Below are 71,564 nucleotides of genomic sequence, written 5' to 3'. Positions count from 1 at the left end.
CTTACCCGGTAATATATTCTTGGCTCCTGCTAATTTACATGTTGTACTACTAAAACTTCCATTATCTAGGTGTAGCAGATTTTGGAAGCTCTGTTCGAGTGGGAAGAGACATGGAGGAAACATTAAATGGTATATGCTCCTTATTATTTACTAAAATCATTTCCTTACTGTTATTTCACTAGGATTATTTCTTCCTTTTTTGTTACCACAATTGGTTATTTGTCATTTGAAATTAGATTCAGAATAATCTAAATTTTTTCATTATGTGAACCACCTGGTTCTCAATTTCTCCATGTTTTCCTAGAGGTGCTAAAGTCTTGGTGATTTTGGTTTGGTGTATTAGCATTGGATAAAACAAGAATTTTAATTTTATATATCTTTAAAAGGTTTGGCTGTTTATGAACAACTAATAACTCTAGGTCTTTAACTGTGATAGCCGGGGAATATTTTACATCTTCACCATTGAGAAGATACCTGCAATACCAGTATTTTGTTATCTCCAAGAAAGCCTAGCTCTCACCAATGAGAATGACACTTGGGTCTTGGAAAACTCCAGGTATTTGCACCTCTAAGGTATATATAGAGTTCAAACTGGACACTATATCACCCTTATAAGTTTTCATTTGTTATGGAAATCATGCAGTCATATTCAAACAAGGTTTTTTAGCTTTTACTTATGCATAGGCTTAATAGAAGAGACTTGTTGCGGTGTATGACCTCTTTTTTAAAAAAAATTATAGATGTGTATTGCACATTGAACTCAAAACAGAGACATGAGATCATTGGTTCTTTCAAAATCTTTGTTTGCCTTGTTATGCTAGAACTTTGCCTGGACATGCTAGAAATATTGTTGTTCAGATTTGACATCCACAGACTTCGTACTGTGGCTCTTCATCACACAGTTTCGCAGGGCAGCCGATGACATGTCGTTTCATGTTTGACTCGCCACCGAGCACTTCCTCGATTGAGTGGCCTATTGTTTCTTATCTATGATAGAGGAGCTGCTACTGATGCTCAAGTAGTGTTCAAACGAAGGTAAATAACTCCCATCCCTAAGACATTCTTTACTTTACTTTAACGAAGCAATTAGTCCTTTTTTGGTTTGATGGCTCCAAATAGTTTGTGTTTCATTTTTTTCCACCGTTTCCTGAATGATGTGGAGTATTTTCTGATTTGTACTACACATAATATCATATATCCAGATGCCTTCATAGTTGCATTCTGTCATACCCAGCCAAAATATCATCAAGATTGTTTGTTTAGTTGGTCGGCAGTTATCGACACCGAAGAAGGTAGTAGCAGTGTCCGCTTAAAAATATTTTCGCAGTATGCCTCAATACCATTACTACTTCTGCTGTGATTCTTTTTCTATTGGATAAACATAGGAATCAATACCGAGAATTGAATTGTAGATAGATCCAATGAATTTTCACCATTCAAGTTTACATTCTTGAACCTGTTGTATAGTCACTAACATAAATGACTATTACTGCATTATGATCTCAAAGTGAGCACCTTATTGTGGAGGCGGAGGAAACGACTGGCAGTTTGTGCAAAAGAGGAGTTAAGCGAATAGATTTAGTCCAGAGGAAAAACTTAAGATTTTGCTGAACTAAAAAGTAGTAAACATGCTTTCCTTTCATGTCTGACAATATTTAGAACGCTGAAGAGACCAGAGGTACCATACAAGAAATACATTTATCCTTTCTGTTTTCTGCGTATTTTCTCTTTATTGTTTGTATTTTTCTTTTCCTGAAGCTACAGGTCAGGCTGTATGCTTCTATGGATACAGAAAGTTGGAATGTGTTTTGCTCTTGCAGTCTTAATTTTCCCTTTTATTGTTTGTATTTTTCTTTTCCTGAAGCTACAGGTCAGGCTGTATGCTTCTATGGGTACAGAAAGTTGGAATGTGCTTTGCTCTTGCAGTCTTAATTTTACCAGGTGTAGCCTTGAAGGATTCCTTGCACATTCGGTGGAAACTGAGCAAACTTGAACATCCAAGTGAACTAAGTACAATGATACTGTTTGGTTCGTTTGTATAGTTTAGATGCTCAGCTTGTGTACAAGAAAATTCAACTGTGTATTCCCTTTGCTGTCTCTATGATTCTTTTCATTAAAGCATGATTTGGTTTCAGAATTTAGATATTAGTTTCACTTATTCGTAGGATCAAGAGAGCTGCTTCTTTTTGAGAACATTGAATGAAAACATCGACTTGTTGTGCTGAGTCTTTCGGTAGAAAAGTTGAGCAATCACCATTACTTCGACAACATGTAAATGGCGTGGTTTTGTTGAAGTTTGAACAAAAAGCAAGCCCCAAACTTGATTCTCCATGTATTGTTTTGTTGACATCAACAGTGGGTTGCTTTCGGAGCTACCATCTCTCTCAAGCCTCAAGGAAGTTGTACTCCCAGGTCTCTGCTCTAACTCTACATTGGCCTTTGCCTACTGATGCGCGCAAAGAGAACATAACTGACTGCATTTAATCAACCAAGAATAGAAATCAAAGTGCTCCTCAGTACTCCTTGTCAGCCAGAAGTACTTGCCGCCGTCCGCTTTCCTTCTGTCGACGGCGTCTCCATCTTGCCCCTCCCTAAGGCCCTCCACAGCGTATGGAAATATCGATGCCCAAACGCTTTTTGAGGCATCGGTGGTCGATGCCCTCCGCTGCCCAGGCGGTGCCCGAAGAAAATTTCTGGGAATCGGAGCAGCGAGAAGAACCGATGCCCCAACTCATCAACTATTAAACTATTGGGATCAATGACTGAGAACTGCAGCTGGGAATGAGAGAACTCATGTGAAAGGAAGGTGAAGACTGTTGTGCCAAGTTTTTTATACTAATTATGGGTCCCATATTGTTCATTTTGGGAACCAACACGCTGTGTGATCGGAGCCTCAATTATTTTTCAGAGCACCGGTCATGACGTGGCAAACTTTACAGGTTTTGGGCATCGGCTACATTGTGGAAGGCCTAATACTCCCCGTGGCACTCATCCATAGCATCCACTGCTGGGCTAGGGCTGGGCTAGGGCTGGGCAGCAGGACCATGTAGTATGACATGTAGTATTATTGATGATTTACATAGTGTTTCACCTATCAAGATAGTTTGTTTTTCCATTTGATGTTTTATTACCCCAAAATATTCATCTATTTTCCTGATTATATAGAAGTGTTTGATACTTCATTCGTGATTGCTTGTGTTTTATCCTAATTTCAATCTATTGATTTTTTTTTGTAAAACCTAAAAACAATGTTATCATTTTCCCAGCCGATTTTTATCTGTCGGTACATAAACTGTAAATCGGTGCGAATTTTACGGGGTCGGGCGCCAAGGGCACCCCGAAACTGAGTTCTGCATGTGTAAAGCTGCATGTGGGCACTGTCCATAAGATTTTTCCACTCCGTTTATGATTTCGTCTGATTTTTTACTAATGTCGTCATGTCAACTTTTTTTTGTGAAACCTAAAAAACATATTATCATTTTTGCCTATATTTTATCGTTGATATATAAAACTTAAATCAGGACAAATTTCACAGGGTCGTGCGCCAAGGCGCATATCTAAATCTAGTTGAGTGTAAAATCGGTGTGGACACAGCAACACCTCGGCCTGTTAACCATCTTTCCGAAAGCAACAACCGAGGCCCAATTCCTGCTGCAGGACACCTCGACTCCTCGTTATTTATTTAGTACCACCTCGCTAACCGACGCAATTACAGAGCAGCTTAAATACCCGGCTTGCTAGAAGTCTACCACCGAGCTGAGTAGCGCTGGCTTGTAACCCGAGCGAGGGTAATTAAGGTGGTGTTGGATGCCTGGGCCTGGTTGGCACGATCTTGCGGCCCGCCCGTTCCAAGCTGCGTAGTGCGCCAGGGGGGTGCTGTACGCCGAACTGGTCGGTGCGGACCAGGCGCCGCATACCCCCCGGCGGGTTGTTGGGCCGGCCCAACATTGTCACTCTTTTTTTGTTTCTTTTGCTTTTTTGTTTTTTCTGTTCTATTTTTCTTTTTACGTTTTTTAAATTTAAAAGCTGATTCTTTTTAGACCGGATTTTTAATTTATTTTCGTTTTTCTGAAATTTAAATATTTTTAAATTTGAACATTTTTTAGATTGGAACAAATTTTAAAATGGAATAAAAAAAATAAAATTTATTATTTTTATATATGAACAATTTTCGAATTTGAACATTTTTTTATTTGAACAATTTTCGCATTTGAACAATTTTTTTATTTGAACAATTTTCGCATTTGAACATTTTTTTTATTTGAACACTTTTCGAATTTGAATTTTCTCGAATATTTGAGATAAAACATTTTACATTTAAATTAAAAAAATTAAATCTTAAGAACAAAAAAACAGAAAAGAAAAAGAAACAGAAAATAAAAAGAAACAAAAAAGAAAAAAAAAGGAATGAAAAAGAAAACAGAAATGAAAAAGAAAAGAACAGAAAAAAGATCTCAAAAAAAGAAAACGGCCAAGTGGCCCAATACCCGAACTGGGCCGGCCCGTACCGTGCGCGGGGGTGTGCGGCGCGCGGTACGCGCCGACCTGGTCGGTGTATAGGAAATCCGTGCGCCAGGGGGCTCGAGCGAAGGCTCCTGGGCCTCACGGTTGCATAATGCGGCGGGCACTGCGTGAGGCTGGTTTCACAGAGCAGCGAGTACCGCCCGCTTCCGGCGGTGGGAGGATTACGGGCCGCTGTGCTCCAGGCCCGCTCTGGCCCATGCGACTGCCCTGGCAGACCATCATCTTTTTTTTAGTGTTTTTATTCTGCTGCAGACGATCCTCTGCCTGTCCGTCAGATGAGAGAAGTTTTTGTCATCGTCACCGCCGAGTTTACATGTTATTTCTGGGCAGTTAAGTTCCCAACCATCGCATCGAGTCTTGAGGGAAAGTTTAGGATAGGCAAAATCTTAATTGCAGTGTTCCGAGTTAATCAGACACAATACTGCATTTTGTTCTCACGCAGTCACGCTTGTCTTTTTCAGTACCTAGCAGTTTATAGTATACTACTGCTTGAACGGCCATTCACATTTCTTTCTCTCTGAAAGTTCAAGATGGGCAGAGGAGATTCCGAAATATATACTTCAACTGAATAAGTCCATCTGAAAGCACCTGGACAAGACAAACAAAGATACAATTCGACAAAGCATGCAAACAATTCACAGAGGATTCCTCCACTGGTTTTTTTGAATGGTTCCTCCATAACTGCATGCGGTTCCTATAAATCAAATCAACAAAGTTTTTTATTTCTGAAAAATTACATCATAAATTAGCGCAGCGCAGAAACTCATCCAACACAACACTTTTTATCAGCCAGGTCCGCTCTGGCACATGCGCCTGCCCTGGCAAACAACCATTTTTTTCCCTTATCCAACACAGCAGTTTTCATTTTGCCACCGGCTCAACAGGGTGTCGTGCTGAAAGTCTTATGCCTGTCAGTCAGACGATAAAGCTTTTGTGTGGGACAGTCCTCATCCATGAACATGAGTAAGTTGGAAAATCACTCCCCCAAAGAATCGTCAGCATCCACAATACAATGTTGACTATGTTATAGAGAAATGGCATATGGTTGACCTTAAGCCGTAACCTGCAGTAAACTTTTACACAGAGTCGTGAGGCATGGAAGAAAAATGAGATTTAAACAAGCAGTCAGAAATTTACCAAAACAGTTTGACCATTATGAGTTAAAAAAAAACTAGCTGGTGACTAGTTTAGACAATGTGTAACCTTGTAATATCATATCGGAACGTTCAGTAACAATAAAATTTTAGAGGATAGAGTCCTAATGCACAGGGGCAAATGACTAAACAAAAGTTCCAGAACAGGAAAGCGTCACAGTGGTTAGCAAAATGTAAATGCCGCACAACTGCCCTGGCGGTCGAAACAAGAAGAGAAACGGAATATGTGAAAAACGATGAATAGGCCCCTGAAGTGTTCTGAATAAACAGTAGGTGAAGATTAATTCAAATATAAATAAATCCTCTTTCTGAAAAAAAAAACAAATATACAGAAAACCATGCAGCACTATAGAAATGGAGGTTTGCAGTGAAAAGCGATAATGGAATAGGGGAGGAACATGGGCAGGCATACACCTCGTCAGCATCAGAGTTAGAGTCAGCGGTCAGCACATGCTGGGAGGTGCCTCTTCAGAAACTTCTTCATGCTCGATTCTGTTTCTTCGTGCTGGAACTCTGGTGCTTGAATGCGTTTGATCGCAATAGAGGAGAGCAAGTGGAAATACTCCCCACCTTCTCTGCAACGCCTTTGCAACTCGGGGCTGCCAGTTATCATCAGGGATCTGATGGCAGGGGGCCACTGGACGGGACCCAGCTGGAATTTTTCTCCACCTGGGCCTTGAATCTGCAAGCGCTCAAGGGAAGCAAGGTGATTCATACCATCTGGTAGATCTTTCAGGTCATAGCAGCGATCCACATAGAGAACTGTCACCTTCATTAGATCTCCGAGGTTTGAAGGTAGTGCCACAAGATTTTTGCACTGGCTAATCTTCAATTCCTCAAGCAGGCAACTTGGGAAGCTCCAGTAAACTGCGACATTGGCAAATATGTAACTTCTCCAGATGGGGCAGCGGCAGGGTCTCCTCAGAAGATGAACCCCTCCCTTCCAGGTTGGTACACAAAGAAATATGCAGAAAGCTGAGGCGAACCAAGCTCTGGAACTGAGGAACTCCTCCATTGGCCAACGGACAAGGTTGCTGCATTGTTGAAGCCACAATTCTTGTTGGAGCTGCCCTTGGTGAGGTCGCTTCAGGATTTGCTTCTTCCTCCCTCTGGCCCATTGCTCTTGGTGAGGTCGCTTCAGGGGTCACAGACGGATTGGACGAAACTTTGGTCGGGGGAGCGCCGAAGTTCTAGCTATCTCCCCGGTAGGCACACCCGGGGTTCGGCGATTTTTAGAGAAAAACGTTCCTGGATGGCAAATTTCATGCATAATTCGGCGTTTTTGACCACTTTTGTCAAAATTTAGCTTATTTTTACAAATAAACGTTACAGTTTAACAAAATAAGACAAGTTTTCAAATAAATCAAATGGAAACTAGTTGGTGTGTTGCCTCGAAGCGTCCATAAGTGCTCCACCAGATCATCCTGCAGCTGTTGATGCATTGTGGAGTCTCGAATCTACTAACGCATAGCGATGAACGCAGCCCACGATGCCGGCACTCGGTGGTCGGTCGTGCAAGAGGACCCTCTCCGTCATATGGTGCAGCTTGTTCGCTCGGAGGGACCGGATGCTTCCGCTCATCCTCGATAATCATGTTGTGTAAGCACACACAACAGTTCATCACCTCCCACAGCTGATCTTTCGACCAAGTCAAAGCGGGGAACCGAACTACAGAAAATCTCTGCTGGAGGACACCAAATGCATGCTCGACATCCTTTCGGCAAGCTTCTTGTTCCTTGGAAAACTGCTGCTCTTTCGAAAGACCGGGATTTGAGATAGTCTTCACAAATGTTGCTCACTTTGGATAGATACCGTCTGCAAGATAGTATCCCTTGTTGTAGTGCCGGCCATTGATCACAAAATTAACCGGGGGAGCATGACCCTCAACAAGCTTGGAGAAGACCGGCGAGCACTGCAAGACGTTGAGGTCGTTGTTAGATCCCGGCATACCAAAGATGGAGTGCCAAATCCAGAGATCATAGGTAGCCACTGCCTCAAGTATCACAGTGCAGCCTTTTTTGTGACCCTTGTACATTCCCTGCCAGGCAAACGGATAGTTCTTCCATTTCCAATGCATGCAGTCAATGCTTCCAAGCATCCCTGGAAATCCTCGAGCTTTATTGACAGCGAGGATCTTAGCAGTGTCTTCGACAGTCGGTGATCTCAAGTAGAAGTCCCCGAACACCGCTATCACCGTCCTGCGAACCGGTAGAAACAATCAAGGGCGGTGGACTCGCCATCCGAAGATAGTCATCTGCAGAATCACCAGGAGCTCCATATGCCAGCATTCGCATAGCCACCGTGCACTTTTGAAGGGCGGAAAACCCTGCCATGCCGGTGCAATCCAACTTGCATCTGAAATAGGAGTCGTAGTCTCGAAGGGCATACACAATTTTCAGGAAGAGCTTCCGGCTCATCCCGAAACGATGCCTGAAAACACAGCCTCACCGTGCAATGGATCGTCGGCGAAGTAGTCGGCGTAGAGCTGTTGCCTGCCAAAACTCACCGGCGAGCAGTGGTTAAGCAACACGAAGAGCCGGGAGGCTCCCAAGGCCGCTTAGTGGACCCTGGCACCTCGCGTCGTCCCGCAAGTTTCCTGCACACGTCCCGGCGGTTGCAAGGGCGTGCCACCGACCTAGACCCGATCGAAAGGTGTTAGATTGCTTCGATTGTTCCCGCATGGTAGACACGTAAACATTAAATACGAACCCTATCGGCTCTCGAGTTGCCTCGTGGATCGGCTCAAAGAGCCGATCGCCCCATGGTTCACGTTGGATTTGCAATGACATGGGGATCCTGCTTGATCAAAACAAAGCTAAACCAATCTACGACGGTTTAGGGTTTTCACCGCATAACCGGAACGTCCTACGCGTAGTTGGGCCTAGCGGATACGAAAGATGATGCAAACTATCCCTAGAAGAGGCCTAAAAACCAACATTACGTCAATTCCTGGAACATCCCTTATAGGAACGGTAAACAACACCTAACGCACTACCGGATCGTCCAACCCCAGCATAAGGCCTAATCATGCAGATATTAAACTAATCCTTGAAGAACAAGGAGCAACTATAACAGATCGGATCTACTAGGTGTAAGGGCAGCTAGGTGTCGAGGGACGGCATTGCTAAGCAGATATGCATAAGAAAAGCATCAATGCAAGCCCCAAAACACCTAAGATAGGTAGTGCTACTCGTCATCAACAACGCTTCAAACACGAGTAACACAAGGTAGACGAATAAACGTGTATCGCCTAGATCGCAAGATGCGATCTAGGCAGCATGATGCTTACCCGGAAGGAAACCCTCGAAAGAAGGGGTGGCGATGCGCCTGGTTTGTGTTTGTTGTGAACGTGATTGTTGTTTATTTCATAAACCCTAGATACATATTTATAGTCCGGGGACTTTCTAATTCAGGCGTGCACCTAACCGTGCACGGGTTAAACTCTAACTTCTAAACTCAGATGCGATCTACTATAATACAGATACACGGGCAATCTAGCCCAAACTCTTCGTGTAAGGCCGCTTCAAAGATGCTTCACGCGTAATCTTCTAAGCCCATCTCACTTACGGCCTATCTCCTGATTTGGCCAAAATCTGGTGATAACACATGCCCCCTGGTTTTGGTAATGATAATTTCAAAACCATTCTGTTTTTCCTTCGAAGGGTCATGTCGTGGCAGAGCAGAACCGTCGTACTATTCTTCATCATGACGACTTGCCTTCCCAACTTCTCTGCACGATTTGACAGTTTTGGCATCATGTCCTCGAGAACCGCCATGGCATTAAATCTCCACTACAACCCCTTTATTTATCTGTGCCGAACGGTTCGCCACTTCATCCCCCTGCTCTGTTCTGTCCACCAACACCCAAAAAACCCTCCTCCCCTGTAGCCGACGATGAGGCCAGCGAGGATTAGCAATGTAGGATTAGTAGTCCCTGAGCAATCGGCTCTTCTTTTGTTCTTCCTTTCTTGAGCAATCGGCTCTTCATTGTAAAAATCCTCTCTTATTAATGAAGAAGACTTTTCTCAGCTGATTATGTCCCTTTTCCAACTTTGCCGATTAAAGTGACTCAACACACTAAGAACCGATGGCAAAGCATCGGCCCTTGCCATAAAAGGCGAGCAAGACCAACTCTATCGTCTTTTCAAATGGTGACCTGCGACCTATCTGAAGGAGCAAAACTCAAATCCCCAAATCGCCGCTTGAACAGATCCAACCCACGGCCATATGAACCTCAGATGTCAATCATGCAGGTTTGCAGCTGCAGCGGACCCAAGGGTAATATCACCTAATGCCCATGCTATGGTCTCCTTCCAGCAACTCTGGTGATCTTCTTCTGCAACAACCCACCACTTCCGAAGAGGTTTATGATGTAGGGTCAACCGATGACACTCCAATCAGCTTCCTAAAACAGGGTGCCTACCGAATCAGCTGCCCCCCGAGCCTCAGTCAAGGCGAGAACGGCGGTGAGGACATACAGTTTTAGACAAATGGACCCGAACTTGGGCGAATCTGAGCAAACTTGCTACCATCAATCACCTTTTCTTCCGTTGAAAGCCGATATTGAAGGCGAAACATCAACGGCTTAACCGACAAAGGGTTGGAAGTCCCCGAGAGAAAGTTCTGGCACCAACTCGGCTCATTGTCGCTGAGGAAGCTCTCACTGTTCACTCCCTCCAGGAAGCAGAAGGTCATCCGCGTCTTGAACACGCAGCAGGTAAATCCTGTATAATTATACTGGAGTCGATGGCTGCGCATCGGCTTTCTATTCTAAAGTCGATGTCTGTGCATCGGCTGTGCTTAAAAAAATTGAATTTTTACGGCCGATTTATGCATCGGCCCCCACACTTCAATACCCATCATCATCAAAGAACATATCTTGAGCTGCTGGGCATTTGACAGCCACTTCAAACTTCATATCCTCGTGTCTTATCCATCTAAGTGCCCCCCCGAGCCGATTCTTTCAAGTAATTGAGGGTATAAGCTCTTCAGGCATTCCCTGTTAGATCAATGCTGAACCCAGGCAAAAACATATGTCGAGGATAACTTTGGCCGATTGCTGGAATCGGCCTCCTTCTTCATTTGCAATGCTTAGTGAAGTTTTACCACGTCTTGGTTTCTTACTGTAGCTACGTGACATGCTTAAGATGAGATTTTTGCTTTCCATTTTTTGGGGCCGATCGCTGGGATCGGCCTCGCCACGTACGTCCATTGTCTTGGACCTTGCTACTCTGTCAGGCCGGTAGATAAGACCAGCCTCACCCCATTTTTAGAAGCTTCGATGCGCTCACAGCCCTCCAAACTGATTCCAGGGAGCGGCTCTTGGTCATCTGCCTCCCAAATATTCATGGCAGCTAGTGATATCTCGATTGAGTCATCTGCCCGCACGACCTCCACTTCATCTCCATCCCACTGTATGATGCATTGGTGCATTGTGGATGGAATGAAACAGTTAGCGTGAATCCAATCCCTTCCTAGCAGGACAGCGTAATTGCTTTTGCTGTCGACGATGAAGAACGCGGTAGGTATGGTTTTCCAGCCTACAGTAAGATCTACATTCAGAACACCTTTTGCTTCTGATGCTTGGCCGTTGAAATTGCTTAATGTGACGTTGGTCTTGATCAGATCATCATTGGAGTGTCCCAAACGTCGTAGCATGGAATACGGCATTATGTTGATCTGCCGCTCCGGTGTCAACCAACATCTTGTCGACAGGCTGCCCATTGATATAACCTCTCGGGTATAGGGCCTTCAAATGCTCGTAGCTTCTATCCCGTGGCTTCTCAAAGATAATTGGCCGTGGACCGCGATCGAATTGAGCCACCGATACTTCCTCGTCGTTTGGAGCGCGAAACTCTGACGGGAGTACGAACACCATGTTTGTATCAGCCGATGCTTCTGCGTCGGCTTTTGTCTGTTTAGGGCGCCACACTTTCTTTGGCGGGCGCGTCTCCGTCTCTAACTTTTGCTGAATTTTCACGGCCAGATCGGGCCGTGCTTTTCTCAGCGTGTACAGGTACTGTGCCTCGGCTTCCTCCAGGTTTCGTAGCCGCTGCACCCTACGCTTCTGAGAATGGCTGAGTCCACCAGGGCACCACCTTGGCCGGTGATACCTATCTTCTTCCCCATCTGACTCTTCAAAGTCTTCTTCTTGAGATGACTCAGCTCGTTTGTTCTGAGGTGGGAGAGGCCCTAGACGCTCGAACACTGAAACCTCGTTTGTCCTCTTCCTTTGCTGTCTGCATTCTGGGCAGTTCTCGATTATTGGCAATCGGCTCATTCCTGAGTCCCAGCAATGTTTAAAGAAAGGACAGTCCCAATGCCTATCCATGTTATCTTGCTCCCTTGACCTCCCTCTAGCGTGACGCTTGTACCCGTTGTTGTTTCTATCATGCCGACGGTACCTCCTGTCCTCTACATCAGACCGACGATATCTCTCATTATCTACGTCGTGGCGCCGACGTCGGTCGTACTGCTGTTCATATTTGTTAAGGAGATGCGCGGAGAGTGGACGCTGATACCGCACGCTTCTCACTTCCTCCTCGGTTAGGTACCGTCTATCATCGTCATGGGGCCGGTCGCGTGGATCGGCCTCCTCTTTATCCTTGCCATGGGAGTGGCTGCTCTCTGCTTTATCTTCGCCATGGCGGCTCACAAGCCCTGCCATGTTGACATCGAAAGCAAACTCTGGCTTGCACCTTATGGAGTGGCTAAGATCCACCATGTTGACGCCAGGAAACGGACGTGTGTCAACCTTTGACCCTGATGTCGTGCGAACGGGTCTTCTCAAAGGAGCCGATGAGTTCGGCTTCACAGATGGCCTTCAGCTCATCGTATTTCTTCTTATGCTCCGCAGGGAGATCCTCGTACTTGATCAGTTCGTCCGCCATCTTGGATGCGAGTGTTGTCGTGGATGTTGTAGAAGATTGTCCCACCGGGCGTGCCGAGAATGTGTTGCTCGCCAAAACTCACCGGCGAGCGGTGGTTAAGCAACACGAAGAGCCGGGAGGCTCCCAAGGCCGCTTAGTGGACCCCGGCACCTCGCGTCGTCCCGCAAGTTTCCGCACACGTCCTGGCGGTTGCAAGGGCGTGCCACCCGACCTAGACCCGATCGGGAAGGTGTTAGATTGCTTCGATTGTTCCTCGCATGGTAGACACGTAAACATTAAATACGAGCCCTATCGGCTCTCGGGTTGCCTCGTGGATCGGCTCAAAGAGCCGATCGCCCCATGGTTCACGTTGGATTTGCAATGACATGGGGATCCTGCTTGATCAAAACAAAGCTAAACCAATCTACGACAGTTTAGGGTTTTCACCGCATAACCGGAACGTCCTACGCGTAGTTGGGCCTAGCGTATACGAAAGATGATGCAAACTATCCCTAGAAGAGGCCTAAAAACCAACATTACGTCAATTCCCGGAACATCCCTCATAGGAACGGTAAACAACACCTAACGCACTACCGGATCGTCCAACCCCAGCATAAGGCCTAATCATGCAGATATTAAACTAATCCTTGAAGAACAAGGAGCAACTATAACAGATCGGATCTACTAAGCAACGAACAAGCAAGATGCTGCCCTTACACCTAGATAGGTGTAAGGGCAGCTAGGTGTCGAGGGACGGCATTGCTAAGCAGATATGCATAAGAAAAGCATCAATGCAAGCCCCAAAACACCTAAGATAGGTAGTGCTACTCGTCATCAACAATGCTTCAGCACGAGTAACACAAGGTAGACGAATAAACGTGTACTGCCTAGATCGCAGGATGCGATCTAGGAAGCATGATGCTTACCCGGAAGGAAACCCTCGAAAGAAGGGGTGGCGATGCGCCTGGTTTGTGTTTGTTGTGAACGTGATTGTTGTTTATTTCATAAACCCTAGATACATATTTATAGTCCGGGGGACTTTCTAATTCAGGCGTGCACCTAACCGTGCACGGGTTAAACTCTAACTTCTAAACTCAGATGCGATCTACTATAATACAGATACACGGGCAATCTAGCCCAAACTCTTCGTGTAAGGCCGCTTCAAAGATGATTCACGCGTAATCTTCTAAGCCCATCTCACTTACGGCATATCTCCCGATTTGGCCAGAATCTGGTGATAACAAGAGCATGCAGTACCCCTCCATTCACTGCCCCGGCTTGCACTTCCGGCGACCTGGTGCCGACCCACCACCGCGACCAATGACAGACTCGGCGTACAAGCCGGATAGGCAAGCGAGGATGAGCAGGTGCTCCTCGTCTTGGGCGGCGGCCGCTGTTTCTTCTTCAAGAAGCTCGGCGAACATCTGCTCCTCCTCCTCGTCGGAGTCCATGTCCGGCCAGGCAGTTGGACGAACACCTGCCGGGCGTGTCGACGATGAGCGACACGAGGGAGCTTCCCGGCGGCGGAAAATAGGCAGAGGGTGGAGGAACGGCGGAATATAGGCTGCTGGGTGGAGGAACTACGGAGTTGGGCCAACCCGCCGGCGGATTGCCGAGGGGTGGTGCCGGCGGCGAGAGAGCAAAGGGAGGTGAGGAGGGATTTGCGTTGACAAAGTGGTGGGGTTCATCTGTTTTCTCGCCAACAGAGCGGGCCCGTCCCCGCTTTTCTCTCGTCTGGAGTCCCCGAGCGCTCCGGGGGGGAGGATGGCCTGGGCTCTCCGGACGGATAAAAGGTCTAATCCGGACGAAAACGAGGAACCGGGAGCGACTAGACTGTTTTTGTCCATCCGGATGAAAAAAAACATCCTAAGGGTCTGGTCAGGGAGATGACTGGAGATGCTCTTACTCCCTGGAATTCCAGCGCTTCCCTCCATCCAGCCTTGGAAGCGTTGGCGACAAGCGTACCGGCACATGCAAATAACGTGGAAATCCAATTTTCAAGTTTTCTTTGATTCAAAACACCTCACCTCAAATTGCATGAGTAAAATCGGTGTTGCCACGGATGGTTAGCTGAAGAATTACGAGGATTGGTGGATTTGTTTGTGCGAATATTGCAAGCAAACCCTGGAATGTTATTTTGTGTATCAAGAATCCTGCGAAGTGTTCGCGCCGACGGCCAAATGTCGGGGCCGTCTGCGTACAGCCTCGCTGGGGCACCTCTGAAGGACGACCATCAACGTAAGCCTGCCGTCGACGTAGAGGAGGCTACGCCGAGGGCTGCCGTCAGCGTCTACCTAGCCCACGGCATAGGGTCAGCCAAGACGCCGAGGGGCACCCTCGGCATAGGGCATGTCCCTCTTATGCCGACGGCAGGCCCAGCCCTGGGGAAGGGCGAGTGGGGCGGCCGCCTTGGGCCCAGAAAATTTGGGGACCCAATTTTTGGACTATGCATTGCAAGGCCCCATGGTAGCACTAAGTGGCCTTCACGTACATGCGTACAAGGGTTGTAGGCAGGAGATCAGCGTAGGAAAGAAGAGGCCCACAAACCGCGACCAGACGAAGTGTTCTGGAATCACGAGATCAGATCGGTACCTGTATATAGGTATGTGTCCCATGTACGCTAGTTGCTCAGTGGAAATTGCAACACTCCCTCTCGAGTCCCGACCCTAGAAACTGCCGCTCGCGGGCGGCGGCCGTCTATGTCTCCCGATCTGAGACTGCAACGAAACGCCGAGAACAAGCACAGAGTGAAATTTGGCCATTCGGGACGATGCCGCAACCCACACGTATTTCTCCGATTCTTCACACATAAGTGGTCTATTCTATGCCCTAAATCTATGCTCTAATCTAAAGGTATAATTGTTGCATCCCCGTGCGGCTCTAGCAGCGATTTGAGAATTGTGGCCATTAGATCTTCCCAGTTGGGGTTACTTGGTCGATCTTGTCCGCTCATTCCGGACGTGGACGCGCGTGGTAGGCCTAAAATTCATTGCCCCTCCCTAGCTGAAGCCAAGAATCAGCCAATTTCTACCCGTTTGCTTCTGCTTTTGGGACCCGCAGCTCGGCCGGTCCACTCGTCAGTCACTGGGTTGGTTTCTGGTTGGTTACGTGTGGCTGAGGGCATAGGGGTCCGCCACCCACCCAATCCCCACTCACATTCCTCTCCCCCAATCCCCGCTCACGGCCAATCTCCACCCTGCTCGCCGCTCTCTCTTCCTCGGCTCCAATGGAGCGCAGGCAGCAACACGCCGCCTCCATGGGTTCCCCTCCTCCCCACTGCGCCGCTGCCTCTCCCACACGGCCGGAGCAGCGTACCATCTCTGCGCATCTTGTCGTCGCTGGGAGGAGCTGAGGACCACGACCCAGGCCACGGGTCAAAACCCTAGGCGCTGCCTCCCACTCCCGCATCCTTCCATGTCCTCGCCCGCGGCGCTCCCTCCGACGTCCCTCCCTCTCCTCCCTCATGGTGCTCCCTCCCAGCCCCCTCTGAGGGCGCGGCTCAAGAGCGCGGGAGCAGGGCCGCCGGTGGGGCGCGGCGCGAGCTCGCAGGAAGCAGCCAACGCTTCTCCATGTCATCTTCGTGAAAGCCTGCAGGTACTCCCTATGTGCACAGCCGTTCTCCTCTCCGCTCCTTCTCCTCCCCACTTTCAGCCTTTTTGAGTGTGGTGGCGTCCGGTCCTGGCAAGTCCATGCCCTCCAGTATCCTCTCTACTCTCGGTTTCTCTCTCCCGATGATCTTTCGTCTCGGCAGTACAGATGGGATGGCGTGAGGCGGCGGCATCTGGATCAACTTGTCCATAGTAGTAGCAGCAAACAACACATGTCTCTGAAAATCCTCCCTCTCTAAGGGCTAGGAAAATTATTAATTGATTTTTTGTAAAAACACTGTGTGCAGATCTAAGAAAAAAGAGAAGGAAGAATGCCGGGGGAGTTTTGTGAAGAATAAGAAGTCCAAGGTCAATTTCTCCGAGTCATATCTTATTCGATTAAATTCTCAAGTGATTGAACTATATAAATTGTTGATTTTCCTGAAAACTGTGTGTGTCGGTTTGAGGAAGAAGAGAAGAAAGAAGAATCTGGGGGGAGTTTTCTGAAGAAGACCAAGGTCGTTTTAATGAGCATATTTTGTTCGGATAATTTCTCAAGTGGTTGAACTGTTTGTGAAATTCTGTTTATAAAGTGCTTAAATATTTTTGGGTGTCGCTTGATGCATATTGCACGATTAAGCTTATCAGTAGCTTTTTTTTGTTTGCAGAGAAAAAGGAAAAGGATCAATGGAGGGTTCTGATTTTATAGAATCTAGTATACTTAACGGGACCACAGGACCCAAGCAATCTATCCTCTTGTGTGCATTTGTACAAAGAAAAGAAAATAGCTACGGCTTGTGGCAGTTAGTCAATTGAATCCTCTAACCTCTAGGTAACAATCTGATCCAGTGTATCAATTAAGGAAACAAGGAATAATTTCCTTCTCCTGCCTAAGTTCACTATTGTTGCTTTTGATGTCCTACTACCATCCACAAAAGATGAGCTGATGCTATTAAGTCAAGCATTTTGTTTATATACAGGTAGCATGCGGTGGAGGGGAAAACCTTGCGCTCCTTCACCTCTCTCTCAGCCTCACCCGGATGCTTCTTGTTATTGTTCTTCCTTGCTTGACTGTTGTGGATGCGCTAGGTTGTGTTGGTCAGGGCATGGCGTGAAGGCAGCAACGCTCAATGTCACTCGAGTATGTTGGTTAATGTGTGTGAAATTTTAGATGTAGTGCGCCATTGATGTTAAACTTTATATTTATTTTAGCATCTGGAGAAAATTGGCCATAACATAACTTCAAAATTTTCTAACACTCTTGTGTCAGCTTTACTAGGTTTTTATGGGTGAGCAATTCTAGGAAAGCTAACAATGCCTTGAAAATAGGCTGTCATAGTTTTTTTGAAGATGTTTTATTTTGGAAGGAGTTTAGTTGTACGAGTCCACGAGGGAGTGACTTTTGCTTATTCCAAGTTCATTCATTGGAACCACCATTTAGTTTGAGTACCTGCACTGCACAATTCAATACATATCATGGATATATCATTTAGTGGTATTTTAATTTATATAAGTGGATCTTATTATCTTGTGGGAAATTTGTTTCTCTATAATGTGTACAATATGTCAATGTCTTTTTAGACCCAGAAGTGGACAAGGAGTATAAGAGGATCTCTGTCAGTATAAATAAAAATGCAGAGAAGATCAAGGTATGATTAGGTCATTGAACCTTCGATAACTAATTTGGATCAGAGGTAGTAATAGATCTATGTTCATCTCTCTTTTGCACAATATTTCTTGAAAGGGATGAAACAACTTTTTAACAATATTTGTTTTGATCCAGCAAGGAATGCGCAAATCTTTATCTTCCTATTAGTCCAAATGTAGCAGAGGAGATTACATGGGTATGCTTTAGCACTACAATAGCTCATTGAATTCGCCTTTTCACTTTTCTTTTGCTTAAACTATGGAAGGGTTGACCTCACGTTAGGTCAGACATGGTGAATTAATTAGCCCACAAGCAATTACTTTTAGTACCAATTCAGAAATGTACTGGTTCAGGTTTGCCTTTCCCTCCTCTTTTCCCCCAATCTTGATAAACAACATTGTATATGTTTTTAGTATTTTGATTTTGCCATTTCCAAGTGGATGATTAGGTTCAGATCTTAGATGTTGCATGATTTAGGTACTTTTTTGCGGTGCACATTTTTTTATCATGGCCATATACACATGTCTCCTAAAAGGTGCGATGAGATATTTATTGGTTGTAAAATCTAGAGGATTCATATTTGGCTGAGCGATCGCGTCGGCCATTGGAGTAAAATTGGGAAACTCCCAGGTAATCTCTGTTGACGTCAGAAACCCCCTGGCGGGCAGAGACGGTCAGCACAGTAGAGCCGGGAACAACTAGGGCTGCGGCTGGCCCCAGTCCCTCTGAGCGACGGCCCGCAAAGCCTCCTGGTCGCACGTCCGATGTTTATCACAAGGGCGTGCCACCTGACCTATACCGGTCGGGAAGGTGTGGATGATGCATCGCTTAGTTTCTCGCAGGGCACACACGTAAACGTTAAATACGAGCCTCGATCGGCTCTCGAGGTTATCTCGTGAATCGGCTCAAAGAGCCGATCCACCCATGATCCGGACGGGGTGTCCGAATATATGGTGGTCCTGCTTGATCAAGATAAAGCTAATGAGATCCACGACGATTTAGGGTTTTCACCGCATAATCGGATCATCCTACTCACGATTGGGCCTCGCGCTCGCGCACGGTGACCGTAAGCCGATCCTAGACAGGGCCTAAAAACCAACACGAGGTTGATCCTCGGAACATCCTTTCTAGGGCTAGCAAACGCCACCCTACACGCCGCTGGATCCTCCAACCCTTTGTAAGGCCTAACTATTGCGGATATTAAACTAATCCTTGATGAAACAAGGAGCAACCGTAACGGATCAGATCTACTAAACTATGATCAAGCGGGGTGCCGCCCCTACACCTAAGATAGGTGTAAGGGTGGCTAGACATGCAAGGGTTGCACTACGAAAGCATGTAATTCGAAGAACAATGCTAACCCTAACATGCCTAAGATAACTACGTTGCTCGCCATCAAAAAGGCTTCGATACGAGCAACGCATGAACAACGTGGGCAGGCTTGTGCTGCCTAGATCGCAAGATGCGATCTAGGCAGCATGGTGCTTACCGGTAGAAACCCTCGAGACGAAGGAGTTGGCGATGCGCCGAGATTTGTTTGTGGTTGAACGTTGGTTGTTGTTTATTCCATAAACCCTAGGTACATATTTATAGTCCAGGGGACTTTCTAATGTGGGCGTGCACTAAACCGTGCACGGGTAAAACTCTAACTTCTAATCTAAGATGCAATCTACTATGTTACATATACACGGGCAGTTTAGCCCAACTTGGTATAAAAGGCCGATTCACGTATTCCTTATATATATAATCTTCAAGTCCATCTTGGTCGCGGCCCACCTCTGACTTGGTCAAATTCTGGTGATAACACATGCCCCCCTGGTTTTGGAAATGACATTTCCAAAATCATTATGCTTTTCCTTCGTCGGGACATTGTCATGGCGCCTTGCCCCCTTTGCCTTTATCACCGTCTTAAAGCATTCATCTTAAACCGAAAGAATGTCTTCCCTTAGCTTTGCCGATAGCTAGAGTCAAGCACTCCCTGAAAGAGCCGATGGTAATACATTAGCCTCCAAAATATAACGGGAGTAGGGTCAACCTATCCGCCCTCCCAAACGGTAACCTGCGTCCCTCGTCTGAGAAACCTAGATCCCCAAATCGCCGCCCCGGTAGTTCCACGAATTCCAGATCTCAGCTGCATCGTCCCAATCCCTCAGCACACCCAATGGCGGAATCATCCAATGCTGGCGCCATGGTCTCCGGTCTGAAGGTAACCCTTGACAGCCCTCTTGTCATGCGCACCAATGTTAAGAGTGAACAGCAAAACACCTGAATTAATGCTCTATTCTGCTATCAATTTTAGGTTTCAGACATCTTGCTACCACATCCTTCTCTCGCAAACTCTATGTGCCTTGGTCCTCGTTCTTCCGAAAGTCCTGCTCACTTGATTTCCTGCGAAGCTAACAGAATCCCCTTCGTAAACCAGAACTTAGATCTGACTTCATGGGCCGACTGTCTGCGAGCCTGGCCTAATCCCCCAGAGGGTTGGGTAGCATGGTATAATAGAGTATCCAGAACCCATTATGCAACCTGGGAAGCCATAGGAATAGCTGATGCCCTGTCACTATCATTATCTCCTCTTGAGAAAAATGAAAATATTCTGAAAACCATCGGCTATTTCTGGTCCGACGCGCTAAACTGCTTTATGTTCGGTCACGGCCCTATGACACCAACCCTGCTAGATGTAGCCATGATCACAGGCCTAGATGTCGCGTCCCCAAGTCCTTCTGCATTCCAACTGCCGAGAGTTCCTTTCACCCTTTCTTCCAAAAAAGAGTGTACCAGCTGGGGAGCCTACCTCAAACGTTATATGAAGACCAAAGGTCCTGTGACAGAGAGAGAACATACGGCCTTTCTGAACTTCTGGCTAGAGCATTTCATCTTCTGTGGCCCATCCCTTGCCCCTACCAAGAATTACCTTTCCCTGGCCTATGAATTGGCTAAAGGCACCCATCTCGGCCTAGGCAAACTGTTTCTTGGAGAGGTTTATCGATCTCTTCAATCGATGTCCGTCAAACTCGTCCTCTCAAAAGACGATTAAAGCGGCGGTCCTTGGTGGTTTATTCGAGTTATGGGCGCAGCTATACTTTCGGACCCGGATCCACGACTTCCCACCTTTGTCCTCCTGCACCTTTCCGGACGTCAATGGAAAGGATATCCGATGCACCAGCTATGGCCAAGCCTTGTATGGTCTCCCAGGCAGCAGGCTGATCCCCAAAGAAGCAGCAGGGTGGTTCAAGATCTTCTTTCAAGGTTTAGACAACCCCCTGTTCTTTCCTTATACTGAGTCGGTGAACTTTGAAAATCCAGTCTCCTTTCGATTGGATAATTTTGCCGATGATGCCAGCACCCAGCATCTGTATTCCATCATGATCCGCCCCTGCTTCCTTCCTGTCGGCATGAGCACTTCAAACCGGATCATTAAACCCGGCTATGAGTGTTATCAACCGGTAGTAGTAGCCCGACAGCTCGGTCTTGGGCAGGTGCCTCCACACTTCTTCCTGCACCATCTGACAGCAAGCAGAGCTGAACTGCCTGACATCATTACGGGCCAAAGGTGTTATACCTTCTTTGATGCTTTGGCCATCCCTATTCCCCACGACCTCCGTTTCTCCTTCACTACTGATGGTTTCGAGACTTGGTGGTCCATGTGGAAGACCCACGTCTTCAGAAGGGCCTTAGGACCACTGTTGAGACAACTTGATGCCGAGTATGACATCCCCGCAGACCAGGTACCGTCACCCGAAACATTTCTTACAGCTGCTTATGAAGATTGTTTGCGACCTGACCCCATTTCTTGACAGCAACAAGACGGCCCAACTCCCACGCAGGCCGATGGATTCCCCTTCGTATTCCTTCCTCCAGCCCCAGTGGTCCTCTTCTGCCAGAACTCGCCACCTCTGAAGAAAATTATAATGCAGAGCCAGCCGATTTCACCGAAATCGGCTCCCAAGAGTAAAGCATCTTCAGGGTCAGTTGCCCCCCGAGCCTTGGCGCAGGCGAGGACGGCAGTGAGAAAGGTGGCCGCCAGGAAGACCCCGAAACGCAAAGCTCCTCCTTTCTTTCAGGCTTCCACCGAAGGGAACTCCAGTGAGGGAGCACAGTCCAGTCCAAGGGACTCCTCCTCAGATGATACAGAAAGATCCACCACACAGAGCCAGACGAACTCGCCCACGTCGGCTTCTAGGAAGAGGTCGACTCCCGAACCTGCTGTCCTTCAGGCTCCGATCCCAGCGGGGTCACGCCTGAAGCGTAGATGCGTCACACGGGCTCGCACAGGCCCTCAGGTCACCTCGCCGAGCCAGGAAGTTTCAAATGTAATCCCCTCAACAGCTCATGCTTCACACTGTCTTGCTACTAATTGGACTGCCTCAATACTTCCTTTGCAGACTAATGGGACCTCTAGCGGAGGTGTTGAAGAGGTGCCGATGCCATCGGCTACCCTTGGCCTGCCCAACTCGCCAAGCATGACCGACCAAGTGGCCACCCTGGCTGAAACTACTGCAAAGCCGATTGTCGCCGCCTCGGCTTCCATTCCTTTCTTGAGAGAGGTAAAATTCATCCTCCCGGACCCACTCTCTTCCTCTGTCGTATGCTCATGCTGCTCTTGCCCGCCTGTCAGGGGCGTGATCCTTCAAGCTTGCTGTCGTTCGATCCCAACTCCATCGAGCCAGCTGCTTCCAAAACAGGTGAAGAACCAGATCCTAGCGCGATCGACGGCCCACTCCAGCGCCTCAAAGACTTGCTCTCCTCCTTGGTCGATACGCTGGTCGAGAACCCTGAGGCAATCAAAGGCATCCTCGAAGACATCCAGCCCCGTCTCCCCGTAACGCTTACAGCTAAGCTTTGGCAGGCGGTGTCTTTATCAGTTTTTAGGTCAAGGGTGCAGTCGGCTCGTCAAAGGATTACTCTTCGGCGTGCCCAACTCCCGTTAAGAGCAGATATTGCAGGCAAATGTCAACGGCTCAATGAGAAGAAAGCCGCTTTAGACGCCAATACCACCACTTCCACCTGTAGTGTCAGGCTTGAAACCTTGTGCAAAGAGCTGGAAGACCTTGAAAAGAGGACCAGGGAGACCAAACAACTTATCCAGGATGAGAAAGCCCTCATTGCTCGCTCCCAAGAGGAAGCACAAGGTCTTACGGCTGATCTGAAGACCGACCTGGCTGAAATTCGTGACCTGAGCAGCCAGCTGGTGATGGGGAGGGACGAGGATGACGAGGCCGAGATCGCCGAGGTGGATCGAATCCGTGTCGATGTTCTTTGCGCCCTTGAGGATTTTCTTCAGTAGGGCTTCTTTGTGTGAACTGATGTATGTAGACTTGCTTCGCTGTAAGGTTGACCGCCGTGTGAACTGATGCATGTCTCGATTTCTTCGCACATGTTCGTTTTTTTTACTGGCTGATTCCCCTATCAGCCACCAATATTTCTCCGCACATGTTCGACGATGTCGCGTATGCTCATATACTTAGGTGCCCCCCCGAGCCGATTCTGCGCGTAGCTCGCTGAAATCGGCTCTATGGTCGGCCAAGGTCCTACGATGTGAACGTCGGCTTTGTTAGGAGCGCACCGGATCTTTGCCAGTGTATCAGCCGACGCACCCCATTGCCCATACATCGTGTCGGAGCCGGTCACGCGGAACGGCTTCTTCGTCGTCTTCGCTGTGAGGGCAGTTGCCATCATCTCGGGGCCGGTCGCGTGGATCGGCCTCCTCTTTAACCTTGCCACGGGAGTGGCTGCTCTCTGCTTTATCTCATTAGTTTTATCTCTGCCATGGCGGCTTGCAAGCCCTGCCATGCTGACACCAAAGGAGAACTCTGGCTGGAGTATGGAGTGGCTGAGAGCCACCATGTTGTCGCCCGGCAACGGACGTGTATTTTCATTGGGCTCGTTGCCGTGCGCACGGGTCTTCTCGAAGGAGCCGATGAGTTCGGCTTCGAGGGCTGCCTTGATCTCGTCATGTTTCTTTTTGAGTTCATCAGGCAGATCCTCGTACTTGACCGGAGTGCTTTCCGCCATCTCAGGTGTAGACGGCGATGTGGTGGATGTCGAAGATGGTCCCACCGGGCGTGCCAGAATGTGTTGACGTCAGAAACCCCCTGGCGGGCAGAGACGGTCAGCACAGTAGAGCCGGGAACAACTAGGGCTGCGGCTGGCCCCAGTCCCTCTGAGCGACGGCCCGCAAAGCCTCCTGGTCGCACGTCCGATGTTTATCACAAGGGCGTGCCACCCGACCTATACCCGGTCGGGAAGGTGTGGATGATGCCTCGCTTAGTTTCCTGCAGGGCACACACGTAAACGTTAAATACGAGCCTCGATCGGCTCTCGGGTTATCTCGTGAATCGGCTCAAAGAGCCGATCCACCCATGATTCAGACGGGGTGTCCGAATATATGGTGGTCCTGCTTGATCAAGATAAAGCTAATGAGATCCACGACGATTTAGGGTTTTCACCGCATAATCGGATCATCCTACTCACGATTGGGCCTCGCGCTCGCGCACGGTGACCGTAAGCCGATCCTAGACAGGGCCTAAAAACCAACACGAGGTTGATCCTCGGAACATCCTTTCTAGGGCTAGCAAACGCCACCCTACACGCCGCTGGATCCTCCAACCCTTTGTAAGGCCTAACTATTGCGGATATTAAACTAATCCTTGATGAAACAAGGAGCAACCGTAACGGATCAGATCTACTAAACTATGATCAAGCGGGTGCCGCCCCTACACCTAAGATAGGTGTAAGGGCGGCTAGACATGCAAGGGTTGCACTACGAAAGCATGTAATTCGAAGAACAATGCTAACCCTAACATGCCTAAGATAACTACGTTGCTCGCCATCAAAAAGGCTTCAGTACGAGCAACGCATGAACAACGTGGGCAGGCTTGTGCTGCCTAGATCGCAAGATCCGATCTAGGCAGCATGGTGCTTACCGGTAGAAACCCTCGAGACGAAGGAGTTGGCGATGCGCCGAGATTTGTTTGTGGTTGAACGTTGGTTGTTGTTTATTCCATAAACCCTAGGTACATATTTATAGTCCAGGGGACTTTCTAATGTGGGCGTGCACTAAACCGTGCACGGGTAAAACTCTAACTTCTAATCTAAGATGCAATCTACTATGTTACAGATACACGGACAGTTTAGCCCAACTTGGTATAAAAGGCCGATTCACGTATTCCTTATATATATAATCTTCAAGTCCATCTTGGTCGCGGCCCACCTCTGACTTGGTCAAATTCTGGTGATAACAATCTCACCTGTAAATTTGACCATCCACGGGGCTGAAGAGGATCTGGCATGTATTTATATCAAGTGTTGTTGTGCAAGTACTACAACACCCTGAATCTATTAACTAGCCCACTAAGCACGCAGTACTGCACTTTTCATTAAATTCTGCTACAAGGTGGATCAGACATTGGAGAGGTTGTAAGCATGTTCTGGTCGATTAGGCCGCAGCTTGTCATAGTTTACAGTCACAATCGTATGTACTGCTGATTTTATTCTCAGAGACAGTGAAGGTGACTTGATTTCCGAGAGTTATGTACTTGCATATGGAACGGATTACTTTGAGATGCACCTCGGAGCCATCGAACCAGGTGAGCTCGATGATTTGGTCGCAACTGATGGTACACTTTCTGCACCCATAAGACTCATTCGTGAGGATGTTTTACCTGTTATTCTCTTCTCTATAAAACTGAAATCTTGCATGAGACCATGCTAATCTTTGAACTGTGCATTATGTCTTTATTGCAGTGCATGCCAAAAAAATTGTTCTGCTCATTTTCAGTATCAAGAGCCTGTGGTTCAGCTATTAAGGTAGGTTCGTCCTATGCTGCTCAGGGTGATGGTCTGAACTGTATTTCCAGATAGTTGAGTGCATAACTTGTACTTATTTGTTCATCAATCCTACTCAAATTTTACTGAAAATGAAGATTCTAAGTACCTCTAAATTAATTAATGAGTTGCTAATGCTCCGTACCATTGTACATGTGTATTTCTGAATGGTGATTGACTTTGATGCTTCGACGTGAGAATATGTTAAATTTAGTCCAAATGAAAGCTATGCATACCTTAGTCGGCAGTTCTACTAGACCTATTTTTGCCTAAATGGAAGCACAGATTTTCTAGCTAACTAATCAGTCTGCATGTTTACATGAGTTTCAGATTTTCACGATTCTGTTGTATTGCGTTTCTTTTTCTCTGTCAAATAATCTTTTATTTACTACAGAATTTGGTTTTCGTGATTATTTACTACAGAATTTTGCTTTTTATAAGATATGCATCACCATTTTTTTGGAGTAATGTTTAGATTATAATTCCATTCCTGGTTGTACAAGTTATGGCGATTCTGTTGTATTGTGTTTCTTTTTATAAGCTGGAACCTCTTGCTTTTTATCTAAATCAGGAAAGTCTTAAGACTAACACATTCAGTTATTTGTCTCCGGTGGCTTTTCACTAATGACACTCTTTTATTGGTACTTCATCTCATGGCAGGTCTTCTCAATATTATTTGCCTCCTGAATTCCTGTGATCTCTTATAGATCTTACATCTCATTGCAATGTGCTTAACTCTACAGGTTTTGTGGTAGGAGCAAAAAAAAGCATGATTGACCTCACCGTGCGTTCTAAAAAGAATCACCACAAAGTTTGGACAAGCTACCAGGACACTTTCCGTAGACTAAAGGTACATATGGCCGATGAATGGCCAGGCCTTATTGGCTTATTGTTTATGATGCCATTATGGTTCAGAGTTGGGCTTCTCTTTTTAGGCTTTTTAGATTGCAGTTTTTTAATATATCTCAGGTCTCAAAAAGTTATCCTTGCTTTATCTTGATAAAATATTTTGTTATTCTTGCAATCTGTGAAGCACCAAATTTAGATAGAGGCACTGCATATACTAACTATAACATGTAAGACCCTTACTGTGAGTTATAGTTTCGTTTTCACTCCATTAGTCAACTTTGAATTCCAACAATAGTTTGCATTGTCTGGTTTATCGGTACTAATTTACATTTAGATGAGGTGAGCTTGGGTTGTTTTCTGTAATATTTGAGAACCTCATACTGTATTGAGCCCTGTGCTATATTAATTTCTGGAAATTGCACCCAGTTTAGCACGCACTGATGGCATGCAGCGGACATAATGGTGGTAGTGATGGAGATGGCATGGTGGACGAGGGGGCAGCAGCCGGGTACACTCATATGAGGGCCAGGAGGGGTGAGGCTACAGACCGCCACAAACATTGCACAGATGGTATGTATGTGCTTGCTTGTTTCTTCTCACACCTAAGCTGATTGTACTGGTTGATATTTTCTATAAAAAATATGGTTGATAATAGCAAATTTTTCAAACAGAAATAATCATTAGTTTGTTTCACCATTATAAGAAAGAATAAGCTTAATAGCATCAAGCAAAACTTCTATTGTAGATGCCAACATTTCTATTGACAAGATTGTCCATTAATTATACTAGGAAGCCAAGGCGCGGCGACACGCCGCGCCCGTGGTGTTACTTTTTAGCATGCAAAGAGTAAGAAAAATGTACCGCAAGCTTGGAATCGGCTTGGCTATATAGTAGAAGATAAGGTGGATGGTATAACTGACCACACTAAGAAAGTTGCTCCATATCTAGGACTCACGTAGTTGACAGTGCTAACATATATTTACATTGGATTATATGGTGTCGTTGCACATTCCCATTACAAGGCATGAATTATTCAGTAGTTCTAACATTATTATCTAGATAGTCTTCTTTGGAAATGCATCAGCTCTTGCAGGTAGCTTCAACACCTGAGTGTTTGCAACTATCGTTTCCAGACACCTGAATTTAGCTATCTAAGCATCATCTTGGTACTGCAATTAGTTTCTAACAATCAGTACTCATTTTGTGTAAACCAATAGGAATCAAGGTACCATATAATGTATAAGAGCTCACCACATCAGTATCTAAGCAAAGTACTCCTCGTTTAATATTACTGTTATATGGTCTTGCACCTGCAATTGATTTTGATTGATCAGTTCTTTTATGTACATATCAATGATTTTTGTTTTGCATCAAACAGTATATGGAATCTTACCATAGCAGTACCTAGATAGGAAACGCACCATGAGTATGGATATATCAAGTAATGTACACTTCACTTGCCATCTGAGAGATCTGTGTCAAATCTGTAAGATACGACAGTGACACTTTGATCCGCGCCATGGGCGGTGTAGCTTCAATAGCAACACACCAGGAATTATACTTCTAAGGAGTGATGTATAGCCAAGATTTACTTGGCATTTCATTTTCTCGACTTCCTATGCTTTTTAATTTTGTTTGCTGTACCGAATATTCAATCGATCGAGTTCATGAACAAAAATACTTGCATGGTGGAAGCTAGCTATGTATGGGTGAAAGAAAATATCACTGGGTTGTTGAGCAGAGACTTATAAAGGTTAAATATAAATAAATATAAAGAAGGAGCACCAAAAATGGACAGAGAATTGATATATAATCAGTGGGCACGCCACCACCATGCAACAGGCCTCTAATGGTTTGTTCATGTTTTGTTTTCCATGTTCATTATGGCCTGCCTTTTCAAGTAAGTAGATCCTTCTCGAAGGATGCCCAAGAATGGGAAATGTTCTAGGTAAATGAACTTGGCATTCAATTGATTTACCATGAGCATGTTATGCATTTAGAAAGTGGGGGGAGGGTAGCGTTTAAGAAACTGCAATTCGATGTTAAAAGATATATATCAATTGAAGTCTAGTTATATATAACTTCTTGCTTAACCCCACCTCCTAAAGATCACCGGCTAGCGAAAAGATTAAGCAGCACAATTAACATGACAGGCAAGACTACAATATCAAAGGTGTAAATGGTTTTAACATATTTTTCTTACAGTAAGAAGCTTTTGTGTACATGTATAAGATTAGGCTGCCAACTGAAATTGCAGCGTGTGAACTGCGTGAAATAGCAAAGTAGATGATTCACTACAATCACTTTAGAATTGCATAATATAAAGGCAATATGCAACACCTCAGCATACACAAAAGGAAGGGGGCCGACTCCGCCAGGGTTTTGCCTGCCAGCTAAGGTTGTTTCCATGTGGCCCACAGAGGATGACATGGGACACTCTCGGTATTGTCCTTTGCGCATCTATTCCTCATTGGAATTTTATCATAATAATATTGAAGAACTTTATTTCATGGTATTAAAAGAGTGAAACAAATAAGAGTAGCATGGTTCAGCTCGTTTGGGGTATGGGAACACAAATTAGATACTTGTAAATTAAGGTGTGTTATGATGAGCATACCGAAGACAGGCTATCGAAAAACTGGACAATAATGAACCTGGAAAGATAGAGCCCACATTTTTTTCCAGAACTTGAAATCTCGTGGATAAAGCATCCATTAAATTGGGGTGACTCCACATTCACTTGCATGTAATGGTGTAAGGATAAGTAAATCAAGTGTTAAGTAGTGAGTTGTGTGTGAAGTAGGATACCTCACGGTCATCAGCAATGAAAACCAAAACCAGTTCAGACAAATTCTTCAATGTTTTGTGATTTATATACTCGTAGACACGAGCAAATGATTCTCAGTAATGACTTTGACGCAATACGTATTTCATTAATGCGATCTGCATTGTTCTTCCGACCTATCTGCAAATCCATATATTTGGTATAGAGATTATGTGAGGCAAAACACAGGAGCACGGAGATCAACTCACAGTGTCATGGTTGGTGCTGTATTACCTGAGATAGAGCGATAGCAATTGCATGAAGAGCAGAGGAATAAAAAAAAATAGATCCCAAGATCCGTAGACCGGAACTACGACGCCTGCAACGGGCAGGCCAGGTACTCCTCAAGAGTGCACCCCGGATCTCGCCGGCGGCCATCAACACCCAATTACTTGTAGGAACTGGGAGAAAGTTCAACAACCTACATTCAGATGGGTAATCTTCAGTAAGACGATAAAGGAAAGAAAACAACATAAAACAACAAAGGTCAAAGAGAAGAACAAACAGCATATGATGATGTCCAAGCAAAGTCGCCACCGATGGCTGACACAACAAAACCATTAAGGGCTCCTTTGATTCAAAGGATTTACATAGGAATTGTGTAGGATTTGGTTCCTATGGGAAAATTTCCTATACATGTTGTTTGATTCATAGGAACATATCCTATAGGAAAAATTCCTATAGGAATCTTGTAGTGCAATTCCTATAGGAAACAAACATTAGCTCATACCTCATGAAAAAATTCCTTTGCTACAATCAAACACACTTCATCTTCCTATAGGATTCAAGTAGACATGCCATTTCAATCCTATACCTTTCCTATTCCTATGTTTTTCCTATCCTTTAAATCAAAGGAGCCCTAAAGCGGCTATGGCTCCTGAATCCACATAAAAACTGCACGGAACAAAAGCATAGTAGTGGAAGGAAAAGAAAGAACCGCTCAGGCTCCCTGCTTGCCGTCCCGCCTCGAGGCCGCCCGTGGAAGGGAAAGAACCACCATCGCTTCTACCTGCTCGCCGTCCTGTCTCGATGTCAACGGCTTCGCTGCTACCCCGACTCCCTCCCGAGATCACGCGGCGGCCAGATCCGCGCGCGCCGCCACCATGACATGGCCGGCTCCGGGATCTTGGCGCGATACCTCTCCTCGCCGCGTGCTGCTCCTGCCTCTCGCCGACATGGCAAACCGGCGTCCTCCTCCGCCGAGTAGCCACCGACACGGTGGCCGGCTCCACTATCCCGTCCAGCCCTAAACTCCTCGCAGGCTGCTGCTCGCCTCGGAGAGAAGACCGAGCTCACCTCGGAGAGGCCGCAAGAACGCCATGGAGAAACCCACGCGGAGTGGGAAGAGAAGGGAGAGAGAGGACACGTCGATGGGGACGTCATTTGGTGGTTCCTGTCAACTCCTCTTTTGCCTTTGTTGTTGTAACCGACGCAGCCTTAAGCGGTGTGGGTTGTTTTATGAGGACACGTAGTACATAAATAACTATGCCATGCAAGTAAAACGAAGCCACGCGGTGAAAATCTAACAAACAAATCTCTAACCGGCTCAAACGGGAGAGAAACCGGAAAGATTGCATGAGGCAACCGGTAACGCAAACAGCGAATGTGAAAAATAATGCAAACAAAAAAAAGGATAACCAAACACAAAAGGTAAGGGCCCACAAAACGGGAGACTCAAAAATTACCGATCTACAGTACCAGAATCAAGCTTATTGCGTGAATTTGTCTAACTTTTATATAGTGTATAATGGAGCGGAGGACAGATAAAAGGAATTGTCTGCATGGTGTCCAGGGGTACCAAATAAAGCCCTGGATAGTCTGCGAGCGGGCGTTGAAATTTTGAATCGAATGGACTTCCATCTTTAGAGGAGGCTATACATGTCCTTTTTATATGTTACTCCATGTTAAGATCGGAATCAAATTAAGCTAGCTTCAGAGTACTTGAGTGACGCAGGTTTTTACTTGCATATGGTTTCTTTGTTGTACAGAAAAAAACTTATCCAAGTTGACATTTTTTTGCAGAACCCTCAAATAATTCTTGCAGTTGTCACCACAAATCCTATTTTGATGCGTTCATGTATAGTAGTATGTATGCTCATTCCTTATATAATGACATGAATTACCTGCAGATAAGCGCCGCATGTGTGCCAGGACACCCAAGTTGTTTGTTCTTTGCCAGCACCACATGTGCCATAACCATAAGCCACTTCTGTTTGTTCATTTCCTGGACCAGAGATAGTGAAAAGGTTTGACATATTTCTCCAATGCAAAGTAGCAAAATAAAATGATAAATGCTATTCCTAAACAACTTTTTACTGGAGGTAGTTAAGTTCCATTTTGTAATTTCAATATGGCTTTACCAGGTAGGGAGTTCCCAACTACAAAAGACGTTGGCAAATTACATTATGCAGATTTAGAATGTTAAGTGGTATTTTATTCAGCACCATCTTAATCACACGATAGTATTGTACTTCTGGGCTAACTACAATATATTGGCAGAAATTGCCAAGCTCTTCGTTCTTAGGTTGTTGATTTTACCCTCATGCTCCCTTAACTTCAAGTGATGCTCTGAATAGTGTATTATTATACAGTAGATTTAAAGAAATTCTTGCTTACTGTCCAGGCCGTAGAAGATCCTTCTTTTGCTGCTATAAACGAGCAATTAAACTATAGTGAGTTAAACATGATGTTTAAGGTTAAAGATAAAATTTGAAGGATTGAATTAACGACAATCTACCTTTATTGGTGAACTATTACTTGCAATCCTTGTCCACTTTTCTTTAGCCATGGTAAGTTGTTCAATATCTCCGTCATTGTACAACACCTAGGCAGAGAGAATATTCGTAATTAGTATACCCAGTACAGCCACAATATCTTATCATCATGACTTCAAATTATCAACCACACAGTTGTTGCCCACTGTGATGTTAGGTAGCTATTCAAGATTCGTATTAGTGAGGATGAAGAAAATCCAGGAGCAGGAGAGAGTAAATTGTATCAGTTCTATTTTTCATGTGTTTAAAGTCTCTGATTTGTTTAGTTTATGCATCAGAAAAATGCACTTTATTTGTAGGCTCCTACAAGTAACAATGAAGAAGAAAACTGTTTTGCTCTTTTATTGTATAAATTGGTTTGCAAGATAGTGATCTGTCACCAATAGGATGGCCGCTAATTTAGAGTTTAGACTCTCATGTCTGCACTACTTGCTAACCTTATCGAGCAGCATCAAGAACAATTTTTATTGATAATCCAAACATGCACAACAATGATTTTAGTTCTTAATTTACCATATAGTTTTGGTTAGTGTGACTATCCTAAATATACTTTTCTGAGTATGGCATAAGTAAGTACTTCTCCATCGCTAAATATAAGCTTCGGAGATCTCCCATGTTTTTTGTCCAATTTTTATGCAGAGTTTTGGGACCTTCACACAGAAACAAGCATCAAGAACTCCAGATTTTGGGAGCTGCACAGAGAAACAAGCAGCAAGAGCACTTTGTTTTACTGGTAACCCAAACATGCAGAACTTTCTTTTCAGTTATTGCTTTACATGTAATTTTCATGTGTATGATCACCGCAAATATACTGTTCTGAATATGGCTTAAATAAGTAGTCATCTATCCTGAAAAGTAAGCTTGGAAGGTCAACCTTGTTTTTTTGTCCATGGAATGACACACGTGTGGTGCATGTGTAACAGATGGGCACTAATTTTTCTCTTAGCCAAATGGAGAAAAGGATTAAATGGAAAATGAAGAGGTCACCTTTAATTACCTTTTTGCTGCTGAAAACTTCAGCGATTCGTCTCGGGGCAGACCTAATAGCATGGCAACGGCATATCGCAACGCTCACTCGCCAATGGCTTGTTGTTGATAATGATCCAAGCGGTCAAGCTGGAATTCAGAGAGAAACCTGCTCCTTTTTTTTACCTTCCACCGCACACCATTTGGAGGAATCTGGGCATGCCCCACGCTGGTGCTTGCACAAGCGCTTCAGGCTCCTCCAAAATCGTTAGGGTGCAGTAAATGAAGATACATTGTCAGCAACCCCATGTCGATCAGCGCCGGAGTTCGCTGAATTTGGGAAGAGGGGGAGCTGGTCGTCGGGCCAAAGTGAGAAAAGGGGATCTGTAGTTCTGGGTAGGTACATGTGAGTATGCGATCTGGAAAGGGATAACCCAAACCTTTTTTGGAAGAGATGACAGAACCAGACCTGCATGGCTGCATGTGAGTGGCCAGCTTGGGAGGCACGTTGTCGGTTTCTGCGTCCGTGTGCTGCTGGGCCGTGTGTAAGATGCATGTGTGATTAGTGGCATCTGCATACACTAAAAGTTTGCTCCTTAATTTCTATACACAAAATAGAAGTGTAAATAACTGTTAGCTTTCATCTAATGGCGGAGCATCACTTAATTTGCAACAAAGATTGCTTCTGTTATTTACTTGATTAGCTGTGTTAGTGCTTAACATGCACAGCATTGTTTTCTCTACATTTACCTAGCAAATGACTAAATTACAGAACTATCAGCTTTTGTCAACTGGCCTTACATTTAATCGATAGTAATATGGACGATGTTTAAATTTGTGCAAAGTATAGCAGTGTATGGAAGATGTATTCTCTATGTAGACTTCCACTGATATTTCTTATACCATGTACAAGATCAACCCTAAAAAAAATTAGTCGATCTTATCTTTCACAAGCTCATTAGGTACCATTTTCAGCCTAAAGTTAAAAATGTTAGAAATAGCTTGGTGTTTTATGCTTTCTATTGTTCCTACTGTTAAGTATTTAACTAGATATATTTTTGTGCTTCAAAATCCTAATGTTAAGTATCAAATGGCCAACCGTTTTTTTTCATCACGAGTGGTCGTCGATGCGGATTGCTCGATGTTGAGTCCACCTGCTGAGTGGCAAGACAAGAGGAAGGGGATCATGTGCCAAGTCGTGCACCAAGATTTCATATTGCAACTGCATATATTCCCAAGGATTTTTTTGCATGCAAATTAGGATAGGGCTCTACTGTATATATTCCGAACAAGATCCATATTACAATTGTGCACTGATTCATAGAAAATTGATTACTTAAATAATTCCAGTCTCAACCAAAATTATTCTTCGAAGTTGATTTCTTTTATCTTTGGATAATGGATTCATATTGTATGAGATATACATATGCCAAATGCTTTTTAATGTATATGGATTGCTAAATATTATCTACTTGTATAAATACTAATGTAATTCGTGCAGTGTACCGGTTTTACATTTGGTCTTAGATTTGAATTTTCTCAGAGATCCAATCATTTGATTTATTCATTTGTTTTAGAGTCCAATCTCTTGGCGTGTGATATAGGGGATCTGCTTACACAACCAATAAGGTCTTCTTTTCGTAGCCAACAGTCTGTTTCTGTACTTGTGAGTATTGTAGAGAGCTACAAGTGTGCCCTTAGATTAATAGTATATATTTAATATATGTGGTTTTGTTTCGAATGTGTGGCAGAATCACCAATTGTTAGTTGCTATAATATATTTTCTTGGTTGTATATAAATGTTTTTCCTTTGTAATTTACTATGGTTCACTACACGTTCTGTAAAACCTAAACAGATTATTATCATTTTTCCATCTATACACGAGTCTCACGGGATCGTGCGCCAAGGCGCACATCTAAATCTAGTTTATGATGATTGTTGATTGTTCTTGGATTGGTGATGATAAACATTGTGTTTTAGTTGTTCCGAAAGGATGACTGATAACCAGTGAAGTGTTCATTACTTTGGAATATACAATATATCATTGAGTTTGTGATTTGCCAGTTCAACATGTGAGGGTCAGTAAGCATTTATTGACTTAATCTAGTAATTTTGTATATTTGCACTTGTTTCTGATTACTAATTATTATTATTTACATGTCGTTGTCGTAATCTGGAAAGTGCAGTGTGATATACTAAGCTATTTTTGAGGTAACATTATGCATTACCCGATACTCCCTCCGTAAAAAAAATAAGCCACACTTTTTTGCATGGTGTTTGGTGCACAACTTTGAATACTAATATATACCTAATTATGTAGTTTCAAAATAAATTATTAATACCGTTGCAATCATCTTGCAAATCTCTTTAATTTTTTTATACTCGTATTAGGGGCCTCGGATTCCAGTTTAGCCCTGGGCCCCCGAAACCTCAGGACCGGCCCTGGCCGACGGCCACCCTCGGCATATGTTTTTTATTTTATTTTTATTTTTTTCTCTCTCATATTACTTTATATTATGTTTGTATTATTTATTTACTAGTATGAATTATGTAAAAATAGTTCTATTTTTTAAGAATTCGTAGATGGCATATATAGATCCCATGGGTGACGCTCTTCGAAGACGGATCAACCGGAGCCACTAGGCCCAACATCTGCTATCGATGTACATATATCCTAAAACAAAGGAAAAAAGTCCATTGCTAGCCCTAACTCCAATCCTAACCCTAACCGAGGCCATTCCCGCCCTAGGGTTTCCCGCTTCTGTGGGCCAACTTTCTATTTTGCGAACATTTTGGCAAACCACCCGTACGCCGACGGCCTACGCTTCTGTAGGCGGCGTATGCCGACGGCACGGCCATCTCTGCCGAGGAGAGTAGCCGCCGAGGGACTATGCCGAGGGCTGCCGTCGGCGTAGCCTACGCCGAGGGCCAGGCGCGGCTACGCCGAGGGCAGCTGGCCGTTGGCGTAGCACCCGATCTTGTAGTGCTTTGGTGAAGGCAACAAACGAGGCCCAAGTGCTGCCCCCCTCTTATATCACTTCTGCTTCGGTGCTGCTCTTTTGGTAAAATTCTAGGCGCGTCAAATGCAAAGACGGTGGAGATCTTTCCATAATTCTTCGTAAGCGGTGGCACGGTCATAAATTCACCAAATCTGACACATATGTACAACCCTGTACAGGCCCGTATGGGCCCGCGTTGTCTCGTAGGAGCCAATCTTGTACGTATGGCATGCACGCCGTGGGGGTATTTCGGCGGACCCAACTTAAGAAAAAATAACCGAATATGATCCCTCAGTTTCGGTTAGGGAGGAGCACTGAAGCAGGGCTCATATCATATATTCTTCTCACAGGTAGGAAACCTGGACTCGTTATTTACTACTCCCTCTGTACTAAACTGTAAAACGTTTAAGAGTAGTAAAACAATGTGTTACAACGTCTTATATTTCTGTACATAGGGAGTACCTCGCTAACGGACGCAATTGATAAGAAGCTTAACTACCCGGTTGAGAAATGCTACAGCTGACATAGGACTCATTGTATAGTTACATACCTATTGTTTTCACTATAGAAATGAAAAAAAAAAATACTCAGCAAAGTCATTCATTCTCCAGTTCTTCCTCACCTGGATGAAAGCCCAAGGCGAGAATACTCAACAATGAATTGTATGACGAAATGCCTGCTCACTATCATCAATGTCTCTCATACATTGTATGAGGAAATGCCTCCTCACTATCCAAGCAAGTGCATTGCCCCCGTGATTTTAGGCCCACAATGGACCCACACATCTCCACCTCATCCCGTAAGAAGTTTTAGCAAGCCAACTGTCTAGATGCGCTAAATTTTCTAAGAAGCCCATTTATGCTCTATGAGACTATGAGTAGGACATTAACTGAAAGATATGTCTATGTTTGTCAACTGTTACAGTGAAGAAAAATAAAAGCTGTTGGTGGTATTAAATGAAAGAAGTTTACTGAATATTCCATACTACATGTTTCACTTACGTAGCATGAAAGAGTAGATCAAAATTTTTTTAACAAAAGACAAAAGGGTGAACTGTGGTTTGATCAACTTCCACAAAATTTGGTCTGTGTCGACGTTTTATGTCCAAAAGTCAATTTTCATCTCTCCTGTTGCAATGCATAGGCAAATTTCCTAGTTGATACTACAAGCAAATGTAACACAATCAATGCATTTTCATCGTTATGAGAAATAAATACTAATTACCGATTGAGATGTGCACAAAACATTTTCAGTACAGTACTCTGTACAACAACAGAAAGAGACAACAACTCAGCTGAGATGGTCCTTCCAGTCTCAGATGAACCAATAAGCAATGAGGAAGTCCGTACTACTACTAACAGACAGAAAACAGTTCTGATACATTGGTGAAGCACATGGTTTGTCCTACTGATTATCAGGAAACCCATGGACGTGAAGACAACTGCTGCACAGATGGAAAATATTAATTGCTTAATTGGTGGAAAATAACTGCACGCAAATGGAAAAACAACATGTACCTAGCATGTATTTTCATCACAAATTAGGATATCAAAGGGCTGCGGCACCAGCACAAAACATTTACACGGCAGCAGCATGCACACACAGATAAGTGAACTCAGATGGTGCTCTGCTCCCAGTCCCAGGTACTGAGCAGTGTTGTGCGAAACCAGAAAATAGGACTAGCACAAACTGAAATACAAAGATTGATTGACGCTGTTCGGAAATGAAAACACAAACAGTAGTCCTCGAATCGATGTGTGCTGCTGACTCTGGATTGAGATCAGTTACTCCTCACGACGGGTCGGTTCGGGTGCAGCGCAAGCTGGGTCCTCACATATTTCAGTGCGTCGGGAGTGCCATATATGAGCACAACTTCCTTGAGGCAAGACAAAGATGGCAACCCGAAAAGCGAACTACCATTGGCATCTTTAAAATAACAGTGGAGCAGCTCAAGCTTAGGGGTTGCTCCTACTTCAAACTTGACTGATTCAAAATTGTTGTGGACTCCTAGCTCCAGAACCATCAGGCTCTGGAATGTCTCCAGACTGAAATTGAGATGTACCGCTTCACCCTTGAACGACTTCTTCAACAGATGCAGGGATGCCAGGTTTGGCAGATCCCCAAGGACTTGCATGGCACCACTGAGTTCTGATATCCCGCAGCTCCGTAACTTCAGCTTCACCAGATTCTTGAGCTCCCGGACCCATTCCGGCAATTTGACCAGGTTGCCGTACAGCTTAAGGCTCTGCAGAGTTTCCGAAACGAGAACGGTCCATCCAAGCAGCCAGCTAACCCCGGCTCTCCCTCTGACCTGATTGATAACGACTCCAGGCGGTTCAAAGCAACAACTGCTGAACACAGCTCTTGTCCGTTTTTCTTACTAACGCCAGTCACTCCTAACTTGCGCAACTGGGTGAGTCCTTTTATGTCCTGCATTATGGCCTTCCCCCATCGTCCGATGTTCACAACACCCAGTGTACGCATGGCCTTCAGTTTTCTCATCCCTTCTGGCACTAGAACACCATACCTATCAAGACGCATCGCAATAGTAGGGAGCACAGCACAGCAGAAAAGAGTGCATACGTCATTGCGGTGGATGCCACTGAGACGCATGAGCACAGGTGCACACCATAGTACAGAATAAAAGGTCAAATAGAAAGGCATTATACATGCCCTGTGGCTCAATTCCCCTGTCGACGCATATTCTTCATACGAGATGCTCTCGTCCTCCGGTTTCACACCGGCACAAATATTGTTCAGCTTCTGAAGATTGGTGATACTCTTCGGAAGCTTGATTATTCCTGTACCTCTGACATCTAGCGTCTGGAGTTCTCTCAAGTTACCCCATGAATCTGGCATGTGAGAAATGTGACCACATCCTCTTAGAGAAAGGTATCTTAGGTGAAGAAGCTTCCCAATATGCTTAAGGTGATGATCAAAAAGACCTGTTGAGTCTTCCAAGTCCAGCACTCGCAGAAGCCTCATCTTATCAGAAATGAAATATGACTTCCACTGCCCAAAACCTGTCACTGATCGTACACGGGACATGTCCACTATGCTCTCAAATTCACTCTGGTTTCCTTGCCAGTTGCCGTTTATAGCAAGGTGGCGCATAGTGGCTTGGCTGTTTGAGCTGTAACCTTCCTCCAGTGCAAAAACAAGATTTTCTTCCATTGACTTTGAGATGCCGATATCACGCATGAGATCATGCACTTGGCAGGAATCAATGCCTTTTGTACTATGGATTGATCTTTGAGATGGCAGGACCATACTCCTGCTTATAAGTTCCATGAAGTAGCCATCTGCTATTTCCTCCATAGACTTGCCTTGAACCTCCCTTGAGTAACCCTCCGCGGTCCACCGACGCACCAAGCGTTCCCGCCCAACCCTTTGGTCTTCACGAAAGATGGGCATATACAGGAAACAAGACTTGAGATGATAGGGCAAACCATCATAGCTTCTCATAAGGACGGTTCTTATGGTCCCAAGCATGGGATTCATTTCCAACTCAGCACTGATATGCTCATTCAGTTTCCTCCATTCCAAAGCTGTTTTTGGTTGGTTTGCCAAGAAGCCACCTATGGTGACTATTGCAAGGGGGAGTCGGTTGCACTTCCGCAGGATCAGTTCTGCTTGTTCAGCCAGCTCAGGGTATTGCTTATCCAAATCTATAATCTCCTTAAATACCTGTAATTTTAGAGATCGAGTTCTTCAGTATCTTGAAAACTAAATCAGGTACAACGTAGTACTTAAGTATCGGAGTAGATGTGCTATAATTGTAACTTATCTACAATTTTCAATCACATTTGTATCAAGAAGTGTGGTTATGTGCAGCTATGACCATGAGAGTTGTTCTTCTATGAATTTACTTAAAACGAAGTATAAAGCCTCGCATTGCACTCCCAGTGTGAACAATGATCATAATAAAACTGATAATAGTGGCCAAAAATTGAGAAAGGATATCTTGTAGATCAAGTTAGAAATGGTCATTTTTGTTCAACAACAAAATGATGGAAAACAAATCCTAGGGCAACATGTACAAATGATGCATGATGATAGTTCCTTATTGAGTACCTTTTTGGCAAAGAGGTCACATGCATCCTTGTATTCTAGACCTTTGAGCTTGTATATATTTTCCTTTTTCTTTGAACAATGTTTAGCAATACTCTCTTCCCTGGTGGTGACTATGATCCGGCTTGCATTTTCCATTTTATGAAAAATTGGTATTATCATGTCCCATTCTGCAGTAGATGATACATCATCAAGAACAATCAAGCACTTATTTCTTACTAAAATATTTGCCAATTCCTCTATCAACTTTGCAAGTGGCATCGAAACTAATGCCTTCTTTGTGTTGTCCATCGAACCCACCACATCCTTCTTTTCAAAAGGTTCTAGTTGCATAACTAAGCTTCGAAGGAGCTCCACAAGATCGAAAGGGCGCAAGACTGTTACAAAGGCGTGTTTCTCAAACATGCCACTGAGCTTGTTGTGGTAGATATCTTTGACTAGAGTGGTTTTTCCGAGACCACCCATTCCCCACACCGAGATCACATTGAATTGATCGGTAGCTTGACTTTTAAATAATTCGATTACCTCATCTTTTTCTTTCTTTCGCCCAACAGCATGAGACTCCTCCAAAGCAGTCGCAATTGTTCTGATGTGAGTGAGGCTCTGTCCAACTAACTTCTTACCATCAACACCCTTAGAGTGATGCTCTGAAATCTCACTAATGTGGACTATAGACTTCTCATCATTTTTGTTAGTATCTTTGTCTGAGCTTGACTTTGTTCCCGTCAAATATATTGTATCTTGAGAAACCTGCGCGCAAGCCAGGAATGTTTTCATGTTGGGAACCGTATACAATAATGAATTAAAAATAATTCTAAATAAGGAAGCTATAAGAATCACTAAAATGGTTCAAAATCCAGTTTTCCATTTGAACCCCAAACACAAGTGTTTCCATCCATTTTCCAAAGAAACTACAACCTAAAATGTAAAAAGAAAAAGAACTGAACATGTGCAGGTGTACACACATAATGCATCTTGTATGGGAGCGTGTATTATTTTGTGAAGGGTACCTAGAATCTTGATTCTGGGGCCATTAATTACTATCGAGCTACACTACGTATATACTAGTACTGCTCGCTTTCAATTTTAAATGTGAGAACCATCACTGCTACAATTTGGCCATAATGCTATGGGTAACTACCTGGACCAAATAATACTCTAGAAATGAATAATATGGTGATATGGTGCAAAAAATGTAATCACTAGATATTGAATCTTATTGCTATTCTCTCGTTCATGTTGTTTTTTGTCAAACTGGCCCCGTATACTAAAAGAGTATTAGCATCATTAACTCCATAAGAAAATAGATAGCTCAGAAGTAGAACTTTCAATGTTACCTTTTTGTGGAAAGCATAAATATTTTGATCAGCGGACAATTGCTTCAGCTCTGATCCGATGTTTCCTTTCCCTGCACATAACCTCGCAACTTCAAGTTGTGGTGTTGACACAATGATTCTGCTCCCCATGTTGTTGTTTGGGAAGCACCTTTTGACCCGATCCCACTCCTCAATGGTGGATAGGTCATTAATCACAATCAAGTACCTCCTACCCCTCACATATTCATCAAATGTCTCAGCAAGATCTTGCACCATCTTTTCTGTTCCCAGCAGAGCTTTAGCCCCTACACCCATGTGAAATTGCTCCACCAAACTCTGAATGAAATCTTTTGGATTAAAAGGGTGCAGCAGTCTCACCCAGGCTCGGCATGAAAACTTGCCTTTAGTATCTGGATTCTCGTAGACTTCCCTGACGATGGAAATCTGCCCAAGATGAGCACTTGTTCCCCACACGGTGATCACCCTGAGGTTATTCTCCTTCTCGTTGATGAGCTGCAGAAGGTCCACCTTTGATCCGTCCTGCTTTGCAGCGCGCCTTGCTTCATCAATGTGAACCAGTGCTGCAGAAGCAATGCTAGAATGCTCAGCAGCCGTGGCGGCCTTGGAGCCGGAACCCTTGATGAGATTGTAGCGCATGTTCCTCTGGCTGACATCCTCCACATTGGCTCTGAGCTCCTTCATCTGCTTGGCCACACAGCGCCGGTCGAGCAGCGTGCGATGGATACGCCACCAGGACTGCCTTCCGAGACGGACGGCGAATTCCTGGAGGGTGTCCTCAACATCGTAGGCCACATCGCGGACCTGCTTCACCCAGACCTTGACCACCATGTTGTCCACTCCCTCGCCGTGGGCGGCCATGAGAAAGGCCTGCATCATCTCCAGCTCATTGGAGATGAAAAGCTGGTCGCGCCGGACTCCGAGCTGCAAGGCCACCTCCTCCGCCAGTACAGATTTCGCATAGCTAAGTGCTCCACTCAGCACGGACTTGCCAACGCTGAGCGCAGTTGCCTCCATTGGTTAGCTCTGCTCTGTGGTGGTTTTGCGTGGACAGCCCGCAGTGTGAATACAGGGAGCGTGTAGATACAGAGGATAAGAATGATGCAGGTTAAAAGGAGGAGCTCGCTTGCTTGCTGCAGGAGTGCATCTACAAGTTGCTTTAATAAATTGAGCACCTGCTGCTATTAGAAGAAGGAGGAAGCCCAAGACTCAAGGCTGAGTCCAAGTCCCAATAAATTCACTTGAAGTTTAGCAGGGAACGTGACAGCAGCTCGAGGTTGGTTTAAGTTAACTTTGCTTGCTGCCGGCCGGATGCTCGGTATCTTCCATTAGGATGAGCAGAAAACAAGTGGATGGGAATAGGATGCCTCAACATGACTGCAAAATACAATACAGCTTACTTTACTTGCACCTTACTCGTAAACAAGAAGAGGATCAACATCAACAGACTGGCTTATTTCTTCAATAATAATGCTGATCAACACCATGTCAGTGGGGCATGGAGGACGCCCACAACGTCGTCACTGGTGCCGGGCTGCGACAACAACAGGTTAAAGTGCAGTATTTTTTTTTGAACATGTGTTGTATTACTCAGAGAATATTGTTTTGGTTACAATCACTCAACACTTGATCTAAAACACACTCAGGAACAGAGCCATACAAGACGCCATTACAACCAGTAGTGCTAAAAGCAGCGAGGCGGTGTGCAGCACCGTTAGCGGATCTCGGGATGAACTCTATCTTCAGGTTCTGGAAGGACAGAGCCGCATGTTTGGCTTCGTTGATCACTATGCCAGCTTGCGATCTCTTAATTGTGTCCCAGTTCCAAGCATCAGTTACACTTTTGCAGTCAGTTTCGAGGCAACACGGGGTGTCCACTGTGGATGCCAACCGAAGTCCCTCGAGGACAGCAATTGCCTCGGCTTCTTCAACGGTAGCACATCTCGGAATGGGGCTCCAGGCCGAGGAAATCGTATTGCCCTGGTCGTCCCTGACGATGGCTCCCCAATGAGCCGTGCCATTTGCAGAGATGAAGGAGGCATCAGTGTTTAACTTAGCCCAGCCCAACGGAGGTTTAGTCCATTTTTGGGTAGTGGTTCTTCTGTCCTTCTCATTTCTAGAAGCAGCCACAGGAATAAGTAAACACTTGCCTTTGCGGTCTGGTGTTTGCATACCATAATTAAGCTGCATGGTGGTGTTGTAGTAATTTTCTATAAAACAGGCTGAGTCATTTATCATGGCTTTACCATCCCCAAAAATGGAGTTATTTCGAAGATGCCAAGCTCTCCACCAAAGAAACAGGATTTTGCATCTCATACTGTCATCTTGGTTAGCCAGAATATTCAGAGCCCACTCAGGCCCTGTTTCTCTCAGATCTTCTTCCTTTGGTAGGTTCCAGACTTTTTCCATTCTCAGTCAAAGGGCTCTAGCTTTGGGGCATACCATGGTAGCATGGTATTCAGTTTCCGGTTCGATGCCGCAAATGGTACATGTAGGGACAGTACCCTTTACGATTTTTGATCTCTTGGCTTGAACGGCTAAGCCCTTGGAGGCAAGTTTCCAGCCAAAATTTTTAATCTTAGGTGGTGCTTTAGATTTCCAAATGAGGTCCCAAATCCTTCTATCTCCCGCCGGCTGCGAGCTAGAGCTAGAGCAAGGAGAATTGGATTTATTTTCCAGAGCCAAGTGGTAGGCACTCTTAACCGAGAAGATACCATGCTTATCTGGGTGCCATGCCAGGGTGTCTTCTCCAAGGATAAAAGGGATTCTGATTTTAAGGATCTCCTCGGCATCGTGAGGATAGAAAATTGATCTAACAAGATTCACATTCCAATCATTTGCTTCTTGATCAATGAGATCGGCAACCCATCTGAGCCTTGACTTTGTGGGATTTCCAGTGATTTTTAGCTGTCCTCTTGGAATCCAATTATCTCTCCAAATTCTTGTCTTTTTTCCATTTATAATTCTCCAGACAACACCTTGTTTGAGGAGCTCAAGACCATGAGTGATACCCTGCCAACAAGGTGAGGCATTCTTGATAAAAGCAGTATCCGTGAGCTTGCCAAATGGAAAGTACTTTGCTTTAAGTAACCTAGCACAGAGGCTATCTGGTTGGTCGAGGAGCCTCCAAGCTTGTTTTGCTAACAGTGCTTGGTTGAAGCAATTAAGGTCTCTGAATCCCATTCCTCCTTTAGATTTTCTTTGAGTTAACTTGTCCCAGCTGGACCAGTGAATGTTTTTCTTGTCATCCTCTTCATCCCACCAGAATTTTCTAGTCATCCTCATTAGATCCTCGCAAAGACTAACAGAGAACTTAAAGACACTCATGGCATGCAGGGGAATGGCTTGAGCCACCGATTTGATGAGTACTTCCTTGGCAGCACTAGAAGTATACTTCTCTGTCCAGTCATTGAGTTTCTTCTTGTATCTCTCTTTAATTGGTTCAAACTTCCCATTTTTCATTCTTCCATTTGGTACTGGGAGTCCCAAGTACTTTTCTTCAAAGTTGACCGAAATGTTTCCAAGGATGTTATTGACTAGATTGGTGTTGTTTGCTCCGCAGTTATTTCCAAAAAGGATTGAGCATTTCTCCTGGCTCAGAAGTTGACCAGTACCTTTTTCATACTTATCTAGGGTCTCTTTTATAACAGTGGCCTGCTGAGCCGTGGCCTCGAAGAAAATGAGGCTGTCATCCGCGAAGAGAAGATGAGAGATGCCTGGAGCATTCCTCGTAATTTTTAGCTCATGTAATCTTCCGCATTCGATTTCTTTCTTGAAACAGCTTGAGAATCCCTCGGCAACAAAAAGGAAGAGGAAGGATGAGAGTGGGTCTCCCTGTCTTAGGCCTCTGGAGGGGGAGAAGGTTTGTTGTAGAACTCCATTCATCCTAAGTGAGTACCTAACCGACTTAACGCAAGCCATCACCCTTGTGATCCAGTGGTTATCAAACCCAAGCTTAACCAGCGCAGCTTCAAGGAAGGTCCAATCAACCCTGTCATAAGCCTTAGAGAGATCGAGCTTGTATGCACAGAAGGTACCTTTTTTATCTCTTGAATGTTGAATGGTATGAATGCATTCAAAGGCCACCAAAGCATTGTCAGCAATTTGTCTACCCTTGATGAAGGCGCTCTGTTCCGGGCTCACAATATCAGAAAGACATGGACGAAGCCTATTGATGATGCATTTGGCAATGATCTTGTACAGGACGTTACACAAGCTAATGGGTCTGAAATCCTTGAGCTCAGATGGATTCTTGGTTTTCGGGATTAGCACAATCGTCGAGTTATTGACACCCTCAGGCATGATACCAGTCTTGAAAAAGGACTGCACAGCAGAAATAATCTCATCCTTTAAAGTGTCCCAGTTTTTGTGAAAAAACTGGGCAGGCAATCCATCCGGACCGGGAGCTTTTTGAGCACCAATCTGGAAAAGAGCATGCGTTATTTCATCCTCAGACATATCTTCACATAGGAATTTATTCATCTCTGCTGTAACCTTCTGAGGCATATCCTGCACAACCAAACTCGGGTTGACACTGTTGTCAGCCGTGAACAGCTTCTGATAAAATTCAGTGGCTAGATCCCCCATCTCGAGTTGGTCTTGAGTCAGGGAACCGTCCTCTCTTTTCAGTTTACTAATCCTGTTCTTTTTTGCTCTCCAAGTTGCTTTTCTATGGAAAAAATTGGTGTTTCTATCACCCTCTTTTAACCACATGATTCTGGATCTTTGTTTCCAAAAGATCTCTTCTCTGTGAAGAAGCTCATCCAATTCACTTTCTATCTTCTTTATTTTGTTTCTGTTCTGATTTCTCCTACATCTTCTGGCTCTTTCAAGATCTCTTCTTAGCTTTTCAATTCTTCTCGGGATAAAGCCCACAGTCTTCTTGCTCCAATCTTGCAAGTTTTCTTTTACTGTATTGAGCTTGTTAGTGATGTCGCCCAGGTCACTGGCACAAGGCTGACCATTCCAAGAGGTTTGGATTTCATCGTGGAGAGAGCACTCCCTTTCCCAATGAACTTCGTATCTGAAACAATGAATTTGCGGGGCGACAGTATGCGGTTCATCAAAACTTAAAAGCAAAGGACAATGATCAGAGCGGGAGCTTACCAAATGTTTTACAGAGAAATCTGGGAAGGTGTTCGTCCAGCCAGGGCAGGCAACGACTCTATCTAGCCTGACCCTGACGTTCTTGAGGCCGACTTGATTGTTGTCATAAGTCCAAGGAAGCCCAGAGTAGCCAAGGTCAAAGAGATTGCAGAAAGAGAGCATCTCCCTGAACTCAGCCATCTGCCTTTCTCCCCTTTTTCTTTTGGAGAAATGCTCGGCTTGCCACATAACTTCATTGAAGTCTCCCAACATAAGCCATGGAGCATTTTGCATAGGTTTCATTTTTTTTAGCAGATCCCACATCAGATATCTCTGATGCCTGCGAGGCTCACCATAAACAAAGGTACTCCTCCATTTCATATTTTTTTGTTGATCATGGATCATTACATCAATAACTCTGCTATTTATTTTAAACAGCTCTACATCTATGGACTCGTCCCAGAACAACGCAACACCACCACCTTTTCCTTCATCTATAAAGGAAACACAGTGCTTAAGGCCTAATCTCCATCTAAGGCTATCTAAAGCAACTTTATTGTGACGAGTTTCAGAGAGGAAGAGCAGCTTGGGTCGATGAGCGCGCAGAAGACGCTCCAGATCCTGAACTGTCCGGGGCTGCCCAAGGCCCCGGCAGTTCCAAGCGAAGATTTTCATTTCTTCTGACGGGCACGCTCCTTCGCGCCCGTCAGTTGACCAGCTTTAGGAGTGCTGGTGGCCTCGTCCTCAGAGTTCTCCTCATTGTTTGCCTCCTTGTCCTTCTTCTTGAGCTGTTCCTCAGGATCATTAAGGATGATTTGATAAGAGGAGCTGCCTGTCTCAGCTCCCCCGCTGTGCTGCTTGATTTCTGGCTGTCTGGTCCCCATCTCCTCTTCTAGCAGCTTCTTCAGACCTTCCACGCCCAAGCACTGCTCCATGTTAGGAACCTGGAGCACGATTCTCTTGTTTCTCGGCTGCAGCTGGGCATCTCCTTCCTCGATCTCCGGCCTAATGCGTGGAGCCCCCAGGGCTCCTCCCTGGGTTGTCAACGCAGTGCTCTTGGTGTTGTTGTCTTGGACAGCAACCTTGGTGGTTCTCTTCCAGGTTGCCGGCTTCCTGGCAGTATACACAATGAGTGTTCTTTCTTCTCTGGCCTGGGTGCTAGTGGTCATAGCCACCGTCTTGGCGCTCACGGGAAGGCACGGAGTGGAAGGGGGCATAGTTGTGGTTGCAGCCCCCTTGCCAGTCACGTTTTTGGCGATCTCACCCTGAAGCAAAGGCAGCTTCTCGAGGACGGCGTCTCCCACAGGAGGGGCGGCCTCACCATCCTTGTTGGTGTTGGCGATGGTGATCTCCTGATGCAGCGGCGAGGAAGCGAGGATCATGGGCGGGGTGTTCGTCAAAGTGGGCGCAGCTTCCTTGGCGTTGTTTTCTTGAGGGTCGTTGACGGTGAGCTTGCCGACGTCCTTGGCCACCTGCGCGATGGTGGGAAGTTGTTGCCGATTTCCAGTGCGTGTCAGCCACCCATCCCTGCCCCGGTTGGATCTCCAGGGGAAGGTGTGTAGCTGACGTGCTTGCCCGGTGAACTCTGGAATGGGCCAGCGACGTGGGTCTTCAGGGAGTGTTGGAGGTGCCCCAATGCCCACATCATACAACACCATCTTCTCCTTGTCAGGGGCCCTGCACTCAGTGACTAGATGTCCTATTATACCACATGAACAACAGAAATTGGGGAGCCTTTCATAAGCCAAACAGGTGGTTACGTTCTGCTGCTCATACTCATCCCTAAAGGTGACCCACCTCTGCAGAGCTTGATCAATGGGAATACGAACTCTAGCTCTAAGGATTTTATCACATAAATCACCCCTAGCATATTTATCAAAAGTGACCAGTTCTCCAACTTCATTTCCCAAATCCTTGACTAACTGTTGTGAGAGAAGGTAGAAAGGGATTTTCTGAAACTGAACCCAAATGGGTATGGTAGAGAAGTGAAACTTTCAGCATCTATCCCTTCCTTAAGCTCTTCTATCAGGACAACATCATTTCTAAAATTCCATGGGCCTCCCTTAACTACATGCTCAAAATCACCAAGTTCAGAAAACTCGATAACAAACCTTCTGTCCGGTAGCTGCATGGTGTCGATGTGTCCCCGGATCTGCCAGATTCTCTTCATGCCATCTAGCAAAGTCTTCGAGGTGATCGCCATGATCGAGAGGTAGACCCCCACGGCCATCAGCCTGATGCGCGAGATCGGCTTGTTCTTGGAGATGTTCCAGACTAGAATCTTCTTCTCCTTCTCAGTCGCCGTCTCCATCATGGCCATCTTCCCCTTGAGCCGTTGGGAGGGACTGGCCTGGGCAGTGGTAGCTCCCTGCCCTTCCCTCCCATCGACGCCGATCATCCTCATCTTGTTGGGAGCAGCATTGCTGCTGCCGCTTCCGCCTCCGGCTTGGACAGTGTTGTTTTCCATCGTCAGCTTCGCCGCTTCCCCAACCATGAGGACAGGAGATGGGCACCTGTGGGATAAAAGTGAGAGAAATTGGAAGAGGGGTGGTAGTGTGCTGCTCTTCGGAGAGTCTTGATTTATAGCAATTTTCTGCCGTTTCTTGATCCTGTGATTGCTCCCAGCGTAGAATCGCTGAGAATTTGGGAGCATTGATTGGCTTTTCATACCCCTATCAACGGCCTTCTCCAGCTGCGTGTTCTCTTGTTCTAGCATGGGGTTGACAGAGTCTACAGGTGGAGAGTCAAACGGAAATCTGCTATGAAAGGGGGCAATTACCTCCGGCGATGAAATCGCCCTTGAATCTGCATCAGGTTCATCGCTTGATTCCCGCTCCCCTTGAATAAACACGCCGGTTACCTGAGGTGGCGTCCCCAACGGCGCGTCGCTAACATCAAGGGACAGAGAAACCTGCGCCTCCGCTCCTGGCCCATCGCTTGATTTTCGCCCCCCATGAATAAGGACGCCAGAAATTGCACCATCAAGGGCTGGCGTAATCTGCGCCTTCTCTGCACTAGGGGCAACGCATCCATTACTAGGTCGTATACGACTGAATTCGGCGAATCTTGCGCGGAGATATCCAAGGCTTCTTTTTGGGTCGCTCGAGTTGAGGATAATAATTTTCAGTTTTTCCCTGATGGATTGGGGGATGAAATCTGAGGTAGAACTGTTGGGATGTAGGTGTATGTTGCGGGGATTGGTCGGAATCACTCTAATCTCACTCTCACACACGGGATTTCTCAGGAAACTCTCCGCTCTCGTCGAATCGCCTCCGGCATCGCCGGAGAGACGAAGAGACATTTCAGTTTGGGGCTACTGGCTTTCTTAGGTTAAAGTGCAGTATGATAGTAGGGAGTGAGGACATTTGAGGCGACCAGCTTGCCTGCCAATTCCTGTGGGCGCAGAAACAAAATCAGACGCTCTCATCTTGTACTGCAAAGTTCCAACTGGCACGGAAGGAATTTTGCTATGTCGTGCGCGCTCTGGATGCCGGACACTCGTTCAGGCATTTTCACAAGCACCTGCCTGCATGGCTACAAGAGTGGAGAGAGGAGGAAAGGACCTGTGGGGAGTGACCGAGTGAGGGGCACATCCGGTGTGTGTGACGCCGCGGCGCGCTGCACCCACGGCGAGACGGAGCACGCCGGCGTGATGGTGGCCGTGGACGTGACGAGCATGTACCCATCGGCCGCGGCCGGCCGCGAGCGGCGGTTCGAAATGGTCGACCAGACATGAAAGACAAAGGAAACCTGGGCCTGTTAACCATCTACGTGAAGGCGACAAACAAGCACCTGTTTTTGTTTGAGGCCCAAAACCTGCTTAGACACCTTAACCCTTCTAGTTTAGTCCCACCTCGCCAAACGATAGAGTTAGCGAGCAGCTTAAATACCCGGTTCCCAAGCAATGACCCACCGAGCTGAGTAGCGTTGGCTTGTAACCCGAGCGGGGGTGATTAAGGTGGTGTTTGGATGCCTAGCATGTCGCATTGGCCTGGGCCTGGTATGCACGATCTTGCGGCCCGCCCGTCCCAAGCTGCGTAGTGCGCCAGGGGGCTCGAGCGAAGGCTCCTGGGCCTCACGGTTGCATAATGCGGCGGGCACTGCGTGAGGCTGGTTTCACAGAGCAGCGAGTACCGCCCGCTTCCGGCGGTGGGAGGATAACGGGCCGCTGTGCTCTAGGCCCGCTCTGGCCCATGCGACTGCCCTGGCAGACCATCATCTTTTTTTTCAGTAATCCAGAAGTTTTTATTTTGCTACTGCCGTCCTATGCCTGTCCGAGTGTCCGTTATATGAGTAATAAGTTTTGTCATCCTCAGCGCCTGATCATGTCGTCACACAGCGCCGACTTTACAAGATATTTCTGGGCATGTAAGATATTTGCTTCCCAACAATCACACCGACTCTTTTTTTTAGAGATCTATCACACCGACTCTTGAGGAGAAGTTCAGTATAGGCAAAATCTTAATTGCAGTGTTGCAGCTTAACCCGGTTCCTTCGCTAGATGCAATATCAGCAACGTCTCAAGAGTTCAGTTCCTCTGATACGCGCAAAGAAATACAGAATGTTCCAAATAACATAGGCAGCCTTCTATAGAAATATATACATCAAAGAAGAAACAAAGTAGAACCAGCAATATGCTGGCGACCGAAAATGCGTTCTCACCAAATGTCTGCATTTTGTTCTGACACTCGTCTTTTTCAGTACCTAGCAGTTAGTATACTACTGCTTCAACTGCCATTCACATTTCCTTCTCTCTAAAAGTTCAAGATGAGCAGAGGACATTCCGCAGATGATATACTTCAACTGAATAAGCACAAGCAATCAAGCATACAAGTCCATCTGAAAGCACCCGGACAAGACCAACAAAAATTCAATTCAACAAAGCATGCAAACAATTCAGAGAGGATTCCTCCATGATTTTTTTTTTGAATGGTTCCTCCATAATTGCATGCACTTCCTATAAATCAAATCAACAAAGTTTTTATTTCTGAAAAAGTACATCATAAATTAGCGCAGCGCAGAAACGCCTCCACGGTCTTGATGCTCACACTGACAATTAAAAAGAGTATCATTGTACTAGACCGCTTTCTAGCGTAAATGGTATACCTCCAGACCATGCTTCTACCATGTAAATCAGTAAATGGTATAACAAGGTGGATAACTGCTACAGAGCAGCGAGTACCGCCTGCCTCCAACCGTAGGAGGATAACGGGCCGCTGTGCTCCAGGCTCGCTCTGGCACATGCGCCTGCCCTCTCAAACCACCATTTTTTTCCCTTATCCAACACAACAGTTTTTATTTTGCCACCGGCTTAATAGGGTGTCAATGTGTCATGCTGAAAGTCTTATGCCTGTCAGTCAGAGGACAAAGCTTTTGTGTGGGACAGTGCTCCATCCATGAACATGAGTAAGTTGAACAATCATTCCCCCATAGAATCGTTAGCATCAAAAAATGATGTTGACTATGTTATAGAGAAATGGCATATGGTTGACCTTAGTAAATAAAGTCATAACCGGCAGCAAGCTTCGACATTTAAACAAGCAGCCAGAAATTTACCAAAACAATTTGACCATTATGAGTTAAAAAAAAAACTAGCTTGTGACTAGTTTAGATAATATGTAATCTTGTAATATCATATCAGAACCTTCAGTAACAATAAAATTTTAGAGGATAGAGTCCTAATGCACAGGGGCAAATGACTAAACAAATGTTCCATAACAGGAACGCGTCACAGTGGTTAGCAAAATGTAAATGCCGCACAACTGCCCTGGCGGTCGAAACAAGAAGAGAAACGGAATATGTGAAAAACGATGAATAGGCCCCTGAAGTGTACTGAATAAACAGTAGGTGAAGATTAATTCGAATATACATAAAGCCTCTTTCTGGAAGAAAAAACAAATACACAGAAAACCATGCAGCCCTATATAGAAATGGAGGTTTGCAGTGAAAAGCAATAATGGAAGAGAGGCGGAGGCTCCTCGTCAGGCATACGCAACGCACCTTGTTAGCATCAGAGTTAGAGTCAGCGGTCAGCACACGCTGGGAGGAGCCTCTTCAGAAACTTTTTCATGCTCGATTCTGTTTCTTCGTGCTGGAACTCTGGTGCTTGAATGCATTTGATCGCAATAGAGGAGAGCAAGTGGAAATACTCCCCACCTTCTCTGCAACGCCTTTGCAACTCGGGGCAGCCAGTTATCATCAGGGATCTGATGGCTGGGGGCCACTGGACGGGACCCAGCTGGAATTTCTCTCCACCAGGGCCTTGAATCTGCAACTGCTCAAGGGACGCAAGGTGATTCATACCATCTGGTAGAGCTTTCAGGTCATAGCAGCGATCCACATAGAGAACTGTCAGCTTCGTTAGATCTCCAAGGTTTGAAGGTAGTGCCACAAGATTTTTGCACTGGCTAATCTTCAATTCCTCAAGGGACGCAGGCAACTTGGGAAGCTCCAGTAAACTGCAACATTGGCAAATATGTAACTTCTCCAGATGGGGCAGCGGTAGGGTCTCCTCAGAAGATGAACCCCTCCCTTCCAGGTTGGTACACAAAGAAATATGCAGAAAGCTGAGGCGAACCAAGCTCTGGAACTCCTCCATTGGCCAACGGACAAGGTTGCTGCATTGTTGAAGCCACAATTCTTCCACAGAGGCAAAGCATTTCCAAAGCCTAAGTTGCAATTTTGACAGTCCCACTGTTGTGATGAAGCAGTTGGGACCACAAAGCTTCAACACCCGAAGGGTTTCCGCATTTTTTCGGGTTTTCTGATCCTCAGGAGGCAGCATCATCATGTTTGCGAGGGACCAAACCGTTAAACTGACAAGACATGGCCAAAATCCCAAAGGCATGTTTGTAGACATAGTACCTTCTCCATCGCACTGGAGGTCACACAATGCTGTTAGATGTGCGAGTGAACTCACTGGAAGACTGCAACAATTTGTTATGTTCAGGTCTTTTAGAACGGGGCTGTCTGGGATACTCGCAAGTTTTGGGCAATCCTTCATTTTTAACAATTCAAGCACCGGGAACAGTACCAGCCTGTTAGGATCAGTTAAACTGGTTTCTACCCATACCTCCAAGTTTGGCAACTTATGTAAGGTCATTTCCTTTAACATTGGGAAAATTTGAACAGGGGTACTGTATCCTTCACCTTCCATATGAAGACTGTTACATAATGTGGTCAGGCTACCCATGTCATAAAGAAACAAATTCTCAAGAGAAGTTGACAGCCATACTAAAGGTATATTCTTACATCTTGGACAGTTGGACATTTTTAACTTTCTTAGACACTGAAACATCCCAGGCTCTCTCATCCAGTGTGATATTTCGAGGCCACCATATCCATGTACCGCCAGAATTTGGAGTTTACTATGAGGTGTAAGAGACTCCAACACTTGCTCCTCATTACATGCCTCATCTTCAGGCATGTCATATTTTCTGCGGCCCCAATGCATCAACAGTTCAACTATATTCAGCTTTTGGTGGAGATTGGCTTTTTTTGCATCATTTTCACTATTTATTTTTCTCAAATTGTACAGTTCCAACCTCTTTCCAAGACGGTGCAGATCTTCGAGCTCATCAATGCCACGGCAAACTTCAGTATCCACAACAAAATTTGTTAGTGTACGAAGGTTGCTCAGTAGCTTAATATTTGGAGGCATTCGTTCCAAACTACCACATCCAAAAAGATAAAGGTGGACCAGCTTCCTCATAGTACTCATATCTTCTGGTAAGTGTTGTAGGATCGAGCAATCATTGAGCCTCAAACATTGCAAGTTATACAGCGCACATATTGAATCTGGCAATCTGTCAATGCCAGACCTGGAAAGGTCAAGATACCTTAAATGTTTTCCGCTTATGACCCGGTTATGGATAATAGAAGGATTGTAGCAATGCAACACTCTTAATGATGTCAGTCTTAACTCCTTAAGATTCTTGGGTAATATTAATGGCTCTAAAAAGGTGCGGAGATATACAGTGTCTTTCAACACACCATTGTTTTGCTCCTCTTCATCATACTTTAAAGTTGTCATGTGATGAGCATGTTTGACCGATCCTTTCTGCTGAATCAGTTCTTCTACAGTTGCACATTCATCTGTAACATGTTTCGCTAGGTCATGCATTAAATCATGCATTTTACATCCAATTGCCTCATAGCTTGTGTCGTTACCGATGCAATACCATTTCTTTATTTTCAATTCTTGTAAGAAGGATCTACAAACCAAATCATAGAAAATGGATTCTCCCTTCTATGTCAACCTTGTTGTGTCATCGTCTTGAATAAAACCATTTGCCATCCAAAGTTGGATCAATAGATCCTTCTCCATCTCATAGCCCTTCGGAAAAAGTGCGCAGAAGCCAATTCAATGACCGATTTCACAAGAGAACAAGCTTCGAAGTTTTCTGAAACACAGTGCCACATGTTCAACTGGAAATGTTGCTGGACCCTGTGGTCATTGTACACCATCTTGGCAAGAGTCGTCTTGCCCAAACCTCCCATCCCAAAGATTGGCAGAACCTGAACCTTCTGATTATCTTGCTGGTCAAGCAAAAGCTTCACCACCAACTCCCTGTCGGCGTACCTGCCAAAGATCTCTGCATATTCACTCAGTGCTGCGTGTGTCTGCCGACAAGGAACCTGTGGCTGCTCCACACTGTTCAGGAGGCCAAACGTGTTCATCTCTTCGACAAGTTCATTAATCTTCTCAAGGACGTTTCTCAGCTTCCTGCTCATCGTAAGACGGAAGAGAAGTGGGCTGTCCGATGTGAAGTGGATAAGTACCTTGCGTGTCTTGGACACGCCGATCTTGGCCTGGGAGCGCAGAGCCTCATACTGGAAGTCATCTAGGACATCGTCAGCCTCATAGGCAACGGTCCTGAAGTCCATCATCCACCTCTTGACGTACTGGTTGGTCTCGCTCTTCACCTCGGCGTCGGTCAGCTTGCACTGGACGGCCAACAACTGGCGCTCCAGCTTGCAGCGGTCACCGTCAACGCCACACATGTGGGTCATGGTCTGGATGAGCGCGCTCGCAGCCTTGCTGGCCACGCCTCGCACCACAGGGAGAAGCAGCAATTCTGCCATCTTTCTGTAACCGAGTCTCAGTTGTGAGCACAAAGAGATTGATGTATTCTAGTACAGATTAGGTGAAGACTTGTTGGCAATAATGCAGGCAAAAGAGCTAAATATTAGGTGAAGATGGGTCCAGCAGGGAAGGTAAGGTTAGGTAGTATACTGACACTTATCTTGAGAAAAAAATTAGTGCTCCCTCTAATCTATAATAAGTGTCAGAGGGATTTAGTTCGGAGGGAGTAGAAAAAATCTTCCATTTATTTACTTCCCAACCATCGCATCGACTCTTGAGGAAAAGTTTAGTGTTCCCTCTGATCTATAATAAGTGCCGGGTATTTAGTTCGGATGAAGAGTAAACAAAATCTTCCATTTATTTACTTCCCAACCATCGCATCGACTCTTGAGGAAAATTTTAGTGCTCCCTCTGATCTATAATAAGTGTTGGGAATTTAGTTTGGAGGGAGTAGACAAAATCTTCCATTGTTGCAGCATAATCGAGTTCCTTCACTAGATGCAATTTCAGCAATGGTCTCAAAAAGTTGTTCATATGTTATGCATCAAGAAAAACATAAGGTGTCAAGTAAAATAGGCAGCATTTCACAGGAAAATATACGACAAAGAAAAATGGAACCGGCAATATCCTGGCTGCTGGAGATTTGCGAATTAATCAGGCAGAGTAACTTGTATCAAATGATAATAGAGGTGTTCTATAAAATGTCTGATGTTGTTCCATCACTTGTCTTTTTGAGTGACTAGCAGTTCATAGTAGACTACTGCTTGAACCGCCATTTACGTTCCTTTCTCTGAATGAAGTCAAGTTGGGCAAAGGAAAACTTTGCAGATATACTAGAATAAGTACAGGCATACAGGTACATTCTGGCATCACAGTTTCTATCAACCAAAATAACATAGGATTTTATTCCCCCAAAAAATACGTAACAAATTGGCACAACACAAAAACACCTCCATGCTCTCATCAACAATTCAAAAGAGTACGCTCCCAGTGTAAAGGGTATACCTGAGTCTGGAACTCTGTTTCTACCATGTAAATGAAGGCAACACATGAGATGGGTATGAGCTATGTTTGCAACACAATGCACTGACGGCATCATCTCCAGCACTTTCTCCGAATTCGTTGAGTCCAAGTTCAGCCGCATGGATTCCTGCGGTGACGAAAGCAGATGCCATTCCTGCTCTGTTGGCTCCTTTGATGTCGTGGTGCAGCGAATCCCCAACGGTGATACATTCGTGGGCTTCAACACCTGCTACAGACATTGCTGAAGTATAGATAACCTGACAAAGCACCAGCATATGAGTACCTTGCAAGGTCAGTTGCCACACAAGAACTAAAATACCAAGAGAAGACAATTAAGATCAAGCAACCAACTACAGCTGCAATCACAAGTTCACAACCCTGTGAATGCCATTTCAACTTTGTATCATGTTTAAGTAGTTCAATTATTCACTTAATCTGGAAAAGGTAGACATGTCATGTATTACCTTATCAGGCTTTCCCATCCACTTTACTTCACCGCCAAGACTTTCATATTTTGCTGCCAGAGTGCCTAAAAGAGAAACAGATTGAGCTTTTCTCTTCTATCACAACCACCAGCTAAACAACTGTTATATGTTATCTAGTAACTGTTAAATAATCAGTGTGTGATCAAACGAATTAACCCACCAGGCATGACACGCAGCTCTCGAGCTTCAACAGTGACATAATCTGGATTAGCTACCACCATTGGGAGTCGTTTTTCACTACCAATCACTAGAACCTGCTCAAGCTCCTCAAGGCTTTTGGGAAGCGGATCACCTGAAGGCAAACCCAGGGCTTCGGTGCCATGGACTAGTATAAACTCTGCATCATCAACATTGCTCACAACTTGCAAACCAAGGCCCTAATAGGAGAATACAAGTAATGCTGATTAGGTCAAATACATTTGCAGTGCAAATACAACAAACAGATTTGATAAATAATGATGAAAAATCATTTGTCATGGAATCTTGTATACCTCATAATAGTAGTAATGCATTTGGATATTCAATGCTTGCCGTTATTAATACTTATCCAAATATGTCAGATGACCGACCTCAGCCATTAAATGGGAAAATATACCATGCCAATACTCGGAAGAAACAACTATTATAGCAAAAATAACAGGACAACAAACCTCCAGAGAAATTGCTCCTCGGCTGCCCCATGTCAGATGTATACACTTCCTTCCAAGAGCCGCAAACCATGGGTCATCCCTCCTATTTTTACAAAATCAAATCAGAAATTCACCTTAAGTTTATGAGTAAGTTTCATCAAATAAAAAGCAGAAGAAAACATCAGCATGAAGCTTACTTCTGAAGGTACTGATGCGTGAGCTCCCCGCTAGTGATCGCTCCAAGGAAACAAGACGTGTCGAACCCAAGGCTGCTCAGCTTCTCCATGGTCACCGACGACCGCCTCGACGAGTTGCTGATTATCACCATCTTCGCACCATTCCCGGCGAGCTTCTCCACTGAAACATCCATACCTCAGTAAGCTATCACGTTGCAGCACAAAGAGGCAATGGTAAACTGAAGATAAACTGATGTGTCTGGACCAACGTACATGCCAAGATGGCGCCAGGGTAGGGTTTCTTCCCGTCATGAAGAACACCAAACTGGTCCAGGAACCATGCCTGCCAGACAAACTCAGGTGTGAACAAACTATAGCTGCATCGAATGGCATGGATGCGTTCACGGGTGTTGGGTGTTCTACATGATGAACACAAACAGATGCTATGTGCAGAGGAATCAGGTCTCCCAGTTTTTTCCCCAATTTCTGCTGAAATTCCGGACTCCCTGTGATCCTATGGGTGATTCCGTTATCCAAATTAGCAGCGCAGGAAGAATCCATGGCTGATCCTAGGCTCCTAGCGCTGCTGCTACTCGGAGGATGAGCAAAACGAGGGGAGATTCAGTGTGAAGAGAGCGGGGAGCTTGCCTTGAAGCGGCCGGACTCGGCGAGGGGTCGGATCCCGGCCAGCCTCTCGAACACCGGCGCCGGCGCAGATGACATTTCCCACCGCCGCCGCGCGACGAGATTACGCTTGCGGTAGGTGAAGGGTGGAGACGAGCAGGCAGAGGCAACTGTGGGGGTGGGGCTCGTTTGGAAGGGTGAGGCAACCAGGCCGCGAAGCAACCAGGCAGTGGCTGGGTCGAGACTTCAGCAAAGGAGCTAACGAACGGCATGTCGCCGCTCGACTCCGGCGTATCGCCGGCCTCACGGCCACCGACGGCAATCGTGACCTTGACCTTGCACAAGGATGCAAGTATGCTGCTTGCCGCATTTTTACTTGAAACGAATTGTAATGATGCAGTAGTTCAGCACTAAAATTTCTGTCAAAAGAAAAGTATTCTCAAAAATCTGGAACAGCACAGTAGGTAGCAGCCAGATGAATGGGTCTTGTTGCAATTATCATCAAACTTCACATCTTAACTTCTCAAGCCAGTCTGACAGTGCGAGTGAACATTAGATTCAGTAAATCACGGCAGATGATATGCGCATATGACCAACCAGGGATGAGAACAGTTTCTGCTATTTCACGATCTGATGATCCCCAACTCTTGGGCACGGTTTCAAAAACAAAGGTACACTCAGCTATGCTATTACAAAACAGATAAGGTAACGGATCCATGTCTTGTTTGCAAGATGGCAGGTGCAGACCCTCAGTTCAGCTTCTCGATTAACTCGTTGATCTTGTCGCCACGGTTGCCTGTGTCGCCACCAGCCTTGAAGGGCTTCTTCTTCATCTGCAGCCTCCTCTCTGGGCACTTGAGCTTGAATGGCATGAGGAAGCTCGACGTTTCTCTGAAGTGCGGCCCGACCGTGGAGATCTCGTGCACCACGTCTTCCAAACATATGACGCCGTGCTCGCCTAGAGCCTGTTTTTAGCAAAGAACATATGTTTTAGTGTCCATTACAAAATCAGGAGAAACTAATTCAGAAATTAGCTCTGCCATATTAATGCAAGTACCAATGAAGATAATTTCACAAAATAAAGTGTTGTAGTGCGCTTAAGTTTGGAGCATCTGAACCTAATAAATATTATTGGTTAATAACTGGATACGGAAGGAATTCAAGTTTAGTATCAATGGTGAAAGTGGCTAGATAAAACTAACAGACATATACTACCAGGATATGCCTTATTCTTATTGATTAAAACTTCCCACGTTTATTGTTTGGTTTGCCATAGACATTAGACATATTCACTAATGTCCTCGAAGCTTTACGCGGATTCCAGAACCTCAATCTTCAGAAGATGTCACAGAAACATACCTTCTCGATTAGGTCATTGCTGGTGAGGGGGAACGGCTCCCTGTCGAAAAACCCACGACCCTTCTTGTAAATAAGCTCCTTCACATTCTTCAAATTCGGGAACCTACAATCACACAGCAATCAACATAACTTAAGCACCAACTAGTAAAACAATGGATCAAGTTGCATTTCAAGCAGCACAGATGCAGACTGGAGTTACCCACCCGTATGTGACAAACAGGTCAACCGCAGCGAGCCTCTTGAGATTAGCCTCGGTGGCCCTGAGGAAGACGCCGGTGAGGACCTGCGTGAGCCGCAGCTTGGCCAAAATCTTCCTGATGTCCGGGTGCACGTCCGTGGTGCTGCAAAATCACACGCAACAGAAAAAGAATCCATGTTAATCGGCGAGGTTCCACCACCAGCCAAAGGGAGAAGAAGCAACAATCTCTGGTAGCTTACCCGGGGATGCGGATGGCGAAGATGAGGTTGGCGTCGACGGCCTCGGCGGGGCGCAGCTTGCGGACCCTGAGGCGCGTCCGCATCCGGTTGAGGTCGAGCTCCTTGTTGCGGAACTCGCGGACGAAGTCCTCGGGCCGCTTGATGGCGCCCTTGGCGTCGTTGCGGCGGCGCTGGCGCTTGGCCGCCTTGCGCTCGCGGTTCTTGATGGCCCAGTCCTCGTTCACCTTCCGCTTCTTCAGCACCGTCTCCTTGACGAAGGCCAGCTGCTGCGTCCCCTCCTCCTCCGCCATGGCCGTCGGCGGCGCAGCGCGGGGTTCTCTTGGCGGTGTGGGAGGCGGCGGCGGTCGGGGAGCGGAGGGTTTGGGAGAGAAGAATCGAGAGGAATTTTCCCTGCTGGGGTCTTAAGCTCTTGCAGAGATCCATTCGTGGGCCAGGCCGGGCCGATGCGAAACCGACCTCAGAAGCGATATGGGCTTGTGGGCCGTACTGGCCCACTTGGAAGAAAACGTAGTCTTCTCGCAAAAAATAAAAAAAGCTGCCCGTTCCGTGCTGGCGGCGCCGTTCCCGTTCCGTTGCGTTTTGGTCGTAGTCGTACAAAACCTTCTTGCTCGTGGTCCATGGCTGACCCGGCGACACCCCCTTCTTCCTCGCACGCCAAGCGGCGAACCCCTCTCGTCGTCGCCGTCTTCTCGCCTCTGCTGCTGGCTGCTACGGCGGGCGGCAGCCTGCGATCATCTCCGCGGCCCTCGCCGTGGGCAAAGGTACACCTACGCGAGTACTAGCACGGCAACTGTTTGGAGATATTACTCGATCGGTTAGAAATTTGGGGAATGGAATTGCAGGTTACATCACTTGTTGTAACATTTTGGGATAGGGAGATCTCCTACTGTAAGTGCATGATTAGGTACAATTAACATTTAAAGCTTCATTAAATATCTTGGGGTTGACCTCCTATGTGGAATGAGCTGAATACTGGCGTCAAGTAAGCCATGACATCACCATTAGTGTTTAACAGAATTTTCCTTAAATTGGAAATGTTTTGCTATGTAATTTGACCTTGGATCATTTGGTGCTTATGATTTTGTTCGCTCTGCTCATTCAGGTTTTAAGTTATTGTAAGCTTAGGACTGTCCAGTATGTCTGGGGGTAACATCGATGCAGCAGCCAAGGAGATGGAGGCATTACATGTTGGGAAAGCTCAGGAAACCAAAGTAAGCAGTAATCTAACTTTCCCCTGAACTGAACCGTTAAAGTTGTTCGTCCCAATATGGTGCATGGTTGCTTCTGCATATTTCATACTTTTATGTTGGTACATGGAGTAAATTTTGGGAATGAAAAAGAAGAAGTTAAGAGCCATTCAGCATATTTATTGATACTATTCTGCTTTGTACAATTGGTCTTCTCATAGTCACGAAAATTACATGCTGTTCTTGCGATGATTTTTTTTTCATTGCCTCACTAGTAAACTTGATTGCATTCTGTTCAAACTTTGTCTCAATCTGTTTGTGTAACTTGTCCCTGAATTCTCCCAGTAGTTGTTATGAAGCTTTTCTGACTACATGGCATGGCTAGGGCTAGCCTTTCTATACCTCAGTTAGAAATGATCACGACACTCCTTCAACTGATGGCAATTACTGTGCTTGCATTGCATGGATTTCTGAACCTCATTTATCATCCTTCTCTTAAATGATGACCCGTTCCACTTGCAGCACTGTTGCATATTTTCTTTGCTGGTAAATAAGCTTCCCATTTTTGCAGCAGGAGAATGCGAATAAGGTGGCTAGTGTAGAAGATGTAATGTCACCAAAAGAACTCAAAGTTTCAGATAGCAATGATGGGGCTCCCGGAGGTCAGTCATCGCCACCAGAAGATGGAGATGATGCGGAACATGGAGCAGCAGGTGACAACTCTACTTTTCAAGTTCTCATTGCAGTTTCTCATCTAGAGTTGGACCAGTGAAGCTTCGGCTTTTCTGTTTAGCATTTGGGAAATGGTATGTGAATCATGTGATTACTTATTATTCAAACTTGTGTCTTCGAAATGGAAAGCTTCAGTGTCTGCGAAGAAGAAAAAGAAGAAAAGCAAAGCCAAGTAGGTTCCATTTTCGACTCAGACATTTGATTGTCATGTTTGGCTTGCTATGTTTTAAAAGCATACGACGTGTTTTCTGTAGTAGAAAGAAGGACCCTCTTCAGCAGACAGATCCTCCATCAATCCCTATTGATGAGCTTTTCCCTTCAGGAGATTTTCCTGTGGGTGAAATCCAGGAATACAAGGATGCGTAAGTATAACCCTATCAACAATAGCTGTTTTGCGGCTGTAATGAATTGTCAAATGATAACAATATGGTGTTGTTTATCTTCATCAAAACAGGCCACTCTGATACCTGGGTTAAAATTGCATGAGTTTAACTTCTGAAAACGATGCAGAAATAGTATTTTGCTTCATTTGTTTGTAATGATGGATGCTGCAAAATAATTCTCTTCCATAGATTAATCATTTTATTTCTATTCAGTAATTTATGGAGAACAACTAGTGAAGAAAAGAGGGAACAGGAACGACTACAAAAGCCTATATACAATTCTGTTCGCCGAGCAGCAGAAGTTCATAGACAGGTTTAGAATATACTGGCTTTGTATTTTTGCAGCATTTTTTAATTTTTTGTCGTTTTCTAAAACTCTACAATGTATGCTATTGTTTGCTAGGTGCGTAAATATATGAGGAGTGTTGTGAAGCCTGGGATGTTAATGATTGAACTATGCGAGACTTTGGAAAACATGGTTCAGAAACTTATAAAGGAGAATGGACTGCAAGCTGGTATTGCTTTTCCAACAGGATGCTCCTTGAATTGGTACGTTTATTCCTCTAGAGAGCTTCCTTATTCCTCTAGAGAGCTTCCTATTACTACATCCCTTCTTACATTGACGACAAAATTTCAATGCTTAGGGTTGCAGCTCACTGGACTCCGAATTCTGGTGATAGAACTGTACTACAGTATGATGATGTGATGAAGCTGGATTTTGGGACACATATAGATGGTCTGTCTGTTATACTATGTTCCATTATTTCTTCATGATTGTTTGGCATACATTTTGTAGGATTTTGTCTTTGTAAGTATGAAATCATGATATTTCTAATTGTAAAGTCTAACATGATCGTGTGATTATTCCAGGGCACATAGTTGATTCTGCATTTACGGTTGCGTTCAATCCCATGTTTGATCCATTGCTTCAAGCAACGAGAGACGCCACAAACACTGGAATCAAGGTAATTTTACATATTTTTGTTCACTCTTCGACGGCTGTGTTTATTTGATGCCAAGCGACTTGGATATACTGAAGGAATGCTTCCCATAGGAACCTTGGGACATCTTATTCCTGATAGCAGCTCTAGTTTTTTGTTGAAGCTTCCTGCTTTTGATTACTCCATTATAGTCTTTATAAGTTTACATGTTATGGCGTACTGTTATCTCTCCATCAGTTTGTGTACAGTGATTTGCTTGTGTCTGATTTGACTTTTTTTATAAGTTGTTAATGTTCTGTTACATAGTTCTTTGAAATCCTACTCCCTTAAACCAGGTCTATTCTTTGTTATTCAACAACAGTTGTCCTTCATTTCAGGAAGCTGGAATAGATGTACGGCTTTGTGACGTCGGTGCTGCAATCCAAGAAGTCATGGAGTCATATGAGGTTGAAATTGATGGAAAAGTTTTCCAAGGTGCTTGCATTTTCATTATTTTTTCTTAAATTCAGCACTAATGAAGCTGTGTGACAGCATGAAGATTCAAAATGCCTGTTTTTTTTGTGACAGTAAAAAGTGTGAGAAACCTCAATGGACACAGCATTGAACCGTACCATATCCATGCTGGGAAATCAGTTCCAATTGTAAAAGGTGGGGAGCAAACAAAAATGGAAGAGGGTGAATTTTATGCAATTGAAACTTTTGGGTCCACAGGTATGTCACTATATGCTTGCGCTCATATTTCAGTACACTAAATGTCCATTTTTTCTTATAGCATTACAGTAGTTTGTAAAAGGGCACTTTCCCTTTTATTTAACTATCATAGCATGACTTTCATGGCTGAACAACCGATATATGTTTTCCCTACTTAGGCTCATGTTAAAATCATGAAAATATTTACATTTACTGTGTCATTCTGTTGACAGGAAAGGGGTTTGTGAGGGAGGACTTGGAATGCAGTCATTACATGAAGAACTTTGATGTTGGGCATGTACCATTGAGGGTTGCCAAATCCAAGCAACTTCTCGGGACAATCAATAACAACTTTGGAACACTTGCGTTTTGCCGTCGTTACTTGGACCGTATCGGTGAGGCCAAGTATCTCATGGCACTGAAAAATCTATGTGATGTTGGCATTGTGCAGGTATATTAAAATATCACCATTTCCACTCAAATGTCTGATTCTTATCATAGTCATGGTTACTCACGGTTTTCTGCCCTGTTTGCAGCCGATCCCTCCATTGTGCGACGTGAAGGGCAGCTATGTGTCGCAATCCGAGCACACCATCTTGCTCCGACCAACCTGTAAAGAAGTCATATCCAGAGGCGCTGACTACTGATTCGTGCCACAGCCTGCCGTAGCTGTATTGGTTGGGCAATCTGTGTTTTCTTTGATCTAATGGCACCTGAGAATCAGACATATAATGCTCATATGCACGGTGGTGTACTCTTAATTGAGAACCTTCTGTTGTTGTTTTTTGGTCTACAATTTGTGCAAACTGGTTTGAAAATTTTGCTACTTGGTTGTATTTGGCTGGATTGCAGTGTAAAGAATAGTCTTACAATTCAGAGAACTTTATCATTAGCATGGGACAGTCGGAAGTTTATGTCTTCATGATATGCGATTTCTTTTTTAGCTGCACAAACTGTTAGAAAGTTTTCTTCTGTTTACAGATCTATGTCCTCGACTAATCACATATTGCTGGAAAAATATTTGTGCTCATTAAAACTTAGTTTAAAATTCTGGTGTGTATACAGTCCTACATAGATATATTTTCTTTGAGAAACATGTACTTGAATGAAACTAATATCTAAATGAAGGAATAGATCACTTGATTATGAATTATTAATCATAATTAATTTAGGCATCGTGAAAGACAAAATGAAGATGGCATAATTATACACCGCACTTATTTGTAGGACGGAAGAAAAATTTGTGTTTTTCATTAATATATACCGATTAATCTTGGTGCCGTGCACGAGAGTGTATTGCGGATGGCCATGCATTCCTCCTATAAAAGCTCCAAGATGACCCGGCCATCTAGGGGGTCTGAGAGGGGCTAATCCATCCGGGCCGTCCATTTCACTGTCACAGTAAATTCCCAATCCCGCTTTTCACCTCAGCCGTCGGATGTGGTAACTTTTTTATCACATTTTGCTTGTCCTATCGAGTCCATGACAGATGGGACCTTATACGTGCGGGGGCCGCCGGTCATAGGCAGCCACACAGGATCGTTCCTGTCACCCTTCTCGTCTAGGGCAGTGAAAACCTAGACGGGGCCAGTCTCTCCTCCCCCAATCCCCATCTCCTCTCCCGTCCTCCAATCATCCCTCTCCATCCTCCTCCCCCAACCCGCGCCGCCGCCTCTCCTCCTCCCAAGCAGGATGCAACCGCATCGGGAAAGCATCCGCGGGGCGCTGCTGCGTGGAGCGCCGGGAGGCGATGTTCGCCGCCGGTCGCGGGCGTCGCCGTGCGAAGAGCAGGTGGAGCCGCATCAGCCGTTGCCTTGGGTCATTGCCATCGTCGCGGCTCCTCCACGACATGGTCGTCGGACAGCGCCATGGAGCACGTCTCCAACAAGTCGCGAATCCGGGACAGGACGTGGATCCGCTCTGGCGACGACCGGAGGCGACGAGATCGCGCGGGGCGGATCCGTGACAGTGGCGACTGGAGGCGAGGGGCTCGCGCGGGGCGGATCCGCGACAGTGGCGACTGGAGGCGCCGGGCATGGCGGAAGATGGGCCAGCGCGGGGCGGATCCACTCCGACGTCGACCAGAGTCGAAGGGGCGCGGCCGGAGACGGGCCAGCCGGAGGTGGAGGAGCAGCGAGGGGGGGCGCTGGGACGGTGGTGGAGGAGCAGTGACGAGCGCGCCGGCCATGGCGCCGCTCGCTGGAGCACATCAGCATCTCATCGCTCGTCAATATTACTTCCCCATGTAAGCTCTCTATTCTCGTTCTTCCTCCTACTTCAATTCATTTTTCGCATGGCCATGATGGTGGATCTGCTTAGCCACGCATGGGTACAGAGAAAATTATAGCCATCTCTTCCATTTATTGGCTTTTTTATTGTTGGAGGTGATGCTAATTCGGTTCACACCGGTGATTATTCTTGTGCTGCATTTGGTAGTTTGCTGCACTTGGATTCAGATAGAAGAGATCCAGTTGCATTAGGATCTTTTTGTGAGAATCAACTTGGTGAAAAAAGGCGTATGATTTGTTTGTTCACTCAATGGACCAGGTGATGACATGCCCTCGCTCGCTGATCTCGAGCTTCAACCATCTCATGGAGGACGCCGTCTGGTAGATGTCCTGTGAAGCCCGCTATGCCACCTCCAGCACTAGGAAATGAGGTGGCTCAGAGGTCCGGCCTCCTCATATCCCTCGTCACCATCTGCGCACTCGTGGCGGCGCACATCGCCCACCAGAAGGACTGCAGGCCCGTCGACTTTGTGAGTGGCGTCATCCTCGTCAAACACAATGCCCGCAACCTACTACTGTCGCAGAGGTTTCTTCTTATGTTTCTTGGCAGCTTGTAGCCTTTGAGGCTCAGATTTGTTTTCCTATGGCTTTCAATATCTCAGTCATCGGGTGTTCATTTGGGCTTATTGGCTGTACTCATTTTGCTGCAGAGTGTATGTTTCAGAGTGATGTGGAAGGGTTGAGCAGCGAATGGGGTTATTTTATGTAATATCCCAGGTAATGGGGTTACAAAAATAGAGGAAACAGATGTGTGCATTGCATTCATGCATAGAAAATCTGGGGAATTTTCGCGCTTTAAAGTAAAACAGATCACGATGAATCGAAGTTTCACTTGACCTTGGTGGAACTGAAGTAGCTCATCAAGTCAAGCGCTACAAACCTCAGTGTGACTTTGTTAAAACCTTGTTTTGGGTAGAGATGAATTGATCTAAGGGGTTAGATCAAATGGAACTAATACTCAACACAACAACACTTTACTCAATGATCAAATGCTTGATCTTATAAAAGATTATAATATGGTAATCCTTACCATAACATATGAACATACATCTATTTGGAAATCAAGTAACAATAAATGGAGCAACCATTCTTCACTTATCTTTTCCATGTCCTAAGACTAATCCTTGATCCTACCATGAACCTCATGGTATTCAATTCTACTTTCGCTCTTGGAAACAAGACAAGGAGAGCAAACCTAGAGATATATATCTTACTCTATTCCATATTATTATACATCAAACCTAGAGAGGTGAGAGTCCTATATTCATTTATTAGGAAGCAATGACAAACCTAGAGGCAAACCTTGGATATACATATCCATATGATCACAACATCATCCTCAAGAGGAATCCTAGAGTATGTTATTGAAGTTCTTTCCCAAATGAGAGAGAGCACTCATACCAATCTTAGCTTTACCTATTTAAGAATAAAGGACAACCATTGAACTAAAGTATTAGGAGTTAAACCATATCATTTGGGAGTGGTGAGTTAGCCAATACCAAATGGAGTAAGATCATATCCATGAATTGATAAAGTAAGGAGGAGATTAATTCAACCAAGATAGCCAAGTGGAGTTTTAGACTTGATATCTATTAAGATATGGTGAATACACCATAAACCCTAGAATAAATCATTCCATTAGAAATACTTTGGGAAGCCAAGCCTTGAACACTATAAATTGAGTGATGATCATAAACCCTAAGAACTTGAGGTAGAGTTATTAAGAACAAGTGGATCATGCCTAATCCATGACCATGCTTTGGAGAAATAGGAGAATAATCCAAATACTAACACTTATATGATTAGTAGATACTATTCACCACATGAAATTATAAGGAGATCAATAATAAACAACCCTAGGCTTAAATCCCAACCTTAACTTGTGAACCACTTGGTGATTACAGGTATAATTCTACCCCATTTACATTCCATTTATTCTTCACCTAAGAAACACAAGAGAACCTTAGAGTTAAACACTATACTTTATGTAGTGAGAAACAATACATCCATGTGACCAAAGTTAACTATAAAAAGAACTTAAATCAATGTAGTTACTCTAATGATAAGTTGGGAGTAATAAAAGAAATTAATTGGTAGAAGATAAAACCAATTCTCAAATCCTTAGTAATTAGAGAAGCACATGAAATATTAAGCAAGTAACCATCTTATCATGGTTAGGGGAGATTAACCCTAGCAAATGCAATAAGATGTCATCTCAATTCTACAAACTAGAATTTTATCTCAACCCTAGTTATGGTATCACTATGGTGATAACCATATAAACCTAGACCATAATTGGGAATTAAATCAATGGCCATTAGGTAAATATCACTAGAACCCTAGTATGGCATATTAATAAAATCTTATGCTTCATTTATTAAACCTGAGGAAAACCATTGTGATACATCTTATAATTAAAACCATAAGTGTAATTATCCACCACTTATCTATTTAATTAAGACCCAACCTTGAGGAGAGTAATATCTACTCTAGGTATTGCAAAGTGTTACTAGACCATCACACTAAGGTTAATTTTAACATGAGTTATCAACAAACCTACAAAACCTTACTAGAAATTGCTCACATAAAATAACATGCAAGTGATTAATTAGTCAAATAGGAACTAAGATATCACAACAACTTCAGAAATACCTTGTGAAGAAAGTATCAACTCCTACATTTCTAAATGAAATAGAATTCATAATAAAAAGAAAATCAAAGTGAAAGTATAATTCATGTCTAATTGCTATTTTGAATAAGCCAACAATATGCAATATAATCCAATACAAAATAATTGTTTCAAACGAAATAAGGGTGTAATAATCATTGCACCAGATCTTAATCAAATTCACAAATGAAGGATCTGCAAAAATAAATAGAATTCAAAGATGAAATTCAAATAGGAAATATAAAAACAGAAAATGAAAACAGAAAAAGGAAAAGAGGAGAAAAACCTTACCTTGGCTCACTTGGCCGTGGCAGCCCAACAGGAGCCCAAGGTCCAGCCCACCTCGGCAGCCCAACAGCACGGCCCAAACCCCAGCCCGTACCCCTTCGTCCAAAATATCGAGGACGAGGTCGTCCTCATCCCCTCCGTGCGCTGGAGGACACGGCGACGCCGTGCTCGTCTTCCCCGTCGTGCTGTCGACCTCCCCTTGCTCCCAGCGGTGACGAGGCTCGCCTCTGGAGCCCTATAAGTAACCCAGGTCGACAAATGAGCTCCGTTTCCTTCCTCCTTCGCTCAAATTCCTCACAGACGAAAAACCTAGCTCGCCGGTCTTGTTCGTCGCCGTCGATTGAAGCATCGTCGAGCCACACTGGGAAGCCACGGAGCTCCGCCAAGCCCCCAGCAACATCCTCGTCGACGCACGCTTGCCGGGAAGCCTCGAGGACCTCGGATTGAGACCTCACCGCCCGCCGGTCACCATCAACTGTCGCCGTTCGCCGTCGCCATAGATCTCCCCTCGCCTCGCCGACCTCACCACTGCGTTCCTGGTGAGCTCACGAGCCTCCCAGTACCCTCGCTTCACTTGATTACACCCTGCATCGTCGCCGCGCCGCTCGCCCGTGTCCGCCGCCGCAGTACCTCGCCGTTGAGCTTGCTCCGGCGACCAAATAGGGGCGGCGTTGGTACCATATTGCTCACGGTGGAGTGCTCGTTCGATTGATGCAAGTAGATCGTCCGCCCGAGCCCGGGAACGGCGGCGCCGTCGCCGAATCCCGCCGGCAGAGAGCTTCCCCGCCATACTCTCGATTTTGACTTGGTCGTGCCCACGTGGCACGTGACCTGGCCCTTGACCCACTAGTCATTGACTGTGGGTAATACCTGTCCGGGTAGCTCTAGTAATTAGTTTCATTTTAATTCAAATACAAAAATCTCTGCAACTTCAAAGAAATCTAGAAATTTCATAAAAGTTCAGAAAAATAAAAATAAGATATCAAAATTCTTAGAAAAGAAAACTCTATCCAATAAAAATATAAAATGAAATTTTTATTTTTAATAAAAATTCACTTATTCAATACTTGTTAGTTAAGCCTTTAATTTTAAATTCTAAAAACCATTCAAAATTCAGAAATTAAGAAACCATTTATAAATTAAATAAAACCAGTAAGCAAATAAAGAAACCATAAAAACTAATTTTCTTTATTTGCAAATCCTATTAAATCATTATTAGGGGATTTAAACCCTAACTAATAATTACCCTATTTAGTAAATTATTTAAAAATAATAAAAAACCAAAGTGAATATTAATTTTATTTCAAAGTTATTAATAACTTCAACTTTAACATGAAGTTATTAATCATAGAATTAATTTGTTAATAGCAAACCCTAAATTCCACATGGAATGATATTATAACCATACCATTTCATGTGACTCCTAAAACCCTAAATTAATTAGGAACCTTAGTTCCATTATTACATATGAACTCTAATTTGCTTCTAACCTAAACCCAAGGTTAGAACAGATGATCATGGTACTTTATTTCAAATTATAGAGCCATCATTAGCAACTAAAAGACATACATATGTTCACATAAAATGTAGAAGACCTATCACCAATATATGGGTATTCCATATATTCATCTTCATCAGACCTAAATAATTAAGTAGGGTCAACCAAGTGCAAACCCTAGTTATTATTACCAAAACCATCATCCTTAAGTACTCATGCTTAGCATCACACCAAAGTGATGAATCCTAATAGCAACCATGCCAGTATCTTACATTACCTAACCATACCCCACTAAACCCTATTAGTGTGAGATAATTATTAATCCTCCTATTTAGAAAACCACCATTCCTTACTTAGTAGATCCAATAATAAACCCTAGATACCACACCAATAATTGAAATACTTCTTATTACCTAAGAAGTATGTTCTTCAAAAGTTATTCTTTTGAAGTAAACAGAGAGTCATCATCAACCCTGACTAACAGGACCTATAAATCTTAGCTATCTATTACTACTAAGATATATCCCCATGATAGCAACCAATAATTGCTTAAGATGC

At 44.9% G+C, this 71,564-nt stretch overlaps 3 protein-coding genes and 2 pseudogenes across 3 annotated transcripts; 1 reads left to right on the top strand and 4 right to left on the bottom strand.

Annotated features, from left to right (window-relative positions):
• Window positions 1–37,802: 37,802 nt before the first annotated feature.
• On the bottom strand, window positions 37,803–42,444 carry LOC124649911 (annotated as a pseudogene).
• Window positions 42,445–52,450: 10,006 nt separating this feature from the next.
• Window positions 52,451–55,596, bottom strand: LOC124679471 (annotated as a pseudogene).
• Window positions 55,597–56,409: 813 nt separating this feature from the next.
• LOC124679460 (sugar-phosphatase AraL-like) lies at window positions 56,410–58,662 on the bottom strand. The gene is made up of 7 exons (XM_047215213.1): window positions 58,559–58,662; window positions 58,184–58,253; window positions 57,932–58,091; window positions 57,756–57,837; window positions 57,266–57,482; window positions 57,085–57,149; window positions 56,410–56,877 (listed from the first exon to the last, which is right to left on the bottom strand). Exons 1-7 carry the CDS (start codon window positions 58,631–58,633, stop codon window positions 56,623–56,625), a joined length of 924 nt encoding a protein of 307 aa, XP_047071169.1. The 5' UTR covers window positions 58,634–58,662; the 3' UTR covers window positions 56,410–56,622.
• A 337-nt stretch (window positions 58,663–58,999) lies between these two features.
• LOC124679447 (60S ribosomal protein L7-1-like) lies at window positions 59,000–60,672 on the bottom strand. The gene is made up of 4 exons (XM_047215205.1): window positions 60,332–60,672; window positions 60,097–60,234; window positions 59,894–59,996; window positions 59,000–59,499 (listed from the first exon to the last, which is right to left on the bottom strand). Exons 1-4 carry the CDS (start codon window positions 60,619–60,621, stop codon window positions 59,284–59,286), a joined length of 747 nt encoding a protein of 248 aa, XP_047071161.1. The 5' UTR covers window positions 60,622–60,672; the 3' UTR covers window positions 59,000–59,283.
• Window positions 60,673–62,137: 1,465 nt separating this feature from the next.
• Window positions 62,138–65,002, top strand: LOC124679437 (methionine aminopeptidase 2B-like). Its single transcript, XM_047215195.1, has 10 exons — window positions 62,138–62,231; window positions 62,380–62,612; window positions 62,847–62,946; window positions 63,037–63,182; window positions 63,278–63,369; window positions 63,504–63,598; window positions 63,952–64,048; window positions 64,142–64,285; window positions 64,498–64,715; window positions 64,801–65,002. The coding sequence occupies exons 1-10, from the start codon at window positions 62,163–62,165 to the stop codon at window positions 64,909–64,911; spliced, it is 1,305 nt and encodes a 434-aa protein (XP_047071151.1). The 5' UTR covers window positions 62,138–62,162; the 3' UTR covers window positions 64,912–65,002.
• Window positions 65,003–71,564: the final 6,562 nt, after the last annotated feature.

The sequence above is a fragment of the Lolium rigidum genome, chromosome 1 (assembly GCF_022539505.1).
Source record: "Lolium rigidum isolate FL_2022 chromosome 1, APGP_CSIRO_Lrig_0.1, whole genome shotgun sequence".
Classification (NCBI taxonomy): domain Eukaryota; kingdom Viridiplantae; phylum Streptophyta; class Magnoliopsida; order Poales; family Poaceae; genus Lolium; species Lolium rigidum.
This window is presented reverse-complemented; position numbering and strand designations above follow the sequence as displayed.

Coding starts and splice junctions, on each gene's coding strand:
- LOC124679460 (XM_047215213.1), bottom strand. CDS start 58,633: ATGTCATCTGCGCCGGCGCCGGTGTTCGAGAGGCTGGCCGGGATCCGA. Junction 58,254..58,558: donor CCGAGTCCGGCCGCTTCAAG/GCAAGCTCCCCG, acceptor TTTGTCTGGCAG/GCATGGTTCCTGGACCAGTT. Junction 57,838..57,931: donor ACGCATCAGTACCTTCAGAA/GTAAGCTTCATG, acceptor TTGTAAAAATAG/GAGGGATGACCCATGGTTTG.
- LOC124679447 (XM_047215205.1), bottom strand. CDS start 60,621: ATGGCGGAGGAGGAGGGGACGCAGCAGCTGGCCTTCGTCAAGGAGACG. Junction 60,235..60,331: donor TTCGCCATCCGCATCCCCGG/GTAAGCTACCAG, acceptor GTGATTTTGCAG/CACCACGGACGTGCACCCGG. Junction 59,997..60,096: donor GACCTGTTTGTCACATACGG/GTGGGTAACTCC, acceptor GTGTGATTGTAG/GTTCCCGAATTTGAAGAATG.
- LOC124679437 (XM_047215195.1), top strand. CDS start 62,163: ATGATGGGGCTCCCGGAGGTCAGTCATCGCCACCAGAAGATGGAGATG. Junction 62,613..62,846: donor ATCCAGGAATACAAGGATGC/GTAAGTATAACC, acceptor ATTTCTATTCAG/TAATTTATGGAGAACAACTA. Junction 63,599..63,951: donor CCACAAACACTGGAATCAAG/GTAATTTTACAT, acceptor CCTTCATTTCAG/GAAGCTGGAATAGATGTACG.